General features: G+C 43.9%; 2 protein-coding genes and 1 pseudogene across 2 annotated transcripts in view; 2 read left to right on the top strand and 1 right to left on the bottom strand.

Annotated features, from left to right (window-relative positions):
• TRPV4 (transient receptor potential cation channel subfamily V member 4) overlaps window positions 1-1782 on the bottom strand; it is a 79636-nt gene extending 77854 nt beyond the window's left edge. Inside the window, exon 1 of the mRNA XM_075276625.1 lies at window positions 1533-1782. The gene's annotated coding sequence lies outside the window, so the exon portion shown is untranslated. The remainder of the gene's footprint in view (window positions 1-1532) is intronic.
• Window positions 1783-35158: 33376 nt separating this feature from the next.
• LOC142202567 (ribitol-5-phosphate xylosyltransferase 1-like) lies at window positions 35159-59557 on the top strand (annotated as a pseudogene).
• Window positions 59558-65033: 5476 nt separating this feature from the next.
• Window positions 65034-66478, top strand: LOC142205743 (lysosomal-associated transmembrane protein 5-like). Its single transcript, XM_075276552.1, has one exon. The coding sequence runs from the start codon at window positions 65066-65068 to the stop codon at window positions 65744-65746; it is 681 nt and encodes a 226-aa protein (XP_075132653.1). The 5' UTR covers window positions 65034-65065; the 3' UTR covers window positions 65747-66478.
• Window positions 66479-72089: the final 5611 nt, after the last annotated feature.

Below are 72089 nucleotides of genomic sequence, written 5' to 3'. Positions count from 1 at the left end.
TTAGGGAAGTTTTTCAGACAGAAAACAGCAACATTTTTAAATAACATGCACTACATTTTTGTCCAGAATCACATGTTCTATTAAGCGAGACCAAGTTGTCCCATCAGCAGCCATTTAACGTGACTGTATGAATTAAACATTACAGTGAAAAATGAAGAAGTGAGTTCACAAACAACCAAAGTGCTACTATAGTGAACAGAGAGAAAACGTTATCCAAAACGGGACTCGATTGTATGACAGTGGCCTGAAACAGAGCAATCCAGGGTAGATAGGCTAACCTCCACTCATTAGATACACAATACAAGTATAAACTTTTTGCTATTCAGATAAGTGTACCATTTATGACAGCAAAAATCAGCAGTTGGGCACAGTTAAAACTTCTTCCCAAAAAAAACAGCATGCATATTTTGGTGTAGTTTCCTGGATGTCCCACCAAACATACACTCTTCCTCTGACAATGTGCATGAACACAAGCAAATGAATGCTGGACAGTCCAACTACTGAGGCAACTGTACGACAGCCGATGAGACTTTTGCACAGGAAAAAGTCTAATGCATAGGACATGTACACAATATTTTCTGGTTGTCATATGGTTGCCTCAGCAGTACTGTCCAGTATGCAGTTTCATCTCTCCATGCTCAGAGTCAGATTGTGTAACACATTAGGCCAACCTTATCATATATCAGCATTGAGTTTTGTGATATTAACAAGAAATTAACACCACATCTAAATATATGCTCATCTAGAAGTGAGACCAATAGGCAAGATTCTAATACACCTAAGCTTTTATATCTAAAAAGCTCGGAGCTGGCATGGCAACATTAGCAAGCACAAAAAAAAAACAAAAAACACAAACTTCTAGTAGTAATTCGACTATGTACATCACACGCTCGCAGACACGTAAACATCCTGTATGTTCAGGGATATTTACCTTCACTATAGATCACAAGGCTTTACGACTCCTTTTACCAACTCATGCCACAATGTCAACCCCTACAGGTAAGGCTGGTCTTACACGACCGTAGTTTAAGACCGCAAATGGCCGCACATTATATTCAATGCAGCCTCTTACACCACCGGATATTTTATCCGTGGTGTGCCGGGTCGCAACCAAGGTCCGCACTTTATAGAACATGTCCGTAATGGCCGTAATTCACGGCACTGCACGGACTCGCCCATAGAACTCTATGGGCGAGTGCGGCAGTTTACGGGCATCTATGTTGATGATCAGCAACTAGTGTTGCTGATCAGCAACTTGCGGACCGTAAAAGCATTACAGTCGTGTAAGACCAGCCTAACCATTCAGTCACCACTTAGCACATCTAGGGGTCTTGTCTTCTGTTTGGTCAGCCATATAACTTGTCCTTTGCACAAGCCCTTTGTATCGATCTCCGTGAAGCCAATTTATATACTTACACATAATGTATATCAACATTGTTGTAGAGCTATCACATAACACATTGTAGCCGCACTTGTAAACATACTTTCATAAGTCATCTAAGGAAAATCACCTTAGTAATAAGAGAACATACCTGGAAATGCTATATCTTACAGCCTCACGGACAGGATGAATATGATGCTGTAGACAGACAGGGGTTAATAGCAGCAGCTCCCGGATAGTAGTAGTAGAAAATATACTCCACAAGGAGTGAGCCTCCGTAATGTCACCCAGTGCTGACTGAGCCTTTGTATCCAGCCCCTCAGAGTAGCAGGAAAGTGCGAAATGTTTTAGAAACCCCTCATTCATACTCCAGCCCCACCTGTCCTTGTGTGACTAGAGACTACACCTCCTACCTCTTCCACAACCCACAGCAGCACTCCCCACCCCTCCTCCTCCTCTTCAGAAGCAACATTTCCTCCCAGATCCCCTCCCAAACCTCAAAATAACGCCTATATCTACTCTCACATCCCTCCTTACTTCCACCAGCCTGTGTTAGCTGAGGCATGAAATGCAGTCAGCTATGAAATCACTACAGGAATGCTGAGATTATTTATTTATTTATTTATTTATTTATTTATTTATTTATTTATTATGCTTATTTGTATAGGGCCATTATATTCCGCAGCGCTTTACAGACATTGACAGTCACTGTCCCATACAGGGCTCACAATATACATTACCTATAAGTATGTCTTTGGAGTGTGGGAGGAAACAGAAGTACCTGGAGATTTTTAGTTTTATAAAACAAGCTATACCTGAACATTTACTGCCAAATGTTCCTGAAACAAAAGTGCTAGAGGGATACAGGTTACATTTTATGTATTTAAATGGCCCCATGTAGTGAAATGCAGCCAAAAAGCACTGTGGACATATGCTTTTCACAGAAGATACGCAGAGTTTTCCTGTTATGCCTTTATGGAAAGTGCCAGCAATATGTTCTTATAGCATGCCGCACATACTACATACCGTCTAAGGGAGCGTTCACACTACCGTCAGTGTCCGACAGGTAGTGTCCGCTGCTAATGTCCGTTCAAAATCTTGTGCGGACATTAGCAGTGGACACTAGCTGTGTCCGTGACATTCTACATTCATTTAAATGGACATCGGGTGCGTTCTTTTACACTCTATGCCTGTCCTTAAGTGTCCGTTCCTACAGATGTCCGACTTTTCAAGCGGACAGAAAAAACCTACATGTCGGGTTTTGCTGTCTGCTTGAAAAGTCGGACATCTTTAGGAACGGACACTTAAGGACAGGCACGGAGTGTAAAACAACGCACCTGATCGCCATTTAAATGAAAGAAAAGTGTCACGGACACAGCTAGTGTCCGCTGCTAATGTCCGTGCAAGATTTTGAACGGACATTAGCAGCGGACACTACCTGTTGGACACTGACGGTAGTGTGAACGCTCCTTTAGACGGTATGCAGTATGTGCTGCATGCTATAAGAACATATTGGTTGGGATGGATAAGCTACATGAGACCGCAGCAGTGTGATTATACTTTTATATAGATAGCTTCCAGTAAATGGATAATTTGCCATTGTTTTGCTCAGCTATTGATGATATATTGGTCCAGCAAGCAGGCTTGGACTGGCCCACCTGGGTAGTGGTGAATCCCCCAATGGCCCACTGCTTTTTATAGGTTGTGTAGGTGTGGTAATGGCCCCTATTCACTTACCTCTCCCAGCTCCTGCTTGCAGCCTCTTCTCTATCCTCTTCAGCCTCCAGTGAGCCCCCCCATTGTCGCAACCTCACATGCAGAGCACAGGGCAAATTGAAGGCTGAAGAGGGAGAGGAGAGGTCATGAGCAGGAGCGGTGAGTGAATGCGGCCAGGTTCTCCCCAGTTCTGACGATACAGTTGTTTGATCAAAGAACCAGGGAGAAGTGGCGCCACCGCTGCTTCCTGCTCTACCATTCCCAGACTTATAGGCAAAAGGCCACATTCAGCCTGTGGCCTACAAGCTAAGCACCAACGCCTTTCACTTGTTCCTGCACATGGTGTTATAACAGTTTGCCCCGAGCAAGAAGGAGCGGAAACGAGGAGCAGACAGGTAAGTAATTACCCAATACTGCTATAGCGAGACCAGAGAAGGGACCACAGTATGGCTCATTTCACTAAAATTTGCACTTGCTGTTATTCAATCACTGATGTTAATCATTTACTGTCTGTGCTTAAAAATTTACCTTCTTGTAGTTTACAAAATGGTATTTACTGACACCTACTGACTATGAGCAGTATTACACTTTTTATCTTTAACATTTAGGCTGCATTCACACGGAGTAACGCCAGGCGTTTTTTGTGTGTATTTTGTGTGTATTTTTACAGCCGTAAAAAGCAGTCTCCATTGAGTTCTATAGTAAAATGCTGGCTTTTTTTACGTCCGTAAATTTACGTCCGTAATTTTACGTCCGTAAAATTACGGACGTAAAAATACAGGCGTATTTTACTATAGAACTCAATGGAGACTGCTTTTTACGGCTGTAAAAATACACACAAAATACACACAAAAAACGCCTGGCGTTACTCCGTGTGAATGCAGCCTAACAGGTCATGTCAGAACGATAAGTCTGCTTAGGAAAACATATCCAGTTTCTATGACCAAATATATGTTAAGGAAGTGCCATTTTGACAGAAAGGCAAGCAAGTCAATCCACTCATATAAAGAATAACTGGGTACTGAAGGACAATATAAGGGCCTGTGCACATGCAGTAAACGCGCGCTTATTTTTGCATAATACACGTGTAAAGAAAACATGTCTAAAAATCATACTCCCATTGACTTCAATGACATTTTTTACATGTGTAAAACACACATCAAAAAATGTGCAAAAAACACGTTTTTTGGCGCGTTTTTTACACGTGTAAAAAATATCATTTAAGTCAATGGGAGTATGATTTTTTTAAAATTTTTATTTCTTTACAGAACCAATAAACATTGCGTCGCAAAGAGAAGTCTTTTTAGCAACTCATGGGGTTTTGTATATTTCTGGAGTGTGACTATTGAGCTTTGTGCAAGCTCCACGCTCCAAGAAGATTTCATGTGTAGGAGAACATCCCAAAGTAGGATCCACATTTTCTGAATTTTCAAAGTCTTGTCATGGAGTTCCACTTTCTAAAGAATCACTGCTATTTTCACCAGGGTCTGGACTGGATGCCTTCAGGGATTCATTGTATCCACTGTCTTGAGATACATACATGAGGCAGTTTCTGTAGCCAACAAGCTTCTTTGCACCTGCTACTGGCTTGATGCACTGCAGGACCGTCTAAAACTGATCTTTTGTAAGACATTTCGGATTTCTTTCTTCTGTAAACCTGGATATCCATAGACCTCTAGACACCTGAAGTCTCCTCCAGCAAACAAAACAGAATCTAACACTGAGCCAACAATCAAAGCTCAATGAGGATTACCAGGCTGGAATGGGAGTCTGATTTTTACACGTGTATTCTTTACGTGTGTATTATGTAAAAATGAGCTTGTGTTTACTCCGTGTGCACGGGTCCTTACGAATCTGTAGCTAAATCTCTGATCCCCCTTTATTTGCGTCAGCCTTATACACTTTCAACAATTGAGTGGTTGAACAAAGCGAACCAGATCTCAATGTTCGAGGAACTCCTAAGTTGGAGCAGATTCTCTCATGACAAATATCTTAAAATTTGGACTCCCTGGATCAGATACCGAAAGTCCCAAATCTCCACTGACAACATTTGATGCTAAGTGGCCTGTTCCCCCGTCGCTCTCTCCCACTGTGCCGAAGATAGTACCGATGACACTTCTTACACTGACATCCTCTCTTATCCTAAATTACAGACCCCCTGATTTTTCTGATTATATGATATATCCCCAACCCCCTTCCCCCCCCCCCCCTCCTTTCACTTCCTTACCCATTTTACCCCATTGTTACTAATCTCTGACCGGATAATTTATGGATGACTAGCTGGTACCCGCAACTTCGTCCGCGGAACCCTGACCCCCTGCGCGACCCACCTGTAGCGCCGCGCAGGCTTCTTCCTTTGCCTTGTGTCCACAGCGGCTCCATTTTCCTCATCTCCCCCCTGGAGCTCGCCAACCCCCTTTTTTCCTACCCACTCCCTCATGTGCTCGCTTCTTTCTCCTACCCCGTGCTCCTTTTTCCCTCTAGCCCCATGTCCCCTCCCCCCCAACCCCATGCCCTCTTCCCCCGTGTTACCTACCCTGTGCCCCCTTTTTCCCACCACCCCATGCCCCCTTCTTTGTCTTACCTACCCAGTGACCCCTTCCCCCCCAGACCCTGTGTCACCTTTCCCCCCACCAACCTGTGCCCACGGCCTCACCAAACCCCGGGCTTCCCGTGCACCGATGTTACAGGGGTGCCTATGAGGGCCCCCATCCCGCGGCAAGCCATGTGCCCCCATTCCATCTGTGGGAGCTGTGGCGGCCCTGTCCCCGTCCGCCTTCCAGGGGCCCCCGGGTTTACCTGCCCAGGCCTCCCCATTCCCGCATCCCCCACTGGACCGGCAACCTCTTCACTCCCAACACCCCACCCCTCTCCAACACCCCACCCCTCTCCCTTCGCAAAGTCCCCTAACTCACCTGTCGTCACAACCCTTCTCCTGCGGCCGAATGACACTGTAGATAGCCCTGAGCAGACATCGGCAACATCCCCAACAGACATGCAGAGTCCAGAGGCCGCAGCCGCCACGGGACAGCAGGCGCAGGCAACCCCCTGTCCGGCCATGGCAGAGCACTGCGGTCCTGTGGTAAGCCCACACAGGCGGGGCAGCGTACGTACTTCTCGCTGCCCCAAAGTACAGGCGCTGGTTCAGGACGCTCTGGACCTCTGAGAGCTGCCATGTTCTTGTGGACACCGGCCGATAGCTCCGCCTACATAGAGAAGCAGCACCCATCCAGGTGAGCTGCTGATGGGGCTCGGATGACGTCATCCCAGGTCCTACAGCGTCCCAGGTCCTGCAGCGAATTCAAAAGTGAAAAGCACCGGTCACGGGAGTGAATTGCGGTGGTGTACGGGAATTCCATGTAGCCTATCATTCAATCCGGGACCCAAGGTATGTATGTGCGCAATTTCACCCAAATCCGTTCGCCCGTCTAGGTGTTATTGCGTCCCTTTTCCAACCCCCCTCCCCCCCCCCGACCCCTTTGCACCCACCCCCTGACCCCGGCCTCCTCTCCTGCCTTGGGTTAGGTAGGTTAGGTAGGCCCAAAAGGGCAATAGGGAGTTTGTGGCTTGCTATGCTAAAAAGTGTGTGGGATTGCAGAGTTGGTGGTATGAGTTGTGGATTTGTGGGGGTCCTGGAAAAAAACGTATGTCTGTGATTGTGACAAGAAGTAGCCTATCGTTCGATCCTGCCTAGGAACTATGTTTGTTGAAAATTTAAGCCAAATCAGTTGTTTGCGTGATTGAGGAACAAACATCCAAACACACATACTTTCACATTTATAATATTATATTATATTATTAGTAGGAAGGATTAGTAGGATACTGTGTTGGAGGAACTTACAGCTTCCGGACATTAGATGGCGATGTTATTATTGTTATGTGCTGAATACATGTAATGGTATGCTATGGAGACTTGTCTATATCTCACCATGCTGCATCTTTCTATGGTTAAGTTCTTTTCCTGTGTGTGTTCGTTGTTGTATTGCTGTATAGACATGCTGATGATTTTACCTCATGTTCTGAGAAGTAAACTGAAGATTAACCCATATAATCTACTCTGAAGCTTTCCTCTGTGACTACACTGTGCAACATACTCAGGAATCAATGTGAAAAGATCATCCAGCAAAAAACAAAGATATAAATTTAAAATTTCTTCTTTATTTCATGCTCGCAATATAAAAGTCAAAATTTTTCACGCAGTCTACAGGAAAAAAGATGCGTCAGACTGACGCGTTTCGGGTGAAAAAAGACTTTGAAAAAGGATAGACATCCGAAACGCGTCAGAGGCGGAGCTTATCGCTATACAGAAGATGGACCCTGCCTTCCTGTATCTTGCACACATGAGAGGGAGCAGAGGAAGCTTCAGCAAAGTGAAAGTAAAGAAAGAACACACAGGTACAGGGGGGAGGGGGGTTACTATGCCGATTAATGTCAGGCATTTGAAGTTATTCACTTAGTTTTGGCAACTCCATGTGCCTCATATTAATAGCAGCTAACCCTATCATTTCCTTCACATTAATCCCCTGTGTACTTCACCATAAGGGTTACTGATGTGTGAGATATATGGGGGTCCTAATCATGAAGATACTTCATTATTACCTCCATGTCTCTCACATATCAGTAACTCTTATGTGAGGCACACAGGGGGTTAATGTGAAGGACATGATAGGGTTAATTGCTATTAATATGAGGCACATGGAGTATCTTAGGAGTATCTCAGTGTCCGACAGGTAGTGTCCGCTGCTAATGTCCGTTCAAAATCTTGCACGGACATTAGCAGCAGACACTAGTAGAGATGAGCGAACACTAAAATGTTCGAGGTTCGAAATTCGATTCGAACAGCCGCTCAATGTTCGTGTGTTCGAACGGGTTTCGAACCCCATTATAGTCTATGGGGAACAGATACTCGTTAAGGGGGAAACCCAAATCCGTGTCTGGAGGGTCACCAAGTCCACTATGACACCCCAGGAAATGATGCCAACACCTCTGGAATGACACTGGGACAGCAGGGGAAGCATGTCTGGGGGCATCTAACACACCAAAGACCCTCTATTACCCCAACATCACAGCCTAACCACTACACACTTTACACACTCAATACCACCTCTCTGACAGTAGGAAAACACCTTGAAACATGTGTATTTGGCACTTGCAGTGAGGAGAGCTTGTCACCAGCAGTGAATTTGGCCCTTGTAGTAAGTTGAGGTTGGCACCAACATTTGTTTTGAAAATCAGGGTGGATTGAGCCTCTAACCAGCAGAGTTTGGGCAAATTCATGGTGGAGGGAGCCTCTAAACACCCCAGTTTGGGGAAATTCATGGTGGAGGGAGCCTCTAAAAACCCCAGTTTGGACCAATTCATGGTGGAGGGAGCCTCTAACCAGCCCAGTTTGGGCAAATTCATGGTGGAGGGAGCCTCTAAAAAACCCAGTTTGGACCAATTCATGGTGGAGGGATCCTCTAACCAGCCCAGTTTGGGCAAATTCATGGTGGAGGGAGCCTCTAAACAGCCCAGTTTGGGCAAATTCATGGTGGAGGGAGCCTCTAAACAGCCCAGTTTGGACCAATTCATGGTGGAGGGAGCCTCTAAAAAACCCAGTTTGGACCAATTCATGGTGGAGGGAGCCTCTAAACAGCCCAGTTTGGGCAAATTCATGGTGGAGGGAGCCTCTAACCAGCCCAGTTTGGACCAATTAATGGTGGAGGGAGCCTCTAAACAGCCAAGTTTTGGGAAATTCATGGTGGAGGGAGCCTCTAACCAGCCCAGTTTGGGCAAATTCATGGTGGAGGGAGCCTCTAAACAGCCCAGTTTGGACCAATTAATGGTGGAGGGAGCCTCTAACCAGCCCAGTTTGGACCAATTCATGGTGGAGGGAGCCTCTAACCAGCCCAGTTTGGGCAAATTCATGGTGGAGGGAGCCTCTAAAAACCCAGTTTGGACCAATTCATGGTGGAGGGAGCCTCTAACCAGCCCAGTTTGGGCAAATTCATGGTGGAGGGAGCCTCTAAACAGCCCAGTTTGGGCAAATTCATGGTGGAGGGAGCCTCTAACCAGCCCAGTTTGGACCAATTCATGGTGGAGGGAGCCTCTAAACAGCCAAGTTTTGGGAAATTCATGGTGGAGGGAGCCCCTAAAAACCCCAGTTTGGACCAATTCATGGTGGAGGGAGCCTCTAAACAGCCCAGTTTGGGCAAATTCATGGTGGAGGGAGCCTCTAACCAGCCCAGTTTGGACCAATTAATGGTGGAGGGAGCCTCTAAACAGCCAAGTTTTGGGAAATTCATGGTGGAGGGAGCCTCTAACCAGCCCAGTTTGGACCAATTCATGGTGGAGGGAGCCTCTAAAAAACCCAGTTTGGACCAATTCATGGTGGAGGGAGCCTCTAAACAGCCCAGTTTGGGCAAATTCATGGTGGAGGGAGCCTCTAAACAGCCCAGTTTGGGCAAATTCATGGTGGAGGGAGCCTCTAACCAGCCCAGTTTGGACCAATTAATGGTGGAGGGAGCCTCTAAAAAACCCAGTTTGGACCAATTCATGGTGGAGGGAGCCTCTAAACAGCCCAGTTTGGGCAAATTCATGGTGGAGGGAGCCTCTAACCAGCCCAGTTTGGACCAATTAATGGTGGAGGGAGCCTCTAAACAGCCAAGTTTTGGGAAATTCATGGTGGAGGGAGCCTCTAACCAGCCCAGTTTGGACCAATTCATGGTGGAGGGAGCCTCTAACCAGCCCAGTTTGGGCAAATTCATGGTGGAGGGAGCCTCTAAAAAACCCAGTTTGGACCAATTCATGGTGGAGGGAGCCTCTAACCAGCCCAGTTTGGGCAAATTCATGGTGGAGGGAGCCTCTAAACAGCCCAGTTTGGGCAAATTCATGGTGGAGGGAGCCTCTAAACAGCCCAGTTTGGACCAATTCATGGTGGAGGGAGCCTCTAAAAAACCCAGTTTGGACCAATTCATGGTGGAGGGAGCCTCTAAACAGCCCAGTTTGGGCAAATTCATGGTGGAGGGAGCCTCTAACCAGCCCAGTTTGGACCAATTAATGGTGGAGGGAGCCTCTAAACAGCCAAGTTTTGGGAAATTCATGGTGGAGGGAGCCCCTAAAAACCCCAGTTTGGACCAATTCATGGTGGAGGGAGCCTCTAAACAGCCCAGTTTGGGCAAATTCATGGTGGAGGGAGCCTCTAACCAGCCCAGTTTGGACCAATTAATGGTGGAGGGAGCCTCTAAACAGCCAAGTTTTGGGAAATTCATGGTGGAGGGAGCCCCTAAAAACCCCAGTTTGGACCAATTCATGGTGGAGGGAGCCTCTAAACAGCCCAGTTTGGGCAAATTCATGGTGGAGGGAGCCTCTAACCAGCCCAGTTTGGACCAATTAATGGTGGAGGGAGCCTCTAAACAGCCAAGTTTTGGGAAATTCATGGTGGAGGGAGCCTCTAACCAGCCCAGTTTGGACCAATTCATGGTGGAGGGAGCCTCTAACCAGCCCAGTTTGGGCAAATTCATGGTGGAGGGAGCCTCTAAAAAACCCAGTTTGGACCAATTCATGGTGGAGGGAGCCTCTAACCAGCCCAGTTTGGGCAAATTCATGGTGGAGGGAGCCTCTAAACAGCCCAGTTTGGGCAAATTCATGGTGGAGGGAGCCTCTAAACAGCCAAGTTTTGGGAAATTCATGGTGGAGGGAGCCTCTAACCAGCCCAGTTTGGACCAATTCATGGTGGAGGGAGCCTCTAAAAAACCCAGTTTGGACCAATTCATGGTGGAGGGAGCCTCTAAACAGCCCAGTTTGGGCAAATTCATGGTGGAGGGAGCCTCTAACCAGCCCAGTTTGGACCAATTAATGGTGGAGGGAGCCTCTAAACAGCCAAGTTTTGGGAAATTCATGGTGGAGGGAGCCTCTAACCAGCCCAGTTTGGACCAATTCATGGTGGAGGGAGCCTCTAAAAAACCCAGTTTGGACCAATTCATGGTGGAGGGAGCCTCTAAACAGCCCAGTTTGGGCAAATTCATGGTGGAGGGAGCCTCTAACCAGCCCAGTTTGGACCAATTAATGGTGGAGGGAGCCTCTAAACAGCCAAGTTTTGGGAAATTCATGGTGGAGGGAGCCTCTAACCAGCCCAGTTTGGACCAATTCATGGTGGAGGGAGCCTCTAAAAAACCCAGTTTGGACCAATTCATGGTGGAGGGAGCCTCTAAACAGCCCAGTTTGGGCAAATTCATGGTGGAGGGAGCCTCTAACCAGCCCAGTTTGGACCAATTAATGGTGGAGGGAGCCTCTAAACAGCCAAGTTTTGGGAAATTCATGGTGGAGGGAGCCCCTAAAAACCCCAGTTTGGACCAATTCATGGTGGAGGGAGCCTTTAAACAGCCCAGTTTGGGCAAATTCATGGTGGAGGGAGCCTCTAACCAGCCCAGTTTGGACCAATTAATGGTGGAGGGAGCCTCTAAACAGCCAAGTTTTGGGAAATTCATGGTGGAGGGAGCCCCTAAAAACCCCAGTTTGGACCAATTCATGGTGGAGGGAGCCTCTAAACAGCCCAGTTTGGGCAAATTCATGGTGGAGGGAGCCTCTAACCAGCCCAGTTTGGACCAATTAATGGTGGAGGGAGCCTCTAAACAGCCAAGTTTTGGGAAATTCATGGTGGAGGGAGCCTCTAACCAGCCCAGTTTGGACCAATTCATGGTGGAGGGAGCCTCTAACCAGCCCAGTTTGGGCAAATTCATGGTGGAGGGAGCCTCTAAAAAACCCAGTTTGGACCAATTCATGGTGGAGGGAGCCTCTAACCAGCCCAGTTTGGGCAAATTCATGGTGGAGGGAGCCTCTAAACAGCCCAGTTTGGGCAAATTCATGGTGGAGGGAGCCTCTAACCAGCCCAGTTTGGACCAATTAATGGTGGAGGGAGCCTCTAAACAGCCAAGTTTTGGGAAATTCATGGTGGAGGGAGCCTCTAACCAGCCCAGTTTGGACCAATTCATGGTGGAGGGAGCCTCTAAAAAACCCAGTTTGGACCAATTCATGGTGGAGGGAGCCTCTAAACAGCCCAGTTTGGGCAAATTCATGGTGGAGGGAGCCTCTAACCAGCCCAGTTTGGACCAATTAATGGTGGAGGGAGCCTCTAAACAGCCAAGTTTTGGGAAATTCATGGTGGAGGGAGCCTCTAACCAGCCCAGTTTGGACCAATTCATGGTGGAGGGAGCCTCTAAAAAACCCAGTTTGGACCAATTCATGGTGGAGGGAGCCTCTAAATAGCCCAGTTTGGGCAAATTCATGGTGGAGGGAGCCTCTAACCAGCCCAGTTTGGGCAAATTCATGGTGGAGGGAGCCTCTAAAAAACCCAGTTTGGACCAATTCATGGTGGAGGGAGCCTCTAACCAGCCCAGTTTGGGCAAATTCATGGTGGAGGGAGCCTCTAAACAGCCCAGTTTGGGCAAATTCATGGTGGAGGGAGCCTCTTAACAGCCCAGTTTGGACCAATTCATGGTGGAGGGAGCCTCTAAACAGCCCAGTTTGGACCAATTAATGGTGGAGGGAGCCTCTAAACAGCCAAGTTTTGGGAAATTCATGGTGGAGGGAGCCTCTAAACAGCCCAGTTTGGGCAAATTCATGGTGGAGGGAGCCTCTAACCAGCCCAGTTTGGACCAATTAATGGTGGAGGGAGCCTCTAAACAGCCAAGTTTTGGGAAATTCATGGTGGAGGGAGCCTCTAACCAGCCCAGTTTGGACCAATTCATGGTGGAGGGAGCCTCTAAACAGCCCAGTTTGGGCAAATTCATGGTGGAGGGAGCCTCTAAACAGCCCAGTTTGGGCAAATTCATGGTGGAGGGAGCCTCTAAACAGCCCAGTTTGGACCAATTCATGGTGGAGGGAGCCTCTAAAAAACCCAGTTTGGACCAATTCATGGTGGAGGGAGCCTCTAAAAAACCCAGTTTGGACCAATTCATGGTGGAGGGAGCCTCTAAACAGCCCAGTTTGGGCAAATTCATGGTGGAGGGAGCCTCTAACCAGCCCAGTTTGGACCAATTAATGGTGGAGGGAGCCTCTAAACAGCCAAGTTTTGGGAAATTCATGGTGGAGGGAGCCTCTAACCAGCCCAGTTTGGACCAATTCATGGTGGAGGGAGCCTCTAACCAGCCCAGTTTGGGCAAATTCATGGTGGAGGGAGCCTCTAAAAAACCCAGTTTGGACCAATTCATGGTGGAGGGAGCCTCTAACCAGCCCAGTTTGGGCAAATTCATGGTGGAGGGAGCCTCTAAACAGCCCAGTTTGGGCAAATTCATGGTGGAGGGAGCCTCTAAACAGCCCAGTTTGGACCAATTCATGGTGGAGGGAGCCTCTAAACAGCCCAGTTTGGACCAATTAATGGTGGAGGGAGCCTCTAAACAGCCAAGTTTTGGGAAATTCATGGTGGAGGGAGCCTCTAACCTGCCCAGTTTGGACCAATTCATGGTGGAGGGAGCCTCTAAAAAACCCAGTTTGGACCAATTCATGGTGGAGGGAGCCTCTAAACAGCCCAGTTTGGGCAAATTCATGGTGGAGGGAGCCTCTAACCAGCCCAGTTTGGACCAATTAATGGTGGAGGGAGCCTCTAAACAGCCAAGTTTTGGGAAATTCATGGTGGAGGGAGCCTCTAACCAGCCCAGTTTGGACCAATTCATGGTGGAGGGAGCCTCTAAAAAACCCAGTTTGGACCAATTCATGGTGGAGGGAGCCTCTAAACAGCCCAGTTTGGGCAAATTCATGGTGGAGGGAGCCTCTAACCAGCCCAGTTTGGACCAATTAATGGTGGAGGGAGCCTCTAAACAGCCAAGTTTTGGGAAATTCATGGTGGAGGGAGCCCCTAAAAACCCCAGTTTGGACCAATTCATGGTGGAGGGAGCCTCTAAACAGCCCAGTTTGGGCAAATTCATGGTGGAGGGAGCCTCTAACCAGCCCAGTTTGGACCAATTAATGGTGGAGGGAGCCTCTAAACAGCCAAGTTTTGGGAAATTCATGGTGGAGGGAGCCTCTAACCAGCCCAGTTTGGACCAATTCATGGTGGAGGGAGCCTCTAACCAGCCCAGTTTGGGCAAATTCATGGTGGAGGGAGCCTCTAAACAGCCCAGTTTGGACCAATTAATGGTGGAGGGAGCCTCTAACCAGCCCAGTTTGGACCAATTCATGGTGGAGGGAGCCTCTAACCAGCCCAGTTTGGGCAAATTCATGGTGGAGGGAGCCTCTAAACAGCCCAGTTTGGGCAAATTCATGGTGGAGGGAGCCTCTAAACAGCCCAGTTTGGACCAATTCATGGTGGAGGGAGCCTCTAAAAAACCCAGTTTGGACCAATTCATGGTGGAGGGAGCCTCTAAACAGCCCAGTTTGGGCAAATTCATGGTGGAGGGAGCCTCTAACCAGCCCAGTTTGGACCAATTAATGGTGGAGGGAGCCTCTAAACAGCCAAGTTTTGGGAAATTCATGGTGGAGGGAGCCTCTAACCAGCCCAGTTTGGACCAATTCATGGTGGAGGGAGCCTCTAAAAAACCCAGTTTGGACCAATTCATGGTGGAGGGAGCCTCTAAACAGCCCAGTTTGGGCAAATTCATGGTGGAGGGAGCCTCTAACCAGCCCAGTTTGGACCAATTAATGGTGGAGGGAGCCTCTAAACAGCCAAGTTTTGGGAAATTCATGGTGGAGGGAGCCTCTAACCAGCCCAGTTTGGACCAATTCATGGTGGAGGGAGCCTCTAAAAAACCCAGTTTGGACCAATTCATGGTGGAGGGAGCCTCTAAACAGCCCAGTTTGGGCAAATTCATGGTGGTGGGAGCCTCTAACCAGCCCAGTTTGGGCAAATTCATGGTGGAGGGAGCCTCTAAAAAACCCAGTTTGGACCAATTCATGGTGGAGGGAGCCTCTAACCAGCCCAGTTTGGGCAAATTCATGGTGGAGGGAGCCTCTAAACAGCCCAGTTTGGGCAAATTCATGGTGGAGGGAGCCTCTTAACAGCCCAGTTTGGACCAATTCATGGTGGAGGGAGCCTCTAAACAGCCCAGTTTGGACCAATTAATGGTGGAGGGAGCCTCTAAACAGCCAAGTTTTGGGAAATTCATGGTGGAGGGAGCCTCTAAACAGCCCAGTTTGGGCAAATTCATGGTGGAGGGAGCCTCTAACCAGCCCAGTTTGGACCAATTAATGGTGGAGGGAGCCTCTAAACAGCCAAGTTTTGGGAAATTCATGGTGGAGGGAGCCTCTAACCAGCCCAGTTTGGACCAATTCATGGTGGAGGGAGCCTCTAAAAAACCCAGTTTGGACCAATGCATGGTGGAGGGAGCCTCTAAAAACCCCCAGTTTGGACCAATTCATGGTGGAGGGAGCCTCTAAAAACCCCAGTTTGGACCAATTCATGGTGGAGGGAGCCTCTAAAAACCCCAGTTTGGACCAATTCATGGTGGAGGGAGCCGCTAAACAGCCCAGTTTGGACCAATTCATGGTGGAGGGAGCCTCTAACCAGCAGAGTTGGTGGAAATCAGGGTGGAGGGAGCCTCTAACCAGCAGAGTTGGGGGAAATCAGGGTGGAGGGAGCCTAGTATTAGCAGAATTGTGCAACGCTTATGGTGGATGAGTATGAGGATGCAGAGGAATTGGAGAGGTTGAGTACAGACATGGAGTTTCATGTTGGGGTGCTTTACACAGGTGGGCACAAAAATGACGGCTCTACCCAGTGGTGGTTCATTTTTATCAAAGTGAGCCGGTCGGCACTCTCAGCTGACAGACGGGTGCGCTTGTCAGTGATGATGCCACCGGCTGCACTGAACACCCTCTCAGATAGGACGCTGGCGGCAGGACAGGACAGCACCTCCAAGGCATATAGGGCAAGTTCAAGCCACAGGTCCAACTTCGACACCCAATACGTGTAGGGCGCAGAGGGGTCGGAGAGGACAGGGCTGTGGTCGGAAAGGTATTCCCGCAACATGCGCCTATACTTCTCACGCCTGGTGACACTAGGACCCTCCGTGGCGGCACTTTGGCGAGGGTGGTGCCATCAAGGTGTCCCAGACCTTAGACAGTGTGCCCCTCGTTTGTGTGGACCGGTGAGAACTTGGTTGCCTACTGGAGGAACTGCCCTCCCTGCCGCCAACGTCACATGCTGGAAACATCTCCATCATATTCTGCACCAATTGCCTGTGGCAAGCATTGATGCGATTGGCCCTCCCCTCTACCGGAATAAAAGACGAGATGTTGTTTTTATACCGGGGGTCAAGGATAGCAAAGATCCAGTACTGGTTGTCCTCCATGATTTTGACAATACGCTTGTCGGTTGTAAAGCACCCCAACATGAACTCAGCCATGTCTGCCACAGTGTTAGTTGGCATGACTCCTCTGGCCCCACCGGAAAGTTCAATCTCCATTTCCTCCTCATCCTCCATGTCTACCCATCCGCGCTGCAACAATGGGACGATTCGAAGTTGCCCGGAAGCCTCCTGTATCACCATCACATCATCGGACAACTCTTCTTCCTCCTCCTCCTCCTCCTCCTCCTCCTCCATTAAACGCAGTGAAGCGGACAGATGTGTGGACCTACTCTCCAGCTGTGACGGATCGGATGCTATCCCTAACTCCTCTGTGTGATCTGAGTTATCCCTGATGTCAATCAGGGATTCTCTCAGAACACACAAGAGCGGGATTGTAAGGCTCACCATCGCATCCTCAGAGCTCACCCTCCTTGTGGACTCCTCAAAGACCCGTAGGATGTCACAAAGGTCTCTCATCCATGGCCACTCATGGATGTGAAACTGAGGCAGCTGACTTTGTGGCACCCTAGGGTTTTGTAGCTGGTATTCCATCAAAGGTCTCTGCTGCTCAACCACTCTATTCAACATCTGAAACGTTGAGTTCCAGCGTGTGGGGACGTCGCACAAAAGCCGGTGTTGTGGCACATGCAGGCGTTGCTGGAGAGATTTTAAGCTAGCAGCGGCTACTGTCGACTTGCGAAAGTGGGCGCACATGCGCCGCACTTTCACCAGTAGCTCTGGAACATTGGGGTAGCTCTTTAGGAAACGTTGCACCACTAGGTTGAAGACGTGGGCCAGGCATGGAACATGTTGGAGTCCGGCAAGCTCCAGAGCTGCTACCAGGTTCCGGCCGTTATCACAAACGACCATGCCTGGGCCCAGGTGCAGCGGCTCAAACCATATTGCCGTCTCATCGAGGAGGGCATCCCTCACCTCGGAGGCAGTGTGCTGTCTGTCCCCCAAGCTGATCAGCTTCAGCACAGCCTGCTGACGTCTACCAACGCCAGTGCTGCAACGTTTCCAACTCGTAGCTGGGGTCAATCTAACAGCGGAGGAGGAGGCGGTGGCGGAGGAGGAGGCGGTAGAGGAGGAGGAGGAGGGGGGTGTTCTTCTCGTGTCCCTGCCAGGAATGTTAGGCGGGGAGACGAGGTACACCGGGCCAGTTTGGGAAGCAGTCCCAGCCTCAACTACATTCACCCAGTGTGCCGTCAGTGAAATGTAGCGTCCCTGTCCGCATGCACTTGTCCACGCGTCGGTGGTCAAGTGGACCTTTGTGCAAAGCGCGGAACTAAGGGCCCGCCTGATGTTGAGTGACACGTGCTGGTGCAAGGCGGGGACGGCACACCGGGAGAAGTAGTGACAGCTAGGGACGGCATAGCGAGGTGCCGCAGTTGCCATCAGGTCCAGGAAGGCGGGAGTTTCAACAAGCCGGAACGCCAACATCTCCTGGGCCAGCAGTTTAGCGATGTTGGCGTTCAAGGCTTGCGCGTGTGGGTGGTTAGCAGTGTATTTCTGCCGCGGCTCCAATGTCTGAGAGATGGTGGGTTGTTGTAAAGAAGCGCCTGATGGTGCCTTTGATGGTGCAGGAGAAGGAGATAAGACAGGAACAGGGGAGGATGAGGGAGAAGTCAACAAAGTGGCGGAGGCAGATGAAGTGGTGTCCTGGCTCGTCCTCTGGAGTGCATCGCCAGCACAGTCAGCAGTGGCAGTGGCAGAGGCAGAGGCAGTGGCAGAGGCAGTGGCAGTGGCGTGAACGGCAGGCGGCCTTTGTCCTGCCGTTGCTGCCTGCCACTGATTCCAGTGCTTGGATTCCAAATGACGGCGCATTGAAGTGGTGGACAGGTTGCTCTTCTCAGAGCCCCTAATCAATTTCGAGAGGCAAATTGTGCAGACAACACTATATCTGTCCTCGGCGCATTCCTTGAAAAAACTCCACACCTTCGAGAAACGTGCCCTCGAGGTGGGAGTTTTTCGGGGCTGGGTACGAACTGGAACATCTTGGGAGATTCCGGGTGTGGCCTGGCTTCGCCTAAGCTGCTGACCTCTGCCTCTAGCTACCCTTTTTGGTGCTGCACCTGCCTCAACATCCACACTACTTTCCCCGCTTGACATCCCCCCTGTCCAGGTCGGGTCAGTGTCCTCATCATCCACCACTTCCTCTTCCAACTCCTGTCTCATCTCCTCCTCCCGCACAATGCGCCGGTCAACTGGATGCCCTGACGGCAACTGCGTCACATCATCGTCGATGAGGGTGGGTTGCTGGTCATCCACCACCAAATCGAACGGAGATGGAGGAGACTCTAGTGTTTGAGCATCTGGACACAGATGCTCCTCTGTTAGGTTCGTGGAATCGTGACGTGGAGAGGCAGGTTGAGGGACAATGAAAGGAGCGGAGAACAGCTCTGGGGAGCAGGGACAGTTTGGGTTATTGTTCTGTAAAGCTTCGGAATTTTGGGAGGAAGGAAGACAAGACTGTTGGGTAATAGGAGGAGAGGAGGCAGAGTCTGACTGGCTGCTGGACAATGTGCTGTAAGCGTTCTCTGACAGCCATTGCAAGACCTGTTCCTGGTTCTCGGGCCTACTAAGGTTTGTACCCTGCAGTTTAGTTAATGTGGCAAGCAACCCTGGCACTGTGGAGTGGCGCAATGCTTGCTGCCCCACAGGAGTAGGCACGGGACGCCCTGTGGCTTCACTGCTACCTTGCTCCCCAGAACCATTCCCCCGACCTCGCCCACGGCCTCGTCCACGTCCCTTTCCGGGAGCCTTGCACATTTTGAATTCCTAGTTAGAAATTGGCACTGTATACCAGTAGTAAAAATTGTGGGTGCACGTAACCCCAATATATTCTTTGAATTACCAGTCAGAAACTGGCACTATATGGCAGTAGCAAGAAATGAGGGTATTTATAACCCCAATATATTCTTTGAATTCCCAGTCAGACAATGGCACTGTATACCAGTAGTAAAAATTGTGGGTGCACGTAACCCCAATATATTCTTTGAATTACCAGTCAGAAACTGGCACTATATGGCAGTAGCAAGAAATGAGGGTATTTGTATTCCCAATATATTCTTTGAATTCCCAGTCAGACAATGGCACTGTATACCAGTAGTAAAAATTGTGGGTGCACGTAACCCCAATATATTCTTTGAATTACCAGTCAGAAACTGGCACTATATGGCAGTAGCAAGAAATGAGGGTATTTATAACCCCAATATATTCTTTGAATTCCCAGTCAGACAATGGCACTGTATACCAGTAGTAAAAATTGTGGGTGCACGTAACCCCAATATATTCTTTGAATTACCAGTCAGAAACTGGCACTATATGGCAGTAGCAAGAAATGAGGGTATTTATAACCCCAATATATTCTTTGAATTCCCAGTCAGACAATGGCACTGTATACCAGTAGTAAAAATTGTGGGTGCACGTAACCCCAATATATTCTTTGAATTACCAGTCAGAAACTGGCACTATATGGCAGTAGCAAGAAATGAGGGTATTTGTATTCCCAATATATTCTTTGAATTCCCAGTCAGACAATGGCACTGTATACCAGTAGTAAAAATTGTGGGTGCACGTAACCCCAATATATTCTTTGAATTACCAGTCAGAAACTGGCACTATATGGCAGTAGCAAGAAATGAGGGTATTTATAACCCCAATATATTCTTTGAATTCCCAGTCAGACAATGGCACTGTATACCAGTAGTAAAAATTGTGGGTGCACGTAACCCCAATATATTCTTTGAATTACCAGTCAGAAACTGGCACTATATGGCAGTAGCAAGAAATGAGGGTATTTGTATTCCCAATATATTCTTTGAATTCCCAGTCAGACAATGGCACTGTATACCAGTAGTAAAAATTGTGGGTGCACGTAACCCCAATATATTCTTTGAATTACCAGTCAGAAACTGGCACTATATGGCAGTAGCAAGAAATGAGGGTATTTGTATTCCCAATATATTCTTTGAATTCCCAGTCAGACAATGGCACTGTATACCAGTAGTAAAAATTGTGGGTGCACGTAACCCCAATATATTCTTTGAATTACCAGTCAGAAACTGGCACTATATGGCAGTAGCAAGAAATGAGGGTATTTGTATTCCCAATATATTCTTTGAATTCCCAGTCAGACAATGGCACTGTATACCAGTAGTAAAAATTGTGGGTGCACGTAACCCCAATATATTCTTTGAATTCCCAGTCAGACAATGGCACTATATACCAGTAGCAAGAAATGAGGGTATTTATAACCCCAATATATTCTTTGAATTACCAGTCAGAAACTGGCACTATATGGCAGTAGCAAAAATAGTGGGTGTATATAGCCCCAATTCTATTGCTAGGGGACTTGCAGGGTATTTCTGGGGTGAAGGTGGGGGGGCACACCGTTGGAACGGGTATCGGGGGTATATATCGGGTATACGGGAATACACTGACAGTGTATTCCATTCAGGATCCTGGGAAAGCTGGGTTGCGGCGATTGAGCCCGTCAGTGCCACGTTACACTGACAAGCTTCTCCCTGGAATTGAAGTTATATGTAAGCCCAATATATTCTTTGAATTCCCAGTGAGACAATGGCACCATATGGCAGTAGCAAAAATAGTGGGTGTATATAGCCCCAATCCTATTGCTAGGGGACTTGCAGGGTATTTCTGGGGTGAAGGTGGGGGGGCACACCGTTGGAACGGGTATCGGGGGTATATATCGGGTATACGGGAATACACTGACAGTGTATTCCATTCAGGATCCTGGGAAAGCTGGGTTGCGGCGATTGAGCCCGTCAGTGCCACGTTACACTGACAAGCTTCTCCCTGGAATTTAGCTCTTACAAGAGCTGTTGTGGTTGTCTTCTCCTTCCTATCCTAGCCTGTCCCTGCCTACCCAGAATCTAAGCCCTAGCTAACTGGACGGAAACCTCCGTCCCCGGTGAATTGCAAGCTCAGAATGACGCGAAGCTGGGCGTCGCTGTTCTTTTAAATTAGAGGTCACATGTTTTCGGCAGCCAATGGGTTTTGCCTACTTTTTTCAACGTCACCGGTGTCGTAGTTCCTGTCCCACCTACCCTGCGCTGTTATTGGAGCAAAAAAGGCGCCAGGGAAGGTGGGAGGGGAATCGAGTAATGGCGCACTTTACCACGCGGTGTTCGATTCGATTCGAACATGCCGAACAGCCTAATATCCGATCGAACATGAGTTCGATAGAACACTGTTCGCTCATCTCTAGACACTAGCTGTGTCTGTGACATTCTGCATTCATTTAAATGGACATCGGGTGCGTTGTTTTACACTCCGTGCCTGTCCTTAACTGTCCGTTCCCAAAGATGTCCGACTTTTCAAGCGGACAGAAAAAAACTGTAAGTAGGGCCCCACTACAGTCAATTGCCCAGGGCCCCGCAAAGCCTGGATCTGCCACTGTTCACAGATATAACTGTGCACAAACAAACAGTACTCACACAGTAAATATCGTACATAGTAAACAAATATACAAATATATACATATTAAATATATGTATTTTACCCAAAAAATACTCACATTTAGCAGAATTGCTGGGTGCAAGGAAAATGGAGCAAACTCAACAGCAGATATAAATCTGTCAGTAGTAAAGCTGTATACATCGCAGCAGATCCGCAGATTGTGAGGAGGAGGGAGAGGGGATATTAAGGCGGCACAGGCAGATAGATGCTGCTGTGCTGGCCTGGGCACCTTCAATAGCAGACTATTCTCCTGATCATTATTCCCCATAGAATGAAACATATGGAGGGCCTATGGGCCCCCTAACACTGGCCCTGAGTACAGGGGGTTCTGCTGAAAGTGACCAAGTCAAATAAAAGGCTTAAACCCACCTGCTGGCTGCAGCCAACACACTACCCACTAGTCACTAAATGAAGTTTCACTTATAAAATGAAAGGTCCCTTTTTGATAGTACTGCAACCAAATGGAGGGAACCAAAGGGTGAGAGTAGTAGTGGTGGTGATGATGTCACAGGTGGGCCAAGGATATTCAACAAACTCCTCCAGCCGCCTCCCAGGCTTGACACTGATGAGGGGGGCCTGCGTGGTACATTATGGTGGTAGTAGTTGTTCCCCGGGGCACTTACAGTTGGCTTTCTTTCCCTGAGCCGTGTGTTAGTGTTTGGAAGGGCCCTGATGGTAAGTGGTAAGTCTACCGCCCCTTTAAGAATTAACTAAGAAATTGTAATTATCTTATTTTGGAGACACAGTTAGTGTTCTATAAAAGGGAATCTCGTTCTCATTATATATTCATCTGATGTCTTCTGCTCTTTCTAAGACTTTCCGAAGTCTTGGAATACATTATGAAAGATCATCTGTTAGACATTCCTATTTTTACTTCTAGCCAAGTAGCACGTCTCTGTCAGATGACTGGTGACATCATTGTGTTAAGCAATAATTTAACCCAAGGGTTAGTTTACCATTAATAATAGAGGAAGTGAGAGAAATGTTTTAGTTTCACAAAGTGTCATCTATAACAGATCTTCTTGATGTACTAGCCTGAAGCCATCACTTGACTCTGTATACAGTGAAACCTAATTGAGATAACCACCAAAAGTGAAAAACTGAAAAGATGTCAAGTATACGTAATATAAGGTGGAACTGAAAATCTATCACATAGGGCTGGGCAATTAATTGTATAATAACTGATAGTGAACGGCAACCTGATTAACCAAAGTGATTTTGTGCAAGTAGGTTATTTGGGTTGTTACAGTATGTCTTGCACTACATGCCATGCAGGGGTATATTACTATTGTGGAGCATGGGAGTCGACTATAACTTTGTATTAGATGATCCCAATTCGGGATTGGGCCTCAGTGCTCCCTGATAATGAAGGAGGCCAAAATAGACCCGAAGAAGAGGCTGACATTCTGTAAAGTTCAAATGCTAGTAAATTTATTCAATCTAGAGAGTCACAATGATTTACCATAAAAATTAAAGGGGCTCTATCATTGAAAAAAGTCATTTTTAACTAAGAACATACTTGCATAGCCTTCAGAAAGGCTATTTCACACATACCTTTTGTATGTAAATTACCTCAGTAGTTTTTGAATGAGCCTGTTTTTACTCATATGCTAATTAGCCTCCACTGTATACTCCAGAAGTGTCTGTGGGCACCGTCTGTTATTCTCTATGTGTGTGAGCAGAGAGGCTGCTAATGCTGATGACTCATCTATCTGCTCACATACATACATACACACAGATGGTACTGACAGATACTTCCTGGTGCACGGTGGAGGCTAAATTAGCATGTGAATAAAAACTGGCTCATTCAAATCTACCGAGGCGATTTACATACAAAAGGTATGTGTAGAATAGCCTTTCTAACTCAATCCCAATGAACTAATAATATACAAGTAATCCAATTCTATGTGAAAAAAATGGCAAAAATAATAAAACAATTAATTTTTATTCATATGCATTAAAAAAATGTATATCCTGGGTATAAATATATTACATTTACTAAAATATTCTCTCCAGATAGTGTATTGGTGTCTTTTTTGGTCGATGTTCGGAATGACATACTATTCTACCATTCCCATTCCAAAAAGAGCTCCAAAACCCAAAAGCAACATATACCTGGGATCCCAAATCTTTGGTATTCCCCAATCCTAAAGTTTGCCCTAGGTAAAATTTAATGCCCTAGTAAATTTAATATATTTATACCCAGGATATACATTTTTTTAATGCATATCAATAAAAATTTATTATTTTATTATTTTTGCCATTTTTTTTCACATAGAATTCGAATACTGGAACAGCCTTTCTAAAGCTAAAAATTACTTTTCCAATGATAGAGCCCCTTTAAGTGACAAATTCAATGGATATTTCGGTCCTCCCAGACCTTGTTCTCCATGTTTCAAAGGGAACAGTAGTAAAGCACCTGCAGTGTGAAGAAATCCCAAAGTACATGAATAGCAGTTCCAATTCAGACTTGTTCAGCCCAAACAAAACAGCTGGGTATACCTCATGAGACAAATTTTGCAAGGTTTGCCCAACACATACCACCTACAGTACACTTCTGTGTCCTGCAATAGTAAACAACTGTATTGGTGTTGGTGGATACAATGCCAATACAGGTGATTGCAAACTTGGATTATAATGGGTGCAAATGGATAATTTCGTTCTTCATATACATTGCATGTAAAAAAAAAAAAAAGGATGTGGCCTAAAATAATCATTCTCTAATCGGAATCAAAGTAAATTGCCCAATTATTTGTGATGTCATGGCCATAAGTGTTGCCCCCGCCCTGAGATTTCTCCCAGAAAGTTATTGCCAATACACACGTTTTGTTATACACATGTTTATTTCCTTTATGTGTATTGGAACAACACAAAAAACAGAGAAAAAAAGGCAAAAACGATATAATTTCACTACAAAAATGGGCAGGACAAATTTACTGGTACCCTCATATAATATTTGGTTGTACACCCTTTGTAAAAATAACTGAAATCAACCTATAACCATCAACAAGCTTCTTGCATCTCTCAACTGGAATTTTGGACCACTCTTCTTTTGCAGACTACTCCAGGTCTCTCATATATACACCAAATGCAAAAAAGGCTTAATTATGAGGTGAAAATCCAAAGGAAACTAATAGAACACATTGTCAAGAGACAGGATCACCATAAAAGTTGATATTTTATTAAATTAAAATAAAACCACAGAATATGAACACATATACCAATTAATATTGAAAGGAGGACCAATGAAACCAAATACAGACCAGTATGTGGGAGGCACAAATTATAAAGAATCAATCATAAATATTAAATGCTAAGTTTCTTAAAAAAGGTGAAATAGGGAGAAAGACATTACTCCAAAAAATAGTGAATGAACCAACAAGTGCTAATTAACAATATAGTGAAGGGTTTTTTTAACCAACAAATGCACAAATACAAAAGACATAATGTGAAGAAAGAAACAGAGCATAAATTATAACATGACAAGTAATGAAATAAATAACATGCCTACCTATACTGCTGGTGCGCCCGGCGAGCGTTTTGCCACATACTGACGAAGCCAGTGTTCTCTTTCACTTCAGAGTAATGCCCGATTCACACATGCTGATGTGTTATGTCCGTAAGGGACACACAACGAAGTTTGCCCCAAAAAACTATCCTGCAAACTACAAGTCTCCACGTAAGGAAAAGTAAACCACACCAGAAAGAAATTGTGGAGAACAAGTCATAAATCACATATTAAATCATCAATGTTGGAAAGGATGGACAATCCTCAATATATATAAAAAATATCAAATTTATTTCATAAATATAGCAAAACATAAAAAAGAGCAGCAGGACAAGATGTTACAAAGAACAAAGAGAATGATACAGAATATACCACATGAGCGTATACTGTACCTAGAACAAAAGCACCAATGTATTCTTAGGGGTTATAAATGTTCTGATGGGCAAGAAATAAACACCCTAAATATGGTGCCCAACACTACACATATATATTAAACCCCTAATATCTGACTAGGGCAGCAAATACTATGTATATATGAGGTAGGCCATATGTAGTATCATATATAACAATACACAATTCCTGAGTGTTAAGGGTAAACAATTTATGACCCTACACATATGTATGCCTCTTCCTGACTAGAGGTCAGTACTAGACTGAAGAGAACAAAATAGTATACACACAATAGCCTAATAACTGTGACCCGTGTATATGACATGTAAGAGATACAATAATAGTTAGTGGTAACAACACAGGGCAAGGCAATAGAGCAATCTAGATAGAGACATATCAGACTATAGAAGCGCTACCTGTAGTCATGGTGGCAATTGTAACTGGTGCAGTGCTCGTGACCGAAATGGAATACTAGGACACCCTCGATGCGTTTCACCAAGAAGGCTTCATCGGGAGGATAGTAGCCATAACACAAAGACGCAGCCTATTTATGCTGTGGACACATGTGGGATTGATTGGAGCGCGTATCAGCGGCGATGCCGTCCAGTGAGACGCGCCGAGCCCGCGCGCATGCGCCGGCAACACTGTAGTGTGCCGGTCACATGATCGCAAGGTCTCGCGCGAGTCACATGAGGGCAGTGCACCGCCCCTACGCGCATCCTCCCAAGAGATCACTAGATGGGTAAGTATAGAGATGACATAAATGCTACGGTGAGAAGATAAATGCAGCACCGCCTAAGGCTATGCCGGCAAGGGAATAATTGCTACATTCAAAGATGGATTATATGTAAAAACTTACTATATCTCAACACGCAGAAATATGTGTGAAAGTGCGATATATACTAAATAAAGGATCACATAATAAATGTGACCAAATAGTGACGAGCAATAAGTGAAAGTGCAAAAATGTCAAAATAAATAAATAAATGACAAACAATAAGTGTCACACAATAAGTATGACTGAATAAACAAAAGTGTAAGTGAGAGTGCAATAAAGTGACTAAGAGATCGTGCATATTTATTTACGACCTAATACGTGAAGAACACCAACAGAATAAAGACCCAAACGTTATTTCAAAGATTTATACCATATCATATGTTATCTGTATTCTAAAACTTATATATAACGGAAGGAACATTAGAAAATTGTTGAATAAATAGTAAAAGCACATGAGATAGGGTAAAATACAAACATACATAATTAATATGTTTATTCCCATATACCACTGATATGAGAAGGTATAATACAACAGAGTTGCTATGGGTCTTTTGTAGCAGAAAATTCTTATCGCCTCGCATTCATAATTCCAGATGTTATCATAACGTAGCGGCGATGCATCCATCAAGTACACCACAGCACATCAGCAAAAAGTGAACCACAGAGAATAGATAAACTGTATAACAACATAAAAGAAATATAAATTAATATACATAAACACAAAGAACACTATACAAGACTACGCCACTGCTGGATAAAAAAACAGTAAACCATTACAGGAATGCACCAAAAGTAACCGCTTCATTTAAGCCCCTAGGAGACGCAGTGTTCAGGGTAACAATCCATCTAGTTTCTTTCCGAAGAAGCGCCTTTTTGAGGTCGCCTCCACGTGAACCCAGATGGACACAATCAATTCCACAGATACGAAGTCCGTTTGGATTGCAATTATGATGGTCCCTAAAATGGCGAGGGATAGGTTGCAAACGTTCATAGTCAATTACAGTGCTCGCTGATCTTATCTTGCTGACATGTTCAGATACCCGGGTCTTTAACCCCTTCCCGCCGATGGCATTTTTTGATTTTCGTTTTTCGTTTTTGACTCCCCTCCTTCTAAACCCCATAACTTTTTTATTTCTCCGCTCCCAGAGCCATATGAGGTCTTAATTTTTGCGGGACAAATTTTTCTTCATGATGCTACCATTAATTATTCTATATAATGTACTGGGAAGCAGGAAAAAAATTCAGAATGGGGTGGATTTGAAGAAAAAATGCATTTCTGCGACTTTCTTACGGGCTTTGGTTTTACGGCGTTCACTGTGCAGCCAAAATTACATGTCCCCTATATTCTGTGTTTTGGTACGGTTCCAGGGATACCAAATTTATATGGTTTTATTTACATTTTGACCCCTAAAAAAAATTCCAAAACTGTGTTAAAAATTTTTTTTTCTAAAAGTCGCCATATTCCGACGGCCGTAACTTTTTTATACGTAAGTGTACGGGGATGCATAGGGCGTCTTTTTTTGCGGGGCCGGGTGTACTTTTTAGTTCTACCATTTTCGGGAAATGTTATTGCTTTGATCACTTTTTATTCAAATTTTTATCAGAATCAAAACAGTGAAAAAACGTCGGTTTGGCACTTTTGACTATTTTTCCCGCTACGGCGTTTACCGAACAGGAAAAATATTTTTATAGATTTGTAGAGCGGGCGATTTCAGACGCGGGGATACCTAACATGTATATGTTTCACAGTTTTTAACTACTTTTATATGTGTTCTAGGGAAAGGGGGGTGATTTGAACTTTTAATTCCTTTTATATTTTTTTTATATTTTTTTTAACTTTTTTTTTTTTTTTGTATTTATTAGACCCCCCTAGGGGTGTTGAACCCCAGAGGGTCTGATCACTAATGCAATGCATTACAATGCTAATGCATTGCAAAAAAGCATCCTTTCTTTTGCAGGCTGCATAGACCAGCCTGCAAAAGAGAGAATTTGCAGACAAGCCTGGGAGCCTGTACAAGGCTCCCGGCTGTCATGGCAACGGGACGTCAGCCCTGGAGCATGCTCCAGGAGCCGGCGATCCCGGCCAAAATGGCGGCGCCCAGGGGTTAATGCCTCCGATCGGTCCGGGGACCGATCGGAGGCATTAGAGCCGGTTGTCTACTGCTTAAAGCAGTAGACACCCGGCGGCTATGGCGGCCGCCCGGCTCCCGGGCGGTCGCCATAGTTACAGACCCGACATGCGCCGTACTATTACGGCGCATGTCGGGAAGGGGTTAAAGCCCTGGTAGTCATACCAATATATATCAAATTACATGGGCACATGGCATAGTAAATGACAGCACTCGAATTACAGGTGATGTTATGGCGTATTTCGAAATTTGTTACACCCAAAAAATCCATAAAATTGGTAGATCTAATCATAAATGGACACATTGAGCAGCTTCCACATGGGTAAAACCCATTTTTTGGACCTTTTGAACCAAATGGACAGCTGTTGGGGGTCACGTAATGACTATTAACCAAAATGTCACGCAGACTCCGTGAACGTCTCCACGTAACCCTCGGTGTAGAAGGTAGGAGTTTAGCCAGGTCAGGATCAGTGAGCAAGACAGACCAATGAGAACGAAGAATCTGACTAACATCATGCCATCGGGCATTATATGTCGTAATAAAGCGCAAAGGTTGACCTGAAGTACAACTCCGTACCTCCCCTAATCTGTCCCTTTTACTCACCAACAAGGAATCGCGTGATGAATTCTTTGCTCGAAAATAACCTCTTATGATATCTTGGTTCTTATATCCTCTATCCTGGAATCTTTTGGATAGATCCACTGCTTGGCCCTCGAAATCCGAATCCTTCGAACAAATACGTCTTGCTCTTAAAAATTGGCCTGTTGGAATGGCTTCAACAATTTTGTGATAATGAGATGATGTGGCGTGGAGGAAGGCATTCACTGCTGTCTGTTTCCTAAACACATTAGTTAAAACATCACCATTAGGATCACGGGAAATCAGTAAATCGAGAAATTCCAGGTAAGATGGATGTTCATATCATTGTCATTTAGGTTGCTGAGAAAACATTCCAGCTGCGACGCCGAGCCCTGCCAGATGAAAAAAATATTATCAATGTACCTTGACCACTGGAGTACGGCGTCGAAACCTTGAACATGAGGAACTACCTCCCTCTCCCACAGCCCCAGGAACAAATTGGCGTACGAGGGCGCACAAGACGCCCCCATAGCCGTTCCCTGGAGCTGTAGGAAAGGGCGGTCCTTGAATAAAAAATAATTATGTGATAAAATAAAGGACAGTAGTTCCAAAATAAATTCAATTAACCTAGGTTCAAGGTTAGACATGTCAAGGAAAAATTTCGACGCACGCACTCCATGGCCATGGTGGATGGAAGTGCACAGGGACTCGACGTTGCAGGTGACCATAAGCATATCATCTTCCAAATGGAGACCCTCTAATTCCCGAAGCATATCAGATGTATCACGTACAAAAGACGGTAGGGTCTCCACACAGATCTGAAGATAATGATCAACAAACTTACAAATCTTTTCACATAGGCCACCAATACCCGATACTATGGGTCTACCCGGAGGCACAGCGCTGGCCTTATGGATCTTGGGGAGGAGATAAAAGGGACAACTGGATGGTCCACAGTTAGACCACATCTAATCTCCTCACTAATGACCCCCATAGCACATGCCTCATTCAAAATCCGATCCAATTCTATTTTGAAGGTATTGGTTGGAAGACTCGGTAGTCGCCGATAGCATTGGCAATTGTTTAACTGTCTAAAAGCCTCTGCTTCATACATCTGCGCCGGCCACACCACCACGTTCCCCCCCTTGTCTGCTGGTTTAATAACTATATCATTCATAGCAAGCAACTCACGAATTGCTTGTCGCTGCTTGAATGTCAAATTAGATTTTTTACAATTCTCTGGTATACAAGCAAGATCTTGCTTCACCAGTTTAACAAAAATGTCTACAGCAGGACAAAAAGACAAGGGGAGGGAACGCTGTGAGCGGCGGCGCAGATGCATGGGAGGATTGATGTTTTGGGGCACAAGCGGATCAGATGCCGTATCAGGCACATCACTCGAGGCATGTGAAGAGGGTCCAATTGAGATATCATTCTGTTCACTCAATAGCTGTTCAAGATCCGCAATAGCGGCCAATTCCCTATTAGACAAAGAGCTGGCAGAACCATTGTCTCCAACAAATGTAGGAGTCAATGACTCAGAATTACCCTGATGAAAAAATTTTTTCCAGAGTATCTTTCTGGCGAAAAGTTCAGTATCCTTGATCGCTGTAAAGCAATCAAAGCGACCGGTAGGGGCAAAATTAAGACCTTTTTGGAGGACCTCAATCTGGGCTTTGGATAAGGCATGATGTGATAAATTAATTACCTTCAATGTTTCCGTCTCTTGTCTCTCACACTGTTGGATAGCCCTTTTCTCTTGGCGGATGGGGTTCTGAGGTCGTAAGTGTTTCCCGCACTTTTGTTGATGTTTCCTGACACCCCCCCCCCCCCCCCCCGTTCGCCTAAAAAAGATAATCCTCCACATTTCGAATCCGAATGTAAAGATGTAGTTGAATTAGATCTTGACAGGGATAGAGAATTAGATCTAGACCTCTGTCGTCTTGTTTGTCTATGCCAACGTTAATTTTGTTATTGCGAAAGTCCTCCAAATCCCTTGTGAATTTTTTCGCTTTCACTGCCTGGATTTCTTTTTCACACTTTTCAATCTCTAACTCTAATTGTTTTTCAAAAGTTTCTACCTCCACGCCACTCAACCTCTGCTGTATCTGATCTTTACAGGATTCGATTTCTTTTTCAAGATTTTCGAGGGACTTACGATCAACACCTATCAATAATTCAATGAGAGTTTGCGAACACTTAGAAAGTGTGTCCTCCCATTTACCAATGAACACTGCATCTTCAGTATCAAGAGTGGAAAAAACCTGCAAACGTAATCCTCTCGGAATGATGTTTTTTTGTAAATAGTTCTCCAATGACACCTTATTCCACCACACCCGAGTACGTTTTTTCATAAGATTGCGGACTTTGGTTTTCAATTCCTTAATATCCTGAGAATCATTCTCAACTGCTGCTGAGTCACCAAATATCGAACCCAATTGGGAGAGCCATTTCTTATCTCTCTTTTTATAGTCCATGAATGAGGCACCCTCTAAGAAAGGGAATACATAGTTAGCAACACACAACGAAGTTTGCCCCAAAAAACTATCCTGTAAACTACAAGTCTCCACGTAAGGAAAAGTAAACCACACCAGAAAGAAATTGTGGAGAACAAGTCATAAATCACATATTAAATCATCAATGTTGGAAAGGATGGTCAATCCTCTATATATATAAAAAATATCAAATTTATTTCATAAATATAGCAAAACATAAAAAAGAGCAGCAGGACAAGATGTTACAAAGAACAAAGAGAATGATACAGAATATATCACATGAGCGTATACTGTACCTAGAACAAAAGCACCAATGTATTCTTAGGGGTTATAAATGTTCTGATGGGCAAGAAATAAACACCCTAAATATGGTGCCCAACACTACACATATATATTAAACCCCTAATATCTGACTAGGGCAGCAAATACTATGTATATATGAGGTAGGCCATATGTAGTATCATATATAACAATACACAATTCCTGAGTGTTAAGGGTAAACAATTTATGACCCTACACATATGTATGCCTCTTCCTGACTAGAGGTCAGTACTAGACTGAAGAGAACAAAATAGTATACACACAATAGCCTAATCACTGTGACCCGTGTATATGACACGTAAGAGATACAATAATAGCTAGTGGTAACAACACAGGGCAAGGCAATAGAGCAATCTAGATAGAGACATATCAGACTATAGAAGCGCTACCTGTAGTCATGGTGGCAATTGTAACTGGTGCAGTGCTCGTGACCGAAATGGAATACTAGGACACCCTCGATGCGTTTCACCAAGAAGGCTTCATCGGAAGGATAGTAGCCATAACACAAAGACGCAGCCTATTTATGCTGTGGACACACTTTCACTTATTGCTCGTCACTATTTGGTCACATTTATTATGTGATCCTTTATTTAGTATATATCGCACTTTCACACATATTTCTGCGTGTTGAGATATAGTAAGTTTTTACATATAATCCATCTTTGAATGTAGCAATTATTCCCTTGCCGGCATAGCCTTAGGCGGTGCTGCATTTATCTTCTCACCGTAGCATTTATGTCATCTCTATACTTATCCATCTAGTGATCTCTTGGGAGGATGCGCGTAGGGGCGGTGCACTGCCCTCATGTGACTCGCGCGAGACCTTGCGATCATGTGACCGGCACACTACAGTGTTGCCGGCACATGCGCGCGGGCTCGGCGCGTCTCACTGAACGGCATTGCCGCTGATACGTGCTCCAATCAATCCCACATGTGTCCACAGCATAAATAGGCTGCGTCTTTGTGTTATGGCTACTATCCTCCCGATGAAGCCTTCTTGGTGAAACGCGTCGAGGGTGTCCTAGTATTCCATTTCGGTCACGAGCACTGCACCAGTTACAATTGCCACCATGACTACAGGTAGCGCTTCTATAGTCTGATATGTCTCTATCTAGATTGCTCTATTGCCTTGCCCTGTGTTGTTACCACTAGCTATTATTGTATCTCTTACGTGTCATATACACGGGTCACAGTGATTAGGCTATTGTGTGTATACTATTTTGTTCTCTTCAGTCTAGTACTGACCTCTAGTCAGGAAGAGGCATACATATGTGTAGGGTCAAAAATTGTTTACCCTTAACACTCAGGAATTGTGTATTGTTATATATGATACTACATATGGCCTACCTCATATATACATAGTATTTGCTGCCCTAGTCAGATATTAGGGGTTTAATATATATGTGTAGTGTTGGGCACCATATTTAGGGTGTTTATTTCTTGCCCATCAGAACATTTATAACCCCTAAGAATACATTGGTGCTTTTGTTCTAGGTACAGTATACGCTCATGTGATATATTCTGTATCATTCTCTTTGTTCTTTGTAACATCTTGTCCTGCTGCTCTTTTTTATGTTTTGCTATATTTATTAAATAAATTTGATATTTTTTATATATATTGAGGATTGTCCATCCTTTCCAACATTGATGATTTAATATGTGATTTATGACTTGTTCTCCACAATTTCTTTCTGTTATGTCCGTAAGGGTCCACATGAGGACTCCTACGGACGGAATACAAGTGCAACTGCAAGTGCTGTGCAGTTCAAGCGCACGGGCCCCATAGACTATAATGGGGTCCGAGGGCTTGCGGCGCACTTGGCGCATGAATCGTTCGTGCGGGCAGTGCGCTGCAGGCCCACGGACCCCATTATAATCTATGGGGCCCGTGCGCTTGAACTGCAAAGCGATTGCAGTTGCGCTTGTATTCCGTCCGGGAGGGTCCTCATGCGGACTCCTTCTGGACGGAGCAGATCAGCATGTGATCGGCCCTAAGACCTGAGCCCAGATATTCTTCCAAATACAATATTGAGAAAAGCTTTTCCAGCTCTGTACCTGCACCTTTATCAACATGTTTTGCATGTCCATCCTTGTCAATAAAATGCAAACAGTGAATAATACAAAATAAGATAACTTACCATTGACGCTGGCTTCACACTAGCGTTCAGTCTCTACACTCAGGTTTCCGTCTTCTGCCGGCAGAAGACGGAAACTTGTCAGACCGGGTCCGGCGCCAGTGAGCGTTTTATGCTCTCCGCGGCGAAAATGTTTTTTTTAAACCTGACACAAAGTCCTGCATGTCCGACTTTGTGTCCAGTTAAAAAAAAATGTCTCCTGGCCGGACACTTTTCGGACACATTCAAATGAATGCAGGTTTCAGTTTCCTGCCCAGTTTCTTCTTATGATGTTCCATTTCTGTTCAGAGATCTGCTGCACTCAGGGCTTACCTGTACCTACCTGTAAGTGGTTCACAGAGTGCAGCCTTAAAGAGGACCTTTCACCACCTAGGGCACATGCGGTTTTATACACCGCTAGAAAGCCGACAGCGCTATAGACGCTGCTGGGAGGAAGGGTGTTCTTGACTGACTGTCAGAAACACCCTTCTGACAGTGAAGAGCTACAGTACTGGCACTGATAGCTCTTCACCAGGGGCACAGATCGGGAAAGCCAATAGTGCGCTTTCTAGCGGTGTATTACACCGCATGTGCCCCAGGTGGTGAAAGGTCCTCTTTAATAAAGAAGTATTTCCATCTTGTAAAGTAATAGGGGTTTGACCTCTGGATTTCCCTCTACTGGGCACAGCTGTGATGGGGACATAGTGCTGAATGAGTGTTGCCTCCCCTTTATTCTCTTTATATTTTGGAATTATAGAAGGCCCCTCTCTCATATAAATGTCATAGAGCAAATAGCATAAATAAGATAAATACTGTAATAAGAGCAAAAATCTAACATTTACAGGATTCCATACCTGCATTGGTCAGTTTTTTTTGCCAGCCTTTGATGATATCTTCTTGTGATATTCCCTTTCTGTGCGGGGAACTGCTGCAGCCAGTTACTGGTCTGAGCACTGACCTGTACACAAATGACATGTTGCTGCTGAGGCCAATCGATCACATGACATCCCGTATGGGTACAGGTCACCAGAAAGGTAAGTGATTGGCAGCAGTTATGACTTGAAGCAGAATGCCACAAAGAAGATAACATCAAGAACTGGCAACAGCGCTGAATGGACTGCCGCCGATGTAAAACAGCTTAATATTTATAGTATTTGCAGCATATAGACTACATTATTTTTCTTTTGGCTCCTTTTAGCCAACTGCTCAGTGCCCAGACTGTTCATTTCTTCTTAAACAGTATATTGTGTATATGAATTGAATATATAATCTCATGGTATAGTTAAGTAAAGTAAAGTAAACATACTGTGAGACAAATAATATGAAACAGGAAATTGTATTCCCTATCAGTCTGACCACAGCCTTATCTCTTTTAAAGCAGCTGTTTCTGTGTATTTCTTGGCCCAGATCTACACAATATTCCATTGTCAGGACTCAGCTGACATTTTCTCCAAACTTCTAGACGTAAAATGACGTCTATTATAAAAATAGGAACAATTCATAAACTATGTTTACACAAGATGAGCTGAACACAAACACTTAGCAGCATCAAAAGACTCATAAAAAGACAAAATGAGATAATAACATTCCAGGCTTAGTTTATGGGAAAGTACACATAACATGAACATCACATACTCTGACCTAAATCATAGGTCTGCAATATGTACATGCCTGTAATTTTAAGAAGTCCATAAATTATGGCGTTATCTTCATGGAGTATGGCAAATATCTACCATACGTACCCACAATATACTATACAGTAAAATATGCCAAAAAGTTTTCTGCAGCATGTTTATGGATTTCTGCAACCCCATGTTACAGAAATTTTTGCAATAAATCCATACCTCCCAAATTTCGAAAAATAGAAAGAGGGACAAAATATGTGGCGCCCACTTTTATGTTGACTCCACCCATTCTGATTCATTTTTCATGTCCCCCAACACAGTATAATCCTCCTACAGTCACCCGTACATTATATGCCCCCATATTGTAATGTTCCCTTCCGACTGCCCCACAGTATTAAGTCCCTCTCCTGGAGCCCTAGGTTAAACATGAAACTGGATCAGCTGGAGGGGACATTAGCAATGGGGGTAGTTGGAGGGGGCAATAAATAAATGGCAGATGAAGTGGGACATTAAAAGGGGTGCAACTAGAAGCAGACATTAAACCGTAGGGGTAGCTGGAGGGTGACATTAAACTGGGGGCAACTAGAGGCAGACAGGTCCCCCTCCAGCTACTCCCACTGTTTAATGCTCCCCTCCACTTGTCCCCAGTTTAAGTTCCCCCCTTCATCAGCCCCATTTCATGTCCCCTCCTCCATCTCTGCCACCGGTTTTATCTCCCCCCCCACCCTCCATTTCTCCCTCAGTTTCATATAACCCCTTCATCTGCCCCCAGTTTCATATCTTCTTTCATCTGCCCCCAGTTTCATATCCCCCCTCTAGCTCAGCCCGCAGTTTCATGTCCCCCCTCCATCTCTGCCCCAGTATAACGACAAACACACACACACACACACACACACACACACAGACACACAGAGATATACACACACTCTCTCTCTCCATCCTGCATTTGACATCCCCCTTTCCCCTCCCTTCCCAGTACCTTACACGCATCTCTTCATTGCCTGGGCACTGACACGCCCACCTAGTCATGTGACGTGTGATGTCACACAAGGTCCTTGAACCATAGTCAAGCGTTCCTCCGATCACAAGAGGCTTTTATCTGTTATAAGAGCAGACGGTGATGGGAGGAATGATTGTAGAGTAAAATATTAAAGGGACATAGTGGGACATGTAGGGAGCTGTGTGGGACCGCAGGACAGGGGTAGCAAAGTGTGACTTTCACGCCAAATGCGGGACGGTTGGGAGGTATGCAAATCTGTCAGTCAGCGCACAGGTCTATGTTAGGCTGGTCTTCCACGGCGGTAATGTAAGTCCTCAAATGGTCCGCAATTGAGGGTTTTCAATTGCGGACCATTTGCGGATAAATTATATTCAGTGCGGCCTCTTACACCACCGGATATTTTATCCGTGGTGTGCCGGGCCTCCGCACTGAATAGAGCAGGTCCGTAAAGGCCGTGAATTCACGGCACTGCACGGACTCGCCCATAGAACTCTATGGGCAAGTGTGGCAGGACATGGGCGTCTGCGGTGTCTATGTTGTTCATCAGCAACTTGCGGACCGTAAAATCAATACGGTCGTGTAAGACCAGCCTTAAAGCCATTGAATTTTTTAGACAAATGCTTGAGTGAATGCAAAATTTTTCTTTTCTTGCATAACCAAACAGATGTGTTGGAGAAAACCAATCCAAAAAGAAGGATTAATTTTAACTATTTCTCATAAATGAGTGTAAACATCACACTGCCCACTAGATGGCAATATAACATGACTATATTGCGACCAGAAAAAAATTTCAGACACTTAAAGGGGTTGTCCAGGATCTGAAAGTAATTAATTCTGATGACCTATCCACAAGATTGGCCGGGGTTCAACACACAGACCCTGTCCCGATCATATGTTTCGTCTGCCAGAATCCATATAATAGGTATAGAGCCAGAAGCAGGTCTGTTTCCAGCCATAAATCTAGTAACAGCTTTCAAGAATCAAAGCAATAAACAGAAAAGGGTCCAGTGGATAGGTAATCAGTATCAATTACCTTCACATTCTGAGAACCGCTTTATATGAAAGCTGACCTATAAGGCTAGGGCTACATGGTTGTCAGCGCCGCACCTCCCATGAGGCGACCTGAAGCGACCCCTTCAGGCGGCGCTATGCCAGGGCCCCAGGGAGGGCGGCATTTTTAGTTACCTAAGCCAGTCCAGGACAAGCTGTCCTGGACTGGCTTAGCACCGAGCAGTGGTTTGGGGAGGCCACTGGGTGCTAAGCCCCGCCCCTTGGCGACGCCACGCTCCGCCCCCTCCTCCTGGGGGGGGGGGGGCGGCATTCTGTAGTTCGCCTCGGGCGGCGAAAGGGGTAAGTTCACCCCTGACAGCTAGTGTCCACTCCTAATGTCCATGACAGAGCAGACACTAGGAGCGGACACTACCTGTCGGACACCGACGGTAGTGTGAATGCTCCCTAAGAAAGATCTGTAATGCCTGACAATCTCTGGCTTGCGATACTGGTTCCAACTTAGCATAACAGATGCAAGAGCCCACAGTACATGCAAAGTTCCAGACAGGCTGAGGACTAGAAAATCTCAGCACATAAGATAGAGTCCACAATATATCCACAATATAGTCTCTCAAACAGTAAACTTAGGTGTTTCTGGTCACCTGTTGTTGTTGATTTAGGATCTTTTCCACTAATGTCTGTAGATGTAGAAGGATACGGGCATCTCCTGCTGACTACACCAAAAGCCACTATGCCACAGCCCAGATGGAGGGAACTGGAGGATAAGAGTAGTAGTTGTCGTGGATAACGTGCCACCAGCTAGGTTGAGTACACTCAACCACTCTCCCCAGCTCTGCTCCTAGGACGGACAGTGATGAGGGGGATCCTGCAGCATTAACTGATGGTGCTGGTAGTAGTTTTCCCCGGGGCGCTTCCAGTTGGAGAGGGTCTCTCTCTACTTTGAGCCGGTGTGATGGAATTTAAAGACAGGTAGTTGAAACAGGGTGGTACTTTACTCAGTAAATTGAAAAGCAATACAACAAGCAGCTTTCAAATGGGGGTTGTAGTTCTCCATTGTCCAACTCCCCCAGCCTTGGAGTTAGGAGGGTATTCACGGGTGTGAAGTCTCTAGGATTAAACTCTACTCCAATTATAACTCCTCTCCTCTGCCTTTTCCCTCAGCAGATACTGGGGTCTGTAGTTCAGGGTAGTCTTGGCAGAGATCTGGTTACCTCATGTAAGGTCAACTCCTTCTGTCAGTGGATTCCACTGCTCCTCCAGGCACAAATTCCAAACTGTAGACAGCTGAACTCATTAGCTCAGGGTTGTTACTGATAGAACCTTAAGGCTGAATTTTCCTCCTTGGGGCTGTGTAGAAATCCGTTGGGGTCTACTCTGCACTCTACTGCACCAGACTCTACTGAGCCCCCAACAGTTTACTGGAGATTTTCATCTTCAAGACCCCACCCAGTGGCCTGTGATAGGCCAGGGATGTATCAAGGGACAAGGTTTGAAACACAAGGTCGAACTACACGGAAACAACATAATTAAAGCTTCAAAACAAAATAAAAGGTACACAGAACATAGAACACAGGACATCCAAACACAACCTAGATGCACAAAAGACAAACAATAAAAGCAGGAGCACTCTGGGATGCTGCACAGCAAAGTGAAAGGAACTCTTCCTACTGACTCTTGAGTGCAGGAGCTACATCTATGATGTCCAAATATCATAACAGAGCATATAGAAAGAGGTTATCTGAGAAAATATATTTAACCTTTTAGAACTCCAATAAAATTATTTTTCGGATGTTTTTATTTTAAAACATAATTTTTGATAAGCAGAAACATTGATGCAGTATATAAAGATGCTGTATAAAGGGTGGTGTTTGTATAGATTAGCATATAATATCTAGATTAAGTATGACAGGAAACACCTGTCCTTTATACACTGGCATGGTAACAGCAGGATGTGACTTTGAATGATGCACTATATACATAGCAGTATTTTCATGATGCTTCTTCCAGGTGGCAGGTCAACCGCCTCACACATGCAAAGCAGTAAACCACAAACTATAATAATTGGTCGACTTCTTTCCATGACAATGGGTGTTTGTCGTCTCTTCATTAATTTTACAGTGCATTGTTATGGTACTTCACATGCAAAAACCTGCTTAATATAAAAAAATACTAAGACCTTTGGACACTGTCTACATGGAGCCTGTACAAAAGTGCACAGAACCTGCACAGAGTTAGGCGGTTATCCACTGGCCATGAATGAATGGCACAGTCAGAGCACAGGCGGCACACAGATGTCATCTGTGTGCACCTATGACCCAATTCATTCCATAAATAAGAGCCACAGAAGCACGGCCGCAAAATCGGACAGGAATAGGACCTGCTCCATTTTTTTTTAGCCCGGACTGTCGACTCACACAGTGGACTGTGTAATTCAAGGTCATGCACACGGGCCCACAGAAAAGAATGGGTCAGTGTGCTATCCGGGAAAAACCCGAATAGTACACTGTCCTAGCACACCATTTTGTGCAAGGGGCTTTATTCTTTTCATCTTTTTATTCACAAGAATACAAGAATAAAAGGGGCAACATGGTGGCTCAGTGGTTAGCATTGCAGCACTGGAGTCCTGGGTTCAAATCCTGCCAGGAACAACATCTGCAAGGAGCTTGTATGTTCTCCCTGTGCTTGCGTGGATTTCCTCCCATTCTACAAAGACATACTGATAGGTAAAAAAATGGGGGTCACAATCTACATTATAAAAAAAAAAAAAAAGTACAAGAATAAAATTGAAGGCAGTGCTGGATCCATAAAATATCAGACCCCAGCAGCTTTTGTAAACTGTACTGACATGCTGTCCTTACCCGAAAAATTCAGGTAGTTGCTGAATATTACGTCCACTGTTTAATAACTCCCAGCGATCTGACACCATAAATACCTTACTATAGTCATCCAGCCCCTTAGCACAGGTAGAAAATTACCTGAGAGATCAAGGAAAAATGGTGGGAGGCGGAGAAACCCGTAGCACCAAATATTGCCTCCAATCACATGTCTCAGAGGTCATGATGTCACTAGAATTCCCATCAAAAGCATTCCACTGAAACAGGATAGTGAATAAATACTCCCTTTAATCTCACACATTAGAATTGTCCATGTTTTGGAGCAACCCACGGGGTGGCGGAGGTACGTGTAAAAATAAAAAAATAAAGCACCTGGCCCTGGAACTTATCTCGTACTGAGGCTGTTTTGCTGGAAGCCCATATCACCAGTTCCTTTACCATTTATAATTCACCAAATTATTTGGTAATCTATAAACTACTGTACTGTTTACAGCACTTCTTGGCTGAGGCCCCACGTTGTATAAATGCAGCCTTTTTTGTTGGAGCTTTTGCTGCGTTGTTTTTAAGTCTAAGGGGTTTTCACACTACCGTCATTGTCCGACAGGTAGTGTCCGCTGCTAGTGTCCATTCAAAATCTCGCACGGACATTAGGAGCGGACACTAGCTGTGTCCGTGACACTTTTAATTTATTTAAATGGAGATCGGGTGCGTTCTTTTGCACTCCGTGCCTGTCCTTAACTTTCCGTTTGTAAAGATGTCGGGTTTTTCTGTCCGCTTGAAAAGTCGGACATCTTTACAAACGGACAGTTAAGGACAGGCACGGAGTGCAAAACAACGCACCCGATTGCCATTTAAATAAATGATCGGGACAATGACGGTAGTGTGAACGCCCCCTTACCCAGGATTGGTTTGAATAGAAGGTACATTGTTGACTTTTTGCGACTCAAAGTCACAATCACAAGTGAAGGAATCACAGGATGACCCAACAATCTTTGTTTGTGTGATAGCAGTTGTGCCCACAACCATCAGGGGTGAACTTACCCCTTTCGCCGCCCGAGGCGAACTACAGAAAGCCCCTTCCCCCAGAAGGAGGGGGCGGAGTGTAGGGGGCGTGGCAAAGTGAGGGGAGTGGTGCAGCCAAGGGGGCGGGGCTAAGCACCCAGTGGCCTCCCCAAACCACCGCTTGGTGCTAAGCCAGTCCAGGACAGCTTGTCCTGGACTGGCTTAGGTAACTAAAAATGCCGCCCTCCCTGGGGCCCTGGCATAGCGCTGCCTGAAGCGGTCGCTTCAGGTCGCCTCATGGGAGGTGCGGCGCTGCTAGCTGTGTCCGTGACACCTGTCATTCATTTCAATGATGCCCATTGAAATGAATGACAGGTGTCAAGGACACAGCTAGTGTCCGCTCCTAATGTCCGTGACAGATTTTGAGCGGACACTAGGAGCGGACACTACCTGTCGGACACCGACGGTAGTGTGAACGCTCCCTTACTGCTGCGCCATCATCTGTGCACAAGTGCCCAGACCGCAAGGGTTACCACAAGTCTCTGATTTACAAGTTCAACTTTTAAAAAGTTTACAGCTCTGCAAAGGTTAAACCACCAGCCTGCTAAAACAGTGCTCAGAAGGGAAGACCCAGAATTTGCCTAGCAACAGACAAGCTCCTACCACAAGTCCAAAAGCGGCAAATCATCAGCCACTGACATCAGTGGGACATCCCCTCCCACAGGACAGCATTAACGGAGCCTTCTGGGCAACACCATCTTGGGTGAGTCCAGAACTTCTCCTGTCCTATACGTAGCTAGCATTGCCCACCAGCAGTTATTAAAAGTAGCCCACTAAAAAGTTCTAGACATAGAACTGTGAAATTCGGAGAGTTTATCCCGCAAGCAGACGCTGTTTTATCCTGCTGTGCAGCATGTCATGAACCCATCCAGTAAAGTGTATTACTGAACATGGCATCGAGGGTTACAGGGTCCTTTGGGTTCTGCAAGCATCTAAAGGAGGGCAGGGATCCTTGGGGTGCTTCTGGTATCTAAAGGAGGTGCAGGGGTCTTTGGGGTGCTGCTGATCTCTAAGGGGGCAGGATTCCTTGGGGTACTGATGGCATCTAATGGGGACAGGGGTCCTAGGGGTGATTCTCGCATCTAAAGGGGGGCAGGGTCTTTGGGGTGCTGCTGATAGCTAATGGGGGCAGAGGTCCTTGATGTGCTGCTGGAGATGTCCCCCTCCAGCTGCCCCAAGTTTAATATCCTCCTCCAGTTGTCCCCAGGTTATTACCACCCTCTAATTGCCCCCAGTTTAATGTCCTCCTCCAGTTGTCCCCATTTTAATGTCCTCCTTCAGCTACCCCCAGGATTAAAGGGATTCTACCATTAAAACCCTTTTTTTGTGGATAAGACGTCGGAATAGCCTTTAGAAAGGTTATTTGTCTTTTACCTTTAGATGTGATCTCCACCGCGCTGTTCCTTAGAAATACCGTTTTTTACCGGTTTGCAAATTAGTTCTCTCACAGCGATGGGGGCGTCCCCACGGCTGCTAGACAGGCTCCAGCGACGCCTAGAGACACTAGTAGAGCCGACTGCGCATGCCGGCCGGTGGCCATAGTTCCAAGGCCACAATTGCGCGCATGCGCAGTCGGCTCTACTAGTGTCTCACTAGTGACACCAAAGAAAGACGACGAAAGAAGTAAAGGATCCAGCTGAAGATAGAGGTGTCGCAGGATCGTGTTCTTGAGCAGCAGTGGGGACGCCCCCATCGAATTTCCAGCACTGGGGCTTGCCCCCATCGCTGCAAGAGAACTAATTTGCATACTGGTAAAAAACGGTATTTCTAAGGAACGGCGTGGCGGAGATCACATCTAAAGGTAAGAGACGAAGAGCCTTTCTAAAGTCTTATCCATGTCTTATCCACAAAAAAAGGGTTTTAATGGTAGAATTCCTTTAATGTCCCACTCCAGTTGCCCCTAGTTCAATGACCCCTGAATGTCCTTTTTCATCTGTCCCCACAGTTTAATGCTTGCTCTATCTGCCGTCACAGTTTAATCCCCCTTCTATCTACCCCAATGTTTAATATCCTCCTCTATCTGTCTCCAAAGTTTAATGTCTCCCTCATATGCCCCACCCAGTTTAATGTCATTCTTCATATGCCCCCCAAGTTTAATGTCCCCCTTATATGCCCCCCTCCATCTGCCCCCACAGATTAATGTCAGTCTTCAGCTGCAAAAGTTTAACATAATACTTACCACTCTCCCCTGCTGCGCAGTCTGCGGTCTCTTGTCCCTGGGGCTGCAGGCATGAGGTGAGTGACATGATCACGTTGCACCTACAGCTCTTGGGTCCGGAGCACATAGCGGGCACAGTGGTGAGGCAGGGGCTGACTGCTTCTGCTTCACCTCTGTATTCAACTTCGGACGCAGATGAGTTGAATCTGGGACATTCCTTCCGTTGACCATTCCCATAGGACACAACCCGGAATCCAGGACTGTCCTGCTGAATCCGGGACAATTGCTAGGTATGCCTTTACTGCTATGTAGTCATTTTGGTGTGGTATGTTCCATCTACTGCAAAACAGTTCGTGCCTGTAGGGACTGCCCATGTACACCAAATCTACTGCACAATGTATAAGTCATGCATAGTACAACTTGAAAGTCACACCCTTTTGCTCATAATACATGTGCTCTATATGATTAAACCTATGGGATACAATAGGAGGTATGATCATTCTCATAAGCTATGATTTAATTGCAATAGTTTCTGGTGTCTAAGCTACTAGCCACATCACCTGGTTATTACCATTCATTACATCTGCTAGTGACCCGATTTTGCATATCCTTGCTAACACGGTATCATGTTTAACAATGTTTATTATTCCGTTACAGACTGACTGATTCGGACCATGACTGTTCTGCTTATGGAGTGGCAGAGTAGAACGTAGAGTATTTGCTTTAAAGGTGTTTGTATGTAACCTTCCTTTTCCTAATATTCAATACCCTTTTCCCTTGTTTGTATTGTATTTTAATTGCTCTCGGAGCACAATTCCCTCTCATTGTGTTTACATTCTTCACATATGTCTTAGTTGGATAACATCTGCTCATTCAGGTCAGTATAATTAAGCTTAACAAACCTCCCCTTTACTCAGCCTCTCCTCCCTCCTCTCACCCTTCCTGTTCCTTGTATACACTTCATCATCTCACCCCTTCCCCCCCTCTTATTAGCGTCCTTTAATACACTTGGCAACCCTTTTTTCACATCTGCCAAACATTTGTACACATTTTGACACCTCTAAGACACTGTGTATAGGCAAAATTCTGGCCTCAGTCCTGCACATGCCCAGGATTCTAACACAACAGGAAGTGATGTAATTATGACACATTTCTGCTTTGGACCAGGCTCAGCCACTTACCAGCATTAGAAGAGACACCATCTGCAGACTTTTTATGGCCATCACCAAGATCCTTGGTGGACCATCCATCATACGAAAGAGACTTTGTTGTTAGGAACACTTACCTCTATTTTCCCTGGAGGGTTCCTGTCATCATAGATTTTATAATACACTGCCTGGCCAAAAAAAAAGTCGCGAGTGTTAATATTTAGTTGGGCCACCATGAGCACGAATAACAGCATGCATCCGTCTCGGCATGGAGTCTATAATGTTCTGTAGTGTAGACTCAGGGATTTTGATCCAATTCTCGAGTATCAGGGAGCCCAGGGTATGCAGATTCGTTGGGGGTAGTGAGTGACAGCGCAGGTTCCTTTCCAGCACATTCCAGTGTTTTGTGTGCTTCTCATCGCACCCGGATATGACCATCACTCTGGAACAATGTGAAACGTGATTCACCTGACCACATGACCTTTCTCCACTGCTCTAGGGTCCAATCCTTGTTGTCTCTTGCAAATGACAGGCGCCGACGTCTGTTGGTCTCTATCACCAATGGCTTTCGTAGAAACCCACAACTGTTGAAACCCATTCCTTTGAGTTCTCGTCGCATTGTTCACTCCGAAATGTGTCGCTCCGTCGAGTTGAACATCTGTGTGAGCTCAAAGGTGGTTTTCCGGCGGTTATTCTTCACCAGTCGCTTTAGGGACCTACGACTTCGAGTTTCAAGTATAGTCTTACGCCCACACTTTCCACGGTTGGAGGGGGGTTCTCCACCATCTTGCCATGCTCATATGATACGCTGAACAGTTCTCTGTACGATACCAGTTACTTCGGCTATCTCCTTAGTCGATTTGTTGGCCTGATGCAATACAATGACTTGCCCCTTCTTGAAGGCACTAACATCTCTTCCTCTGGTAGCTCTTCCGTTGGTAGACATCGCTTCACACCTTTAATTATGATCTGCACTTGACAGGCTACAGCTCAATTATATATATTCAAGAATATATGCAAATTCCTGTTATGAACAGTTCATAATTATATCAGGGGTGGAACGATACCTTGTTGCACAACGTGACTTTTTTTTGGCCAGGCAGTGTATATACTAATTCCTGTATTGTTATATCATATACTCACCCTGTTTAATAGTCAGCATCTTAATATCCGCCTTCGTGATGGTAAGACATTACATACTTATCTTTTGTTTTTATTTCTATGCAGATTTTGCTTGACAAAGGTCATAATTGGACCAAAACGTTGCATGTTGATCTGGATACTGCCTTTTTAAATTATTTACCATGTGGCAGATGGCGGCAAAGCTTACATCCTATGGAACATTACATGATATACTAGTATGCCTTACACTATATATGAGAATTGCCCAGTAAATCAGACTGATAATTTGCATCATCTATGAAACTAAGCAGGATATGGCTACAGAGGGAGCAGCATGAGATTCTCTCAAAAGAAGATCTGCTGCTTTGTGCTAGTGCTCATGTACTGCGCCTTCTCCCTCTATGCAGCCTATAATGTCTTCTTCCAACCCCCTTAAGTGTGAAGGGTGCACAGAGTAGTGAGCAAGAAAGAAGGAGGTGCCAGAAGGTCTTTTTATTTTGGAAATGAATTTTGGAATCCTTGGGAAGAAGATGAAAAGGGTCAGAAGACTTCACGTTTGCCAAATGTAGAGAATAACTGGAAAGGCCTATATAAAAAAAAAACTTGAAAGTCTTCAGTAGATGATACCTTTTTTAATGGCTAACTCATAATAATGACAGATTATAATGTTTCAAAGCTCCCGGCTTCTTCTTCAAATATAACTAAAAACAACTTCTGAAGGTTGCATATTTATGTACAACAGGATACACAGGGATAGAATTTAAGGAGGGAAGCGGGAAGAGACTTATTGGTATATACACGTAAACAGTTCCCAGGTTCTTATCTTTATGGCTAAGTTGAGTGATTTCTGTAGGATGACATGAACCCATGTGAAAGATTCATTCCATTCTCCAGAGTTACCCACTGGCTAACACGGTACAAAAACAACATTTTCCTTATACTGGAAAGGCCTAGTAAACCAGGACTCCTATTAAGAACAAATCTGGGGCAAGGCTGCAATTGGCCATTACTTGTGGCAGCATAAATAAATTAGAAGGATCACTTGAACCTGGTGATAATTGATAACCTTGGAGAGAAGGAAAGCTCAAAACTGGAACAACTTAAATCAACTTCATCACTGGCCCTTCAGTTGTTCCAGGTTACTTCTCTGTGAAAGCCCAGAATGTCGTTCGTGTTCTTAATGGAAGAGAAGAAGCAACGATTTATTTTGCTACACAGTGGCTTCAATACTCACAGACTCTAGTTGATGACCATAAACTCTGACATGTTCCTGTAGTGCTACTCGGAGGTGAACAGTGCAATAATAACTGGATCCTTCCCTATTTGAAGAAGAGTGGAGCGTTTGTGGGTTCTATACCTTAAACACATAAAGAGGCCAATGATACATACTGTGGTTACGGGACTCAGCTTATATATACAAGAAAAACAGCCATATCCACAAACTAATATAAAAATATATAGTTTTATTACTCTCCAATTAAAAAGTTTTACATGGACATACAATAACACATTACATAAATAACAAAAAGTAAACAGGTTAAACCATGAGGTTTATAATGCCAGCAAACCAGAGTGATGTCAGAGAGATAAAGGCATAAATGTTTTAAAGTCACTATTTAGCCGTAGGCCGGGCAACTGGGAGATTTAGTTGAATAATATAAATATACATATATATGCCATACTAAGCAAGCGGACCACCAAACCAATACTGTACAGAGTCACATATGGCATAATAGTTAAAAGTCAAGCAGCTCAACCTTATCCCAAAGTGCCCACATGTAAAGAAAATATGCCTTAGCTCACCTTAACATCATATAGACTGTCCGACGCGCGTTTCACCCCTGCTACAGGGCTTCGTCCGGGGACAATTGTCGACTAGAGATGACGTCTATTTATAGTCCATAGGCTTCCGCCCATGTCCAAAAAAATGGCCGCTGCCATTTGTATTGCGCATGCGGGGGTTACATAGACCCATATACATACAAATCACTAAAAAACACCAAAATCTCAGTCCCATAGTGTCCACAAAACCTAGATATATATAAGGAAGCGCCTTTGCGCATAATTACCAACTTCTAGCGGCGTTTTATAACATGATCCTTTCTGGATTCTACGGGAACGGGTATTATCCTAGTGCGCCTGCGTTAAATTCAAAGCTCGCGATACTACGCCAGCTGTAATTTGCAGGTAGGCAGGCCATTCCGTCTATACCGCCCACTGTTGTTTTTCGTTCTTACTCTAATGTAGATCACAGTGCGTCTGCGTGTAAATGTATCTAGCTATACTACGTTTTCTCCAATGTTCAGACGGACAGGTATTCCATATATACCGCCCACTACTGTTTAGTACTATTATTGTAAACATAAAAATAAAAAACAAGTTCACCAAAGTCCCAACAATTAAATTCAATCTTTTAAACATGAAGTCAGTGTCACAATCTGTTAGATTACTGCTATTTAAAAATATGTATTATAAATAAATACAGATCATTATATAAGTGAAATAAGGTACATATGATACAAATATAAAAATAAAAAATTCTTTTGGGTGAAATACCCACATATTAATGATGTAAGTACATTTATTAGTGTAAAAAACCAAAAAAAAAAAAAAAAATGTTTAAAAAATAATAATAATAAAAATTATAAAAATTATAAAAATTATAAAAAATTATTGGGAAGGGAATAGTGCCAGTGATGAGTGACCGGTGCGAAAGTGCAGGGAAAAGTGAAAAAACATTGAAATTAATGTGATACAATATAGTTAATAACAGTAAGGTTAACAACTGGAGTAGTTATATATTATGATCAATTCCTCCGTCGGTTATCAAATTTCATAGATGTTGACATAGTATCCGTTGTCCAGTAGAACTCACTCAAGTAGAGAAATGGATAATGGTGTTTAAATACTTCAAAGACAAAAAATAGAAACAAAAAATAATTAACATATAATTACGTCATCACGAGAACCTGAAACAATAAGACCAAACAATGAAACACATAAAAAATACAAATACAAGTATAAAATAATAATATCCACTACATAATACAAAAACAATAGCTACCATGGATGAAATCCATGATTATGCTATTTACCTAGAGATAATCTGAAACAGACACAAACCTTAAAGAAATGGGGCAAAACTAATGCTCTCATTGAGGCCCTGCGGATGGAGTGTCCCCAATATGTAGATCCAGCGACTCTCCATTTGTGCCAACCTTTTCCTCCAATCTCCTGCCCTGATACCAACTTGGACTTGATCTATTGCTCGCACCCTAAATAAAGAAGGATCTGAGTTATGAAATGCATGAAAATGCCTTGGGATTGTTTTTAATTGGCTAACATCAGTAACCCCCCTGCTGTTTTGAATTCCCAAAACGTGTTCTCTCACCCTGCGTTTAAATTCACGTGATGTTAAGCCAATGTAGATGAGATTACAAGGGCATGTAGCAAAGTAAATTACTCCCGTTGATTGGCAACTTAAATTTTTCTTGATCTTAAAGATCTTACTCCGATCATAATTCCAAAATGTGTCTGACACATCCACGTTAGTGCACGCTACACATTTTCCACAGGGTTTACATCCTGGTTTTGGTCCGGATTGTGTTAATGTCATCTGTCTTGGATTCCCTTCAAAGTGGCTATGCACCATTCTATCACGTAGGTTTTTCGCCTTCCTGTATGTGATAGAAGGAGTGGAAGTCAGATATTGTTTCAGGACTGGGTCCCTCAACAAAATTCCCCAATATTTTCGCAAAATAGATCTCTGCCTAGACCATTGCGACGTGTATGTCGTGATAAACCGTACTCTATCGTTTGACTGTTGCTCATTACCTCTGGTATATCTTCTTTTCTTGAGCAGTTCATTACGATTAGTAGTACGTGCTCTTACGTATCCTCTGGATATAGATCTATTATTATATCCTCTATTTTGAAATCTCGTGCATAGATCTTTTGCTGCTTTTTCGAATGACATATCTGTAGAACAGACTCTCCTCGCTCTAAGAAATTGGCCAATGGGAATATTTTCCACTAAATGTCTGGGATGTGCAGACCTAAAGTGGAGAAGGGAATTAGTCGATGTTGATTTTCTGAATAAATCAGTCTGTATTGATCCATCATCACTTACTCTTAATGCAATATCTAAAAATTCAATCATCTCACGACTATGTTTCCAAGTAAGTTTGATATTTTTGTTGTTATTGTTGAGACCTTTCATAAATTGTTCTAATTCCTCCGGAGTGCCCTGCCAGATAAACAACACGTCGTCGATATAGCGCCACCAATATTGTACATGCTCAATGAGTGGAATGGGTTCCGTCAGAAAAATGTGTCTCTCCCACAGTCCCAAGAAGATGTTTGCGTAAGAGGGGGCGCAAGACGCCCCCATAGCTGTGCCTTGGAGCTGTAGGAAAAACGATCCATCAAAAGTAAAAAAATTATGTGTTAAAATAAATTTCAATAATTCCAATAGAAACCCACTCCACCCATCTTCCATGTCAGACATCTCAAAAAAGGTTTTTACTGCCAAAAGGCCATCAGTATGTTTAATGGATGTATATAGGGCTTCTACATCACATGTCACGAGGAACATATCCTCGTCAAGTTGTAACCCGTCCACCTTGGCAAGGATATCTGAGGAATCTTTAATATAAGATGGTATGGTTTCAACAATTCTTTTGAGATGGAAATCAACTAATCTACATATAGGATCACATAAATTATTTATACCTGATATAATGGGGCGTCCAGGAGGGCAAACCGAGTTTTTGTGTACTTTGGGAAGCATATAAAATGTAGAAATTGTTGGGAATTCTGGTAGCAAATAACTCATTTGTTGTTGAGTAATGATGTTACATCCCACAGCTTCCTGCAAAATGATAGATAATTCAGAGATAAATTGACTCAAGGGGTTAAATGTTAGTTTCTTATAACATGTCCCATTTCTAAGTTGACGATATGCCTCTTTTTTATACATATTAACTGGCCAAATCACAATGTTGCCCCCCTTATCTGCTGATTTTATCAGTACATCAGGAAGGGCAACCAATTCATCAATAGCTTTTTTCTGATCCCTAGTAATATTATATGACCCTGCATATGTTGGTAATTTAGCGAACTCATCACTCACCATTTGAACAAAAATGTCAACATTGTTCACTATATTAAGCGGTGGAAATTTCTTAGAGGGAGGAATAATGCATTTTGGAAATCTTGGGGTAGGTTCAGGTGATTGTTCATCAAGCAATTCTCTTAGTGTCTGCAACGCGTTTTGTTCTGTTACTGTGGGAAATAAAGTGTTAGTCTGATGAAATAATTTTTTAAAAATTAATTTACGGGCGAACAAATGCAGGTCTTTAATTGCTGTAAAAGAATCAAATTTACTGGAAGGGATAAAATTAAGACCAAGTTTTAATACTTCCAATTGGGATTGAGTAAGTTGAACATCTGATAAATTAATTACCTGCAATGACTCTGAACTCGTTCCACCCGTAGATTGATGTATAACTTTTTTCTTTGCCCCACCTTCATTATCATTCTGTTTGCGTTTAAATTGTCTGGTGAAATGTCTTTCCCTTTTGAAGGAATATGATGATTCCCCCCCAGTAGAACTGGCAGATGAAACTGAAGTCGAACGACTTCTCTTTGTCCTTTTGTATTTCCATCTATATACTTGATCATTTTGGAAGTCCAATAGATCACGTTGATATTTTTTACTCTTGTTATTCTGTATCTGTTTTTCCCAAGTGGTTGCTATTTCCTCCATTTCTTTTTTAAGATTGTCAAAATCATTACTAGAGACTTTCTTCTGTAGCTCTGATTCTATTCCACGAATTTCTTTATTCAGATCTTCCAGAGTTTTGCTGTTAGACTCTATTATTAGTCGAATAAGGTCAAAGCTACATCTACTACAAATCTCTTCCCATTTTTTTATAAATTCATTATTTTCAGAACCAAAAGATGGAAAAATTTGAATGCGTAATCCACGGGGAATAAGAGATTTAGACAGGTACTTGGATAAGGAAGCCTTATTCCACCATGTTTTAGTTCTTTTGTGTAGCGTCTGTTTCAGATTATGTCTTAACTCACGTAGTGTTTTCTGATCTGTAGTTTCCAATGGAGTGCTGGCACACCCAAATACAGCGTCAATTTGAGATTGCCATGACGCTTCGCGTGCCTCAAGATCCATCGTAATAGATGGAAAAAACTCTGTAAAAAACAGGAAATATGTAAACACATAAAGAGGCCAATGATACATACTGTGGTTACGGGACTCAGCTTATATATACAAGAAAAACAGCCATATCCACAAACTAATATAAAAATATATAGTTTTATTACTCTCCAATTAAAAAGTTTTACATGGACATACAATAACACATTACATAAATAACAAAAAGTAAACAGGTTAAACCATGAGGTTTATAATGCCAGCAAACCAGAGTGATGTCAGAGAGATAAAGGCATAAATGTTTTAAAGTCACTATTTAGCCGTAGGCCGGGCAACTGGGAGATTTAGTTGAATAATATAAATATACATATATATGCCATACTAAGCAAGCGGACCACCAAACCAATACTGTACAGAGTCACATATGGCATAATAGTTAAAAGTCAAGCAGCTCAACCTTATCCCAAAGTGCCCACATGTAAAGAAAATATGCCTTAGCTCACCTTAACATCATATAGACTGTCCGACGCGCGTTTCACCCCTGCTACAGGGCTTCGTCCGGGGACAATTGTCGACTAGAGATGACGTCTATTTATAGTCCATAGGCTTCCGCCCATGTCCAAAAAAATGGCCGCTGCCATTTGTATTGCGCATGCGGGGGTTACATAGACCCATATACATACAAATCACTAAAAAACACCAAAATCTCAGTCCCATAGTGTCCACAAAACCTAGATATATATAAGGAAGCGCCTTTGCGCATAATTACCAACTTCTAGCGGCGTTTTATAACATGATCCTTTCTGGATTCTACGGGAACGGGTATTATCCTAGTGCGCCTGCGTTAAATTCAAAGCTCGCGATACTACGCCAGCTGTAATTTGCAGGTAGGCAGGCCATTCCGTCTATAAAGGAATGGCCTGCCTACCTGCAAATTACAGCTGGCGTAGTATCGCGAGCTTTGAATTTAACGCAGGCGCACTAGGATAATACCCGTTCCCGTAGAATCCAGAAAGGATCATGTTATAAAACGCCGCTAGAAGTTGGTAATTATGCGCAAAGGCGCTTCCTTATATATATCTAGGTTTTGTGGACACTATGGGACTGAGATTTTGGTGTTTTTTAGTGATTTGTATGTATATGGGTCTATGTAACCCCCGCATGCGCAATACAAATGGCAGCGGCCATTTTTTTGGACATGGGCGGAAGCCTATGGACTATAAATAGACGTCATCTCTAGTCGACAATTGTCCCCGGACGAAGCCCTGTAGCAGGGGTGAAACGCGCGTCGGACAGTCTATATGATGTTAAGGTGAGCTAAGGCATATTTTCTTTACATGTGGGCACTTTGGGATAAGGTTGAGCTGCTTGACTTTTAACTATTATGCCATATGTGACTCTGTACAGTATTGGTTTGGTGGTCCGCTTGCTTAGTATGGCATATATATGTATATTTATATTATTCAACTAAATCTCCCAGTTGCCCGGCCTACGGCTAAATAGTGACTTTAAAACATTTATGCCTTTATCTCTCTGACATCACTCTGGTTTGCTGGCATTATAAACCTCATGGTTTAACCTGTTTACTTTTTGTTATTTATGTAATGTGTTATTGTATGTCCATGTAAAACTTTTTAATTGGAGAGTAATAAAACTATATATTTTTATATTAGTTTGTGGATATGGCTGTTTTTCTTGTATATATAAGCTGAGTCCCGTAACCACAGTATGTATCATTGGCCTCTTTATGTGTTTACATATTTCCTGTTTTTTACAGAGTTTTTTCCATCTATTACGATGGATCTTGAGGCACGCGAAGCGTCATGGCAATCTCAAATTGACGCTGTATTTGGGTGTGCCAGCACTCCATTGGAAACTACAGATCAGAAAACACTACGTGAGTTAAGACATAATCTGAAACAGACGCTACACAAAAGAACTAAAACATGGTGGAATAAGGCTTCCTTATCCAAGTACCTGTCTAAATCTCTTATTCCCCGTGGATTACGCATTCAAATTTTTCCATCTTTTGGTTCTGAAAATAATGAATTTATAAAAAAATGGGAAGAGATTTGTAGTAGATGTAGCTTTGACCTTATTCGACTAATAATAGAGTCTAACAGCAAAACTCTGGAAGATCTGAATAAAGAAATTCGTGGAATAGAATCAGAGCTACAGAAGAAAGTCTCTAGTAATGATTTTGACAATCTTAAAAAAGAAATGGAGGAAATAGCAACCACTTGGGAAAAACAGATACAGAATAACAAGAGTAAAAAATATCAACGTGATCTATTGGACTTCCAAAATGATCAAGTATATAGATGGAAATACAAAAGGACAAAGAGAAGTCGTTCGACTTCAGTTTCATCTGCCAGTTCTACTGGGGGGGAATCATCATATTCCTTCAAAAGGGAAAGACATTTCACCAGACAATTTAAACGCAAACAGAATGATAATGAAGGTGGGGCAAAGAAAAAAGTTATACATCAATCTACGGGTGGAACGAGTTCAGAGTCATTGCAGGTAATTAATTTATCAGATGTTCAACTTACTCAATCCCAATTGGAAGTATTAAAACTTGGTCTTAATTTTATCCCTTCCAGTAAATTTGATTCTTTTACAGCAATTAAAGACCTGCATTTGTTCGCCCGTAAATTAATTTTTAAAAAATTATTTCATCAGACTAACACTTTATTTCCCACAGTAACAGAACAAAACGCGTTGCAGACACTAAGAGAATTGCTTGATGAACAATCACCTGAACCTACCCCAAGATTTCCAAAATGCATTATTCCTCCCTCTAAGAAATTTCCACCGCTTAATATAGTGAACAATGTTGACATTTTTGTTCAAATGGTGAGTGATGAGTTCGCTAAATTACCAACATATGCAGGGTCATATAATATTACTAGGGATCAGAAAAAAGCTATTGATGAATTGGTTGCCCTTCCTGATGTACTGATAAAATCAGCAGATAAGGGGGGCAACATTGTGATTTGGCCAGTTAATATGTATAAAAAAGAGGCATATCGTCAACTTAGAAATGGGACATGTTATAAGAAACTAACATTTAACCCCTTGAGTCAATTTATCTCTGAATTATCTATCATTTTGCAGGAAGCTGTGGGATGTAACATCATTACTCAACAACAAATGAGTTATTTGCTACCAGAATTCCCAACAATTTCTACATTTTATATGCTTCCCAAAGTACACAAAAACTCGGTTTGCCCTCCTGGACGCCCCATTATATCAGGTATAAATAATTTATGTGATCCTATATGTAGATTAGTTGATTTCCATCTCAAAAGAATTGTTGAAACCATACCATCTTATATTAAAGATTCCTCAGATATCCTTGCCAAGGTGGACGGGTTACAACTTGACGAGGATATGTTCCTCGTGACATGTGATGTAGAAGCCCTATATACATCCATTAAACATACTGATGGCCTTTTGGCAGTAAAAACCTTTTTTGAGATGTCTGACATGGAAGATGGGTGGAGTGGGTTTCTATTGGAATTATTGAAATTTATTTTAACACATAATTTTTTTACTTTTGATGGATCGTTTTTCCTACAGCTCCAAGGCACAGCTATGGGGGCGTCTTGCGCCCCCTCTTACGCAAACATCTTCTTGGGACTGTGGGAGAGACACATTTTTCTGACGGAACCCATTCCACTCATTGAGCATGTACAATATTGGTGGCGCTATATCGACGACGTGTTGTTTATCTGGCAGGGCACTCCGGAGGAATTAGAACAATTTATGAAAGGTCTCAACAATAACAACAAAAATATCAAACTTACTTGGAAACATAGTCGTGAGATGATTGAATTTTTAGATATTGCATTAAGAGTAAGTGATGATGGATCAATACAGACTGATTTATTCAGAAAATCAACATCGACTAATTCCCTTCTCCACTTTAGGTCTGCACATCCCAGACATTTAGTGGAAAATATTCCCATTGGCCAATTTCTTAGAGCGAGGAGAGTCTGTTCTACAGATATGTCATTCGAAAAAGCAGCAAAAGATCTATGCACGAGATTTCAAAATAGAGGATATAATAATAGATCTATATCCAGAGGATACGTAAGAGCACGTACTACTAATCGTAATGAACTGCTCAAGAAAAGAAGATATACCAGAGGTAATGAGCAACAGTCAAACGATAGAGTACGGTTTATCACGACATACACGTCGCAATGGTCTAGGCAGAGATCTATTTTGCGAAAATATTGGGGAATTTTGTTGAGGGACCCAGTCCTGAAACAATATCTGACTTCCACTCCTTCTATCACATACAGGAAGGCGAAAAACCTACGTGATAGAATGGTGCATAGCCACTTTGAAGGGAATCCAAGACAGATGACATTAACACAATCCGGACCAAAACCAGGATGTAAACCCTGTGGAAAATGTGTAGCGTGCACTAACGTGGATGTGTCAGACACATTTTGGAATTATGATCGGAGTAAGATCTTTAAGATCAAGAAAAATTTAAGTTGCCAATCAACGGGAGTAATTTACTTTGCTACATGCCCTTGTAATCTCATCTACATTGGCTTAACATCACGTGAATTTAAACGCAGGGTGAGAGAACACGTTTTGGGAATTCAAAACAGCAGGGGGGTTACTGATGTTAGCCAATTAAAAACAATCCCAAGGCATTTTCATGCATTTCATAACTCAGATCCTTCTTTATTTAGGGTGCGAGCAATAGATCAAGTCCAAGTTGGTATCAGGGCAGGAGATTGGAGGAAAAGGTTGGCACAAATGGAGAGTCGCTGGATCTACATATTGGGGACACTCCATCCGCAGGGCCTCAATGAGAGCATTAGTTTTGCCCCATTTCTTTAAGGTTTGTGTCTGTTTCAGATTATCTCTAGGTAAATAGCATAATCATGGATTTCATCCATGGTAGCTATTGTTTTTGTATTATGTAGTGGATATTATTATTTTATACTTGTATTTGTATTTTTTATGTGTTTCATTGTTTGGTCTTATTGTTTCAGGTTCTCGTGATGACGTAATTATATGTTAATTATTTTTTGTTTCTATTTTTTGTCTTTGAAGTATTTAAGCACCATTATCCATTTCTCTACTTGAGTGAGTTCTACTGGACAACGGATACTATGTCAACATCTATGAAATTTGATAACCGACGGAGGAATTGATCATAATATATAACTACTCCAGTTGTTAACCTTACTGTTATTAACTATATTGTATCACATTAATTTCAATGTTTTTTCACTTTTCCCTGCACTTTCGCACCGGTCACTCATCACTGGCACTATTCCCTTCCCAATAATTTTTTATAATTTTTATAATTTTTATAATTTTTATTATTATTATTTTTTAAACATTTTTTTTTTTTTTTTTTTGGTTTTTTACACTAATAAATGTACTTACATCATTAATATGTGGGTATTTCACCCAAAAGAATTTTTTATTTTTATATTTGTATCATATGTACCTTATTTCACTTATATAATGATCTGTATTTATTTATAATACATATTTTTAAATAGCAGTAATCTAACAGATTGTGACACTGACTTCATGTTTAAAAGATTGAATTTAATTGTTGGGACTTTGGTGAACTTGTTTTTTATTTTTATGTTTACAATAATAGTACTAAACAGTAGTGGGCGGTATATATGGAATACCTGTCCGTCTGAACATTGGAGAAAACGTAGTATAGCTAGATACATTTACACGCAGACGCACTGTGATCTACATTAGAGTAAGAACGAAAAACAACAGTGGGCGGTATAGACGGAATGGCCTGCCTACCTGCAAATTACAGCTGGCGTAGTATCGCGAGCTTTGAATTTAACGCAGGCGCACTAGGATAATACCCGTTCCCGTAGAATCCAGAAAGGATCATGTTATAAAACGCCGCTAGAAGTTGGTAATTATGCGCAAAGGCGCTTCCTTATATATATCTAGGTTTTGTGGACACTATGGGACTGAGATTTTGGTGTTTTTTAGTGATTTGTATGTATATGGGTCTATGTAACCCCCGCATGCGCAATACAAATGGCAGCGGCCATTTTTTTGGACATGGGCGGAAGCCTATGGACTATAAATAGACGTCATCTCTAGTCGACAATTGTCCCCGGACGAAGCCCTGTAGCAGGGGTGAAACGCGCGTCGGACAGTCTATATGATGTTAAGGTGAGCTAAGGCATATTTTCTTTACATGTGGGCACTTTGGGATAAGGTTGAGCTGCTTGACTTTTAACTATTATGCCATATGTGACTCTGTACAGTATTGGTTTGGTGGTCCGCTTGCTTAGTATGGCATATATATGTATATTTATATTATTCAACTAAATCTCCCAGTTGCCCGGCCTACGGCTAAATAGTGACTTTAAAACATTTATGCCTTTATCTCTCTGACATCACTCTGGTTTGCTGGCATTATAAACCTCATGGTTTAACCTGTTTACTTTTTGTTATTTATGTAATGTGTTATTGTATGTCCATGTAAAACTTTTTAATTGGAGAGTAATAAAACTATATATTTTTATATTAGTTTGTGGATTGGGTTCTATACCTTGTCTAAGGTAGTACTTGGATTAATGAGGAAGACATTTACCTGTAGCCTCTAGGAGGAGCCACATACAGAAACTTTCCAGCCATTGATCCAACTAGGTCTCTTTTTCATGATTCAGCGACATTTTTATGCAGCTTTCTAGGAACTGTGTATGGCAACTCATCTTGAGAGATTCTTATGGTGGTTTTAAGAAAGGAGGTTCTTGACCAGTTCTATTGGATTTCACCCAGAAATGAGTGGCAACCACAAGAGACTAAAGTAAGCTTTAAGAGTTATCATGGTGCACTGCTGCAGAGTGACCTAACCTTAAGCCCAGTAGGAATAAATGCCGAGTGTTACAGAATTTATGAATCCTGTTCATACGACTGTGTTCCTGTGGTTGAAGATGTCATGGCACAGGGAAGATGTGGAAACTCGTCTGCTAACAGTAATGCTCCTTTACAACAACTGAAGTCTTATGTGCCTCCATTTATTTTTATCAAATCATGGAAAGAACTTCCTCTCATTATAAGCCAGGAAAAAAACATGAGCTTGCAAGAAAAGACTGAGCAAAGAAAAAGGATTCCAGAATGGTACAGAGAATTCAGATTAAAGCTCAAACACAAATTTATTGTAACTCTTGAAAGGGCATTTCTGCATACGGTTAAACTAAACATAGGACATGCACTAGCACTTTTTAGATTTTTATTTAGGTTCTGAATTACTTGAAACTGCTCTTCTTTATTTATAATATATTGTCCTGTCGTACCTCAGGTTATGGGTGTGCTGTGCACATAGACTCATATTATCTTGTAAGCCCTCGCGGGCAGGGCCCTCTACCCCACTGTGCCAGTCGGTTATTGTTAGTATTATATCTACCTGTATATTTTTTGTATTGTATGTAAACCCCCAAATGTAAAGCACCATGGAATTAATGGTGCTATATAAATAAACAATAATAATAATTATCTGTATGCACACTCAGTGTTCTGCATCTCTGCTTGAGGACCACAGAGATAAATTGTTTATCTCTTGCATATATAAAAATGAGTTTCTGTCTGTCCTCTATGCGCAACCAAACCACTGGATCAATCTTCACCAACTTTTGGCATACAAATACATCAGGTGTCTGGGAAGGTTTTACACCTGGCCTCAAGTCTCTTAGATGTACTGCTCTTGAGATACAGTATTCCCAAAACAATAACCTTCATTAGGCCAATACAAACCTACAAGTCTTTCACTCATATTCCAACTGCCAAACACAGTCACTGCACATGCATACAGCATTACTCCAGGTGTATCCAACACTGAGATACACGCATCAGAGGATTAGATACACTGCTCAACACACAGTATCACATATCAGAGCTTTACTCTAGGTTTCCATAGCAAACCAACCATTTTTTTTTCACTGCTGTAGGTCAGCTTTTAAAGGGGCAGGACACTATAGATGACACTGTTACACAAGTTCACATTCACACAGCTTTGCTCCAGGTATCCGTAACAACCGATCGCAAATTTTTCACTGATATCCAAACTGAGATACACATGATCACAGGACGCTTATGCACACACATAAACAACATATAAAATAAACCAGTGCAAAACTCACAGCGCAAATTCATGCAGCCACTACACAAACAAAAAATGAAATACATCTGTGCGAAGTCAGGTCTTTCTGCTAGTCTCCTATGTATATAAAAATGAGTTTCTGTCAGTCTGTTCTTTATGCATGACCAAATAACTGGACCAATTCTCACCAAATTTGGCACACAGGTACATCAGGTGCCCCGGAAGTTTTTAGACCAGGTCTCAGATCTCTAAGACATACCATTCCTGAGATATATAATATTCCCATAAAATTACCTGCATTATCCAATAGAAGCCTGAAAGTCTTTCACTCATGTTCTAATGGCCATAGACACAGTCACATGTCCCTTATCAGCCAATAGAAGCTCTAAGGTGCTTATTCTCCACTTGCAAACAGCTTTAATCCAAGTTTCCATAACTACCCAGCCATTTGTCTTCACTGCTGTAGGTCAACTTTAAAGGGGCTCTATCATTGGGAAAGGTCATTTTTAGCTAAGCACATACTAGCATAGCCTTTAGAAAGGCTATTTCACACGTACCTTCAGCGCCGCACCTCTAATGCGGTGAGGTGAAGCAGCCACCTCGGGCAGCGGACCGGAGGGGGGTGGCAGAAGGTATCGGCCTATTTACCAACCTCCCCGCCCCCGCTTCCCCTTCCACTATAGGCCGCGGAGGCCGGCAGTGAGTAGGCCTGGGCCAAGCTGTGATTCCACTACCGCTATTATTATACTCGAGGGTATAATAATCAGAGCCCTAGGGGAGATGAGGGAACATAATAAACAGTGTTACTCACCTCTCCGGGATCCTATGTTAATCCTAGGAGGCTTCGGGCCTATATGGTAATGCCCAGACGTCACGTGGTCTGGGATATTACCATATAGGCCCAAAGCCTGTGATAGCAGTACCATATAGGCCCGAAGCATGTGCTAGTAGTAGCTAGCCTGTTATTATACTCAGGAGTCTGAAAAGACCCCTAAGTATAATAATAGTTCACGGGTGGGTAACTGTGGGCATATTAGAGCTTGAAGGGTCCACTGTGGCCCCTGCAACCTCTATTATGCCCCACAGCGGCCCCCCTGCAACCTCTATTATGCCCCACAGTCTATTGTGCCACTGTGGGGAATAATATAGGCTGCAGGAGACGCTGTGGGATATATATATCGTAAGCCGATGGCTGGTCAGGTAATAGAGGGGGTGTACATCTCACCCAGACTACTAAGGTGGGTGAGATGAGAAAACTCCAGAAGGAATGTTTGTTCTCAGCAGACAACCTTCATCTGCTGAGCATTTTGGTAAATGCTCAGTATTGGGCTGGATTTTTAGTAATGGCAGGTAGGTTGATAGTGTCAGAGGTGGTCTCAATGGGACCACTTAAGTATATTGGATGATAATTAAATTTAAAGATAGGGACTAGAGTCAATGATGCATTCAACTCAGAGACACATTGAACCTGTCATTCCACCCCCCTCCAGTCCACACATTGGGGATGTTCTGGCAGCGACAGAGTCTGCTCTTCAAGGGAGCTTAAGAAGCCAGCTCCAGCAGCAGACTGGGGGCAGAGCTTGGCTGGAGAGCCAAAGAAAGAGGTCATATTTTTGGAGCTGTGACCTGAGTGATTCAAGTGGCTTTTGGATTTCTGTTATTCTAGGTGAGGTAACCTATTGATGTGTTTAGTTAGAGCCTAGCCGGGCAGGTATTTATTTTTGTATTGCTTCCTTTTGTTGCTGCACTACCTTTTTGAGTGAAAATAAACTCTACCTTTGTTTTGGACTAAAAGAAACTGGACTTTTGTGTCTATGCCATCCCACCTAGCAACCCCAGACCCTGACAATATATATATATATATATATATATATATATATATATATATATATATATATATATATATATAAATATTTATATTTAGGGGCTGGGTACATGGAAAAGTGAGGAGTCCACATCCCAGACTTCATACCTGCAGACAAGAAGAGGAAACTCTACATTCTACTGGGAGAAGAAGAGGCCACTGTGGAGATCGCTGCCCAATACGTGTCCAGCTGTCACCAAATAAGAGGAAGATGAGACTCCACGGACTGTTATATTTATCCCAATACATATTGTATGTAAATTGCCTCAGTAGTTTTTGAATAAGCCCGTTTAGATTCATATGCAAATTAGCATTCTACGTGGACTCTGGAAGTGTCTGTGTGCACCCTCTATTCTCTATGTGTGTAAGAGCAAAGAGGCTGCTGTGTTTTTAGTGCACTGTCGGTTTTCCAGAGGTATATAAAACCACCTGTGCCCCAACCCATGAAAGGTCCTCTTTAAATCATCTCTACAAGCAAACATTATGTACCTTACCCTTCTAGTCCTATAAGCAAAAAAAATCATTTGTAAGCTTATTAATTGTGGTCTTCTGCCTGGAAAACAAGTTTCAAGACAGACAGTTCCCATCTCCATCCACCCTTTGTCAGATATGCTGACCTAGGGTGTCTGACCCTTCAGCAGCTAGAATATTCATATCGAAAGAGGAAATCAAGACAGTTAAGAAATCATTTTGTGTAATGCAAACATTTTCTGATAAATGCATCTTTATACTTTAGAAAAACAAGCTAGATATAAAAATACCCCTTCATATTTTAAAGAGATATTGCATTTCCATTACACTGTGGCATGTAGCTGTGGTGAAAACAGATCAACCATGCTGGATATTATCAGCTGGCAGTCAGACAAAAAACTAGTATTTGGCATGATCGGTCACATTTGGGCTATAATCAGCCAACTTGTGCAAACTCAGTGTGCTTCTTTATTTTAACAACTAAACTGCCCCAAAATGTGGGCAGAAAAGCGCTGCTTGCAGAACATTTGTCTCTGCATTTTTCAAGTGGAATGGGGAACAAAATCCCCAGGTGGACAGAAAGCACAGTGTTAAACTGTGTAGGCAACAGAAGGGGGACATTAAACTGTGGGGGTGCTGGAGGGGGACATTATGCTGTGGGGGAAGCTGGAAGGGGACGCTAAACTGTAAGGCAAGGGTGGGCAACCACCAACATGCGTGCCGAGAGTGGCACACAAGGCTTATTTCCCTGGTGCGGGAGCCTGAGTCTTCGCTGAAACAAAACTGCTATGTGGGGTCTCTTCACACCCCACAGCATAATAAGTGTAGCCCCAGGGGAGGTGATGAAACATAAAAAATAATGTTACTCACCTTTCATGTGTTCCAGAGCCACTGCGTACTCTTCGGCGCTTCTTCCCGATGTAAGAGACCGCTGATAGGGCTGCAGGGGTCACAACGTCGTTATTACTCATACGTGACCTGAGGCCCCATTAGCGGTTGCTGACTTCAGGCAGAATTGCAGAAGAGAACGAAGCGGCTCCCTGGGTCTCCGCTTATTATACTCTGGGTTCTGAAGAGACCCTACAGTAGAATAATAGCTAGCGAATGTCAAAAATTGGGATATTATTAAAGTTGGATTATCATACTATGTGGAAGGGCCACTATGGGACATAATACCGTGTGCAGGAGCCGCTATGGGATATCAGACCATGTACAGGGGCCTCTATGGGACATAATATCGTGTGCAGGAGTTGCTGTGGGACATAATACTGTGAGCAGGGGTCGTTGTGGGCTATAATACTGGAAAGTAACGTATCTGCAGAGCTGGGTTAATATACTGGGTTCTGGTGACAGATTCCAGTTAAAGAGGACCTTTCATCACCTCCAGGAAGTCCAGCTCTTTGCATCATTTAATAGGCTCTTCTGCACAGATTCCGGGACAGTTGGAATTTTTTCTCCAGCCTTTCCTAAGTAATGCTGTTAATTTTGCTACCTGATATACCATTTAGACTCTGTACAGTCAGGAGGGCGGTGTCAGGCAGGAGCAGACAAGGGGTATGACTCTGAGCTTTGACATTGATTGGAGCTCTGAAACCCCCTTTCCTGACACCGCCCTTCTGATGTTACAGGGGTTAAATAGCACATCAGGCATCAAAACTACCTGCACTTGTTGCTCGGGAACCGTGTGGGTTCCCATAGCTGCAATCAGTAGAAGGGCATCTATCTATTCACAGATGCTTGAACTTGACGTGCATGGACACAGAAGAAAATAGCTATCTAGATTTCTGCCGTTATGCCCTGTTGATTTATTTGACGCTACCTAACATCCCTATCAGTATGTCTTTTTTGGAATATGGGATGGAAATCCATGCAAACACGGGGAGAACATACAAACTCCTTGCAGATGGTTTTATGCCCTTGGTGGGATTCGAACACCAGGACTCCAGCGCTGCAAGGCTGCAGTGCCAACCACTGAGCCACCTTGTGGCCCCTCAACGCTATCTAACATTTTGTCACTAGCTTTTCCCTCAGTGCCGGCACAAATGTTGGCTTTGTAGTTTCCGTTGTATTAACACTGCAGCGCATAGTTTGTACGTGACGTCCGGCCATAGCGCTGTACACAGTGTCCTCCTACATAACCATGACGTCAACTGAGAAAACCGAAAGACAGGAGCGCCCCCGCCCCAGAATCTTACGAAACGGCCCTACATGACGTCATGTGGGCGTGTCTAAGCCTGGCTATTCATAAGTCCTGTCACTTCCGGTTGTCTCTCAGAGTATTTGGCAGGAGCGCTGTGGTAGTTGGAGCAGGAGCTGTCAGGATGGTGACGCAGGAACCGCCCAGGTGTTGCGGCTACTTTAACATCCGCTCGGTGGTGCTGGGGGTCGCCGTGTACTATGTGTTCATGAGCCTGCAGTCTCTGGTGTGGCAGACCGTGGCGGTGATTAAATGCGGCGGGGTGTGCTCTGGGCCCTGGAGCTCGCCCGGCCCTGTGGCCGTCATGTACTCGCTGGCCTTCATCCTGCTTCTGCTCAGCCTTTGCCTGCTGTTCGGTGTCCTCCGCAGGCGCCCGGGACTCCTCCTGCCCTTCCTTGCTTTCCAGATCATCGACTTCCTGGGCTCCCTGCTGCTCTTCTGCGGCTTCTTCGTACGTTTCCCGTCAGAGCTTCGTCTGATCGGCACTAGGCCCTACCTCCCCGGGCAGGACTATACGGACAAGGCGACGGTGGCCGGAGGCTCCTTCCTGTTCATCGCCCTCTACCTTCTCCTCCTGCTCCTGAAGATCTATCTGATCCGCTGTGTGCTCACCTACTATCGCTTCCTGCTCACCAGGGCCACCCCACCCAGCGACAGTGACGGCCTGGCAGTGATCGTGGTCCCCGGGCCGGAAAAGAACCCTCTTCTCCTTCCTTCATATGAAGAAGCCATCAATATGCCCAGGAAGGACAGCCCCCCACCTCCGTACAGCCAGGCCGTGGAGCCGGAGAAGGAGGCGGCGTAAGGCCCTGTGTCATCGGGGACCTAGGATAAAGGCAACAGCACCTCTTCTCCCACCAGCTGTTACTATAGGGCGCCGCTGCCCGTGACTGTATGGTGCCAGGCACCTGACTATGATTATTCTCATCCTATCCCTTCCCCAGCCACCCGAATACCAGGGGATGAAGAGCCACCAGCAGCTGCCAGATCATCCATCACCTGGACCAGTCTGATCTGATGGATCTTGGTGTTATTATTGCTGCACTATGACGTCATGAAGGATGAAGTCACCTTATCTGTCACTTTACGTCATTTCATTCTAAAGGAATCGTGACTGCTGTGAATTACAGTGGAAATCCTAAGCTGTGCATATAATGTACCATCTGACTGGGACTGTATATAGGACTGTATGGCAGAAGGGTGGTGTAGCAGCTGTGTGTGCTCTTACATGTAGTGCTCTGTAGAGATATATAGGGATACACTTCAGGCCTCAAGCTGATCTCTTTTTACACAACACCCCCATATCTGTACTGTGGTCCCTGACATCAGAGCTTGAAGCTGGAGTTGTATTCTATATTACATAGTCCTACATGTCCCCCTCCTGAGGGCTGTTAGTTGGCATTGAACCCCTAAAGTTTATAATGTTGTACTTCCTGAATTTTAGCAATCCTGGAATTACGTAACACGTAAAACTTTAAAGGGGTTGTATGGCAGGTATTCTAAAAGGGGCAAAATGGGTGTTTTTAATAAAAACAAATTCAGACTCCTGTATTTTTGTTCCAATGTTTACTGGGTCCCTGATGATCACTACTTGCCCAGGAAAGGCCTGCTCTGCCACTCACTGTTCGCAGTAGTGAGCAGTGACTGGCGGAGTGGGCCTTTCTTGTGCAACAAGACAAGATCTGGAAGTGGAGACCAGCAGGGATCCAAGTAGTGTAGGAGCAGCAGGTGATTGGTGACATGCTTGTAGTATTTTGCCCATTTTACAAATACTTTTTCCCCACTGGGATCCTTTTTATATGGCAGTTTTCTTTTTTGTACCAAGTATTGGGTTGAGGAAGAGAAGTCACATGTTGAGCTCATTGTGTTATGCCCAGTAGAAATGGGACCAGCTGATGGTATGATTCTGCATGGCGCTATGTCATCCTTTCCCTGTTGTGAAGTCCTTGGGGTGCTTACATTTTTTGGGGGGTGGCTTGGAATTTGCGTCTTTTTAAATGTTGGTTGTGAAAGTAAGATATTCCTTTAATGCTCAGTAATACATCCTGTTGTGTGTTCTCGATGATCTGTGTCCTCTCAGAGGTTTAGCAATAGACTATGCAATTCTATCAAAGTAGACATGTGGCTCTTGTCTCATCAGATGAACATGATGGTAGTCTGTGATCTAGAGATCCGTGAAGCTGTTAGGCAGTGGTTTATTCCCTGCCAAAAGCAAGCGATCACCTGATGAATGAGCAAATGTTTGAGTGGTGCCACATAATGCGTCTTGTCCACGGGCAGAGGCATCTAATTCATGGTTGTGCTGTTTTGCTTTTTCCTCATGGTCTGTAGTGCCACTGAAATCTGTGCACCGAAGTGAAAGCCTCGCAGCCAAGGACTGGAAATGGTTACAGATAGGGCTATTATCGGGAACTAGAGTTCCTAGGATCACTTATTTGTAATAGCCTTGAATATCCGGCTGTCTCATAGTCTTAAGACAGTATCCACAATATAGTTTACCATCCTGTTCATTTGATGACCACAAGGCATTAACCAGTGAAGTGACCAGATTGGTTTTTGACTCAATTTGCTGAGCCACAGAAGATCACAGATTTGAGATTTGGCAATCATGGTATCTCCAGCGTTTCTATACCCACCAATACATCCCTTCATGAACCTGTAAACTGTGCCTTTTATAAAGTAAAGACCTCCTGTGCCATGCCTGACATATGCCCAACCCCAGCTTTACTGCACCTGCTCCGACTATTATTACGTGGCAGCGGATATAGGACATGGACTGGAGGTCACATATATCTTGTAATTTTTATTTTATTTTTTTTCTGACTGTAAAGCATTTCAGATTTTTTTTGTTTAAATCACATGCAAAGGCTTTAGTGTAATTCTTAATGTTTCCCTGATAATGCATCTGAATGGAATAATTCAATCAGTGTTAATGTGATGTAACTTGACTTTCCTTTTATACCAGGCTACAATTCTTTTTCTTATGAAGCCACATATTTCCTGTGTATTACATTATCCTGGCTACTCCATGGCAGTTACCGGAGCACGCCTCATTACTTGTACCCGCTTTACACCAAAGATTGTGTTTCCTATACAATGTTAGCATTATGTTCAGCTTCTAAATAAAAGAATATTTTTCATCTGTCTTTGTATTAGAAACTTGATACATCTTCATCCACTCAGTTTGGTTATGTATTGCCATTATCCAATTTTGTAATCTTTTTAAGCGATAGTGTGTTCTCATAAGAATTATTGCCTGAATTCATGATCATTGATCTCATTGTCTGAGATTCACACAACCAAGTTTCACCCGTGTAACATGGTTTGTGTTCTTGCTGGACTTACTGGCCTGATCTTCATGTTGGGAGTAGAACTACTAGCATCATAAATAACCATGATTTGGTTATGTAAATCCTAGCCTAACATTTAGGGCGTACTCACATGGAGGAATTTATTCCAAATCTGGAGCAGATTCCTCCTGGAATCTGTCGTCCACGAGGCAGGATGCAGAAAAAAGAAACGTCCTGCTCGATCCTGTTAAAGGGTCCGCGGCTCGAGACATCCTTCTGATTAGTCCCATTGATCCGGCCCTAATCAGGAGCGGGATGCCATGGCGGAATTCTGATGCACTGCATCGGCATCCAGTCTAGGCCTTGTGATAATGCTGGCGGATAATTTCCTCTTCATTTTCCAACTTGTGACCATACCCTATGGCTTGGTTCACACGGGGGTTTTTGGACCTGATTTTGAGGCAGAGGCAGCCTCAATCTGGTCCAAGAAACTGCTAGCCCTGACTGGATGCCGGTACAGTGCATTGGCATCCAGTCGCGGCATTCTGCTTTGGATTAGGCCCAAATGAACGGCCCTAGGTGGGAGGGACTGTCGTGCTGCGGAATGTGCCTGAAGAAATGGCATGTCGCCCTTGAATTCAATGGGAGGCATTTTTTGAACCAGACTTTGACTTGGATTTGTCAATATCTGGGCCAAAAACCCGTGTGCATCCGGCTTTACAGTGTAATAAAAGCTGTTGCAGTCTCTCCTAAGCTAAGAGTGGTGACAACACATCATGGCTTTTCCCACAGAATACTGTACATATTTGTCCACAATGCGTGGCTGGAATTCTGCCATTTATACCACGAGGCCCAGGCCTAAGTCTCCTTCAGACACATAATATACTATCTAATCTTATCCATGTGATTAAGCTGTTAATTGGGGTTAGTTATTGCTGCCACGACTAACCTCTGTACCATAGTACAGGCAATATGTGGCAAGAGATTTGATTCTCCAGCAATCTGCTCACAGTTAAAGAATACATTTCTGCTCTGTCATACTATGGCAATATATCATGGGACATTTTACTACAACTATTGACATTGGTACTGTGAAGTGGGAGGACTGCACTTTCCTTTCTATATAGGTTTTGGCAAAGTAAGTGTCCCTTTGTTACCAATATATAGCTTAGTTCATAGTAGTATTCGATTGAATACCTCGCTGGCATAGAAATGTTTATGATTGGCCGAACACCAAGGGGTTAAACGCTTCAAATATTCAATGCATTTAACCCCTTGGTGTTTGGCCAGTTACACACATTCCTATGCCGGTGAGGTATTCAATCAAATACTACTCGCTCATCACAAAGTGTCAGCCATCAGTATTATGTAACTGCTTGTCTAAAAGACCTCTCTAAAGCCAGCAAGGCTTACATAATTTTAGCCATATTAGAAACTTTACCTTGAATTCATGGGTCAGATTTTCTCCTGCTCAGTCTTATAGGCTATTTTTTTTTTTTTTTTTTTTTTAACTTCAAGAGATTGTCCAGGAATTTTGGATTTCTGCAAGGAAACCAGGAAAGGTTAGTATCCCAGTTCCTTTCCTTAAGCCACCGCTTGGCCTCAGCAGTCATGTGCAGCAAGGGTTTTCACCAGAACAAGGCTCTGGGAGTAGCTGGCTGGGGCAGCAGTGCAAGACACTGGACAGGGTTTGTTTGTTTTTTTTAACCTTCCACAGCCTCCTTGCAGAAACCTGGAATTCTTGGACAACCCCTTTATCACTGATGTAGCAGAGACTCAGTCTTTGAGAAAGCACATACTGAAGACTGATGAATTGGATGTTGTTGCACAGTTCTAGCAATGAACTCCTTTCAATTGTCGCCCTGTGGTGGTCCTTGCAAGTGCGTGTCACTACAAAAAGCTACCCATTTGAGACAGACATGTTATGTGGCCAGGTAACTGCAATGTATTCTCATCTTTGGGAGTCCTACAATAGGTTTCTGAGCAAAACTTTGTTAAAGTTGCAAATACACAGTGGTAAGCCCATAGACTTTACAGGTAAGTACACACAATACTGAAGTTTTATACACTTTGAGGTAGCAGTCAGTCTTGCACTTCCCCTGTAGTTATATTACATGAATGCCATTCACCAGGCTGCTGGTGTCACTAATATGCCCCCAATAAAGCAAGTTGGTTGTTTTAGGGAGAGAACCACCTTTAAAGGGATTCTACCATTAAAACCTTTTTTTTGTGGATAAGACGTCGGAATAGCCTTTAGAAAGGCTATTCATCTCTTACTCTCTGCGCCGTTTCTTAGAAATACCGTTTTTTACTGGTATGCAAATAAGTTCTCTCGCAGCAATGGGGGCGGGCCCCAGCGCTCAAACAGCGATGGGGATGTCCCCACCGCTGCCAGAGAATTGTCTCCAGCGCTGCCTCCTTCTTCGTCCACAGCGTCATCTTCAATGTCTTCTTCTGGCGCGGGCTCGTAACTTCTAGGCGCCGGGCCTTGAGCAGAGCAGACTGCGCAGGCCACGGGAAAATGGCTGCTAACAATACTGTGCAAGCGGGCATTTTACCGTGGCCTGTGCGCCTGCTCTGCTTAAGGCCTGACACCTAGAAATTACGAGTCTGTGCAGGAAGAAGACATTGAAGATGACGCTGCGGACGAAGAAGGAAGTTGTGCTGGAGACAATTCTCGGGGGGGGGGGGGGAGCGCGTCCCCATCGCTGCGAGAGAACCGATTTGCATACCGGTAAAAAACAGTATTTCTGAGGAACGGCACAGCGGAGACCACGTTTAAAGGTAAGAGACGAATAGCCTTTCTAAAGGCTATTCTGACGTCTTATCCACACAAAAAAAAGGTTTCAATGGTAGAATCCCTTTAAAAGTGGAAGAAAAAGTAGTACTATAGTAGTACTATTACTTAAAGGAAATGCCTTTAAAAAGTTAAACTTTTCTTGTTTTCTGGTCTCCTGTGATCTGCATCCAAATGACAGCAGAAAGTAAGGTCTTAAGAGTAGTATACCTTACACACTGTTCAGAATCAGAGATCTAAGGCTCCGTTCTCATGGATTAACACGCCGCTCATTTAGACACGTGTCAGAGCGCGGCGCTTCAAAACAGATCCCATTGACATCAATGGGTGACGACTTACGCACGCTACACATTGACATCAAAGGGTTACAAAGCCTCCCATCGATTTCAATGTGTAGCACGCGTAAGCCGGTACCCATTGAAATCAATGGGATCTGTTTTGAAGCGCCTCGCTCTGACACATGTATACGTGTCTAAATGAGCGGCGCGTTACTCAGTGAGAAGGGAACCTAAGAGGTGGTAGTCCACCACCAATGCTCATTTGATGGCCATTCTCAACTACCCTCCTCTACACATGCACAGTTGGTGCAGCACTGCATGCATTCTTAATGGGGAGAGGCACCATCTCCCATGAAACGCCCCCAGTTTTGTGGGATAAGAATCTATAGAACATGGTGACTGATCTTTAAAATTAATTTAAAAATTATATATCATAATTCAAGGCTTACAAGTCCATCGTTTGGTCCTACATGGCAAGGCCGGCTTCTCTCTAGGAGTACGTGTATAGAACTAGCTCTGTAACTGAAGACGACCACCTACTGGACTCCTAAGCAGTGAATAAGATTTACATTCAATACATGTTACATAATCTTGTTGGAAAAATGTGGTGCATCATTTTGCGTAGTTTTTTCTGCTCAATATGGTGCTTCCCGCAGATTGGATTACTTGTTTAATAGGATGGGTTCCATTCAAGATACTGTGAGTAATACTCAGTTAATCATCTCTCATACCAATGACACAAAGCACAGCTTTACTGTCAAAATAGTTTTTTTTATTTCCATG

Source organism: Leptodactylus fuscus, chromosome 1 (assembly GCF_031893055.1).
Source record: "Leptodactylus fuscus isolate aLepFus1 chromosome 1, aLepFus1.hap2, whole genome shotgun sequence".
Taxonomy (NCBI): Eukaryota; Metazoa; Chordata; class Amphibia; order Anura; family Leptodactylidae; genus Leptodactylus; species Leptodactylus fuscus.
Note: the sequence above shows the minus strand (reverse complement) of the source record. Positions and strands in the feature narration are given on the sequence as shown.

What these genes read in the sequence shown, in the direction of transcription:
- LOC142205743 (XM_075276552.1), top strand. Translation starts at nt 65,066, where the DNA reads ATGGTGACGCAGGAACCGCCCAGGTGTTGCGGCTACTTTAACATCCGC.